Genomic DNA, 58,229 nt, shown 5'->3' on the forward strand with positions numbered 1-58,229 from the left:
TTTCTCTCTCTTTTCCTTCTCCTCTTACTTCTTCCTCCCTCCTCCCTCCTCTTTCCTTTGGCTGATTGCCAGACAGAGGCGATTCGACAGGCTCACCTCGCCAGTCAGCAAGCTTGCGCCCAGTGACGGCGAGGCGAGCCCCCGCCAGATATAGCGAGGGCTCACCTCACACGCACCTCACGCAGCAATTGTGAGGCGAGCCCTCGCTATATTTGGCGGGGGCTCGCCCTGCTGTCACTGGGCGCGAGCTCGCCGACTGGCGAGGCAAGCCTGCTTGATCGCCTCGCCAAATCCGGCAGGGTTTCGCCCCCACCGTCATTAGACACGTGCTCATCGACTGGCGAGCTCACCTCACCCAACGACAGAGAGGCAAGCTAGTCTGGCCGCCTCAGTCCGGCGACTAGCCAGCCCTCCCCTATGGCTGATCGCCGAAGCCAAAGGAAGGAGGAAGGAGAGAAGAGGAGGAAGGAGGTTGAGGGAGAAGGAAAAAAAAAGAGAGAAAAAAGGAAAAAAGATTTGAAAAATAAATAAAATATTTCAAAAAATAAAATATTATTAATAAAGGTCGTCGACGCCGGCCACCAATTTTGGTCAGGTGGACTGATCGGGAATAATTGTAAAAGATTTAGGACTCGATTGGTCAAAAAAATAAATTTATGATTGAATTAGTACAATCGCAATAGGTTTAGGACTTTTTTTCATAATTTCCCCCCTCACGTGACAGAATTGCAAAGAACCCTCTAAATGTTTCCGTTTCCATGCAGTCTTCAATTTCATGACCGGAGATCACGATGTGGCCGAGGTAACTAAGGCAGCATACGACGGCTGCAACTGCACGAGCCCCATCTCGCTCCAGGCCAATGGGCCGGCAAGCATCCCCCTCAACCAATCCGGCGAGCACTTCTACATCTGCACGGTCGGCAGTCACTGCAGCCTCGGCCAGAAGCTCACCATCAACGTTGCCACCACCACGCCTTCTCCAACAGGCTCTGCCACCCCTCCGTCGCCAGGGAACTCAGCCGCCTCTTTGAGCGTCACTGGCTTGTTCTCGTGGATGTTGTCTGTTGCCGTAGTGTTGTTGTACTAGATTAGTTTACTGTTCCAATATGTTGTCTGTTGCCGTAGTGTTGTTGTACTAGATTAGTTTACTGTTCCAATAAACTCTCATCAAACTCTTAAAAGTAATTATGGTATTCTATTATTGGTCAGTGTTTCCTGCCGTCCAATTTTCCACAAAATTAGCAAAACTAATATCCTTTGCTCTATCCCACCCTCAGGAACGAAACTCTCGAGGGGTTAATTGGAATCCCAAAGGTGATGGTGAATTTTGGTACCCAAGAAGAGTGAGACTTTCTATTAAATCACAAGTTCTAAGTCTTGCTTGGTCTGCCTATTGCAGGTTAGATCACAATGATAGCTGTTTCTCATGAATTTCCCTAGTCAAGACACGACTTGGTTGTCTCTGATATGAAATATGCAGTTAATATATTCTTTGTTTGAGGAAGGACGGGGAGGGGCGACCCCTCTCGAGCTTTACCATAAAAGTCTTTTGTGGCATTGATGCGGTTAAAATTTTGCTAAGTTGGAGTTTTTCTTTCCTTTTTCAAATGTTGCCTCTCTTTTTCTTTTTCATCTTCTTCTTTTGCTGCGAATCATTTCTTATTCCTTCATCCTGAATGCACCTATGACATCTTCAAGCAGTCATCACCGACGCAGCATTGGCGCTGTTCAAAATTTGCTAACCTAGATCTTTTTCCAGTTCTCTAATGTTGACAATGTTGACTCTCTCTCTCTCTCTCTCTTCGAGCAGTCATCACCGACGCGGCATTGACGCTATTAAAAATTTGCTAACCTAGATTTTTTTTTTCCAGTTCTTTAATGTCGACAATGTTGACTCTCTCTCTCTCTCTCTCTCTCTCTCTCTCTCTCTCTCTCTCTCTCTCATTGACTTCTTCTGCAAATCACTTCTTATTCCTTCGTTGTCTTCATCCTCACCCTCGCATATCTAGTAGAAAAAAAAAAAAAAAAACTGTTGTGAGCATTTGTCGCAAAATGAGCATTTCGAGCGGCCATGGCCCCTAGAGTGGAGCTCACGGCCACCATAGACACTCAAGTTCAAGCTTTGGGATCATGTCGTGCTCAAGCCCATGGCCGCTCTCTCCTCTTACTCGCAGCTTTGGCCGCTATTTCTATGAGCTTGCACAATGTGTGATCAAGATTCGAACTCACGGCCACTCTCGAGCTTGGTGCTGACGGCGATGGCCTAATCACTCGCAGCCATGGCTGCTTGAACTTGGAATTTGTCGCCATGGCTGTCACATCTCTAACCTCTCGGTAAAGGCCGCTCGAGCTTCAAGATCGTGGCCGTGGTTACCAGAGCTTTGAGCTCCCCACATAGGCTGCTCAAGCTTTGACATCTTGAGGCCATGCACGCTCGATCTAAAGAAGGTGGTGCAAGCGTCGAGGCTAGGGTTTTGTGCATTTTCAATTTTCGATTTTCTCTGTCTTTTTAAGATTTTCCAACTCATTAATCTATATAAGCTTCCCGCACCAACTCAGCTTTCCCGGTCACCAGCTCAGCTTTTTGTAGACATCAAAATGGTTCATACATCCATTTCTTAATTTAAATGGGTTTACAACTTATTTAAATCTAACCCACTTCTATAACTCTCTCTTATTTTCTTTCACCATTACTCGATCTTTCGCTCAATCACTCCATACTCTCACCTTAGTTTGAATATGAATTTTCATAAATTGAATAAATTATCAAATTTTTTTAGCAATATGGATCGCGTCGGCGACGAGTTGAACGTAAGTCATTAGATTTACATATAATGGAAATAAATCAAAACAGATTAAGTGGGTCTATTTGGATCGAATCATTTATAACCCGACGCAAATCACTCTTTTGACAACTATATGAGCAAAAATCAATCGGAAAGAATGAGAGATCGACTGAAGGATGAATGATAGAACTTTTTGGAAAGTATATTGACGAGTTAGACTTAATAATAATAATAATAATAATAATAATAATAATAATAATAATAATAATAATAATAATGTACTTGGTTCTGACCAACTTTTGCTACAATTAACTTTTCCCAAAAGACAAATGTAGCTATCAGCCAAGCCAGTGTTTTGCCCCCCAAAAGTTTGATTAAGCATACTATAAAGAAAATCTAAAATCAGGATATTCTAGTTACTACAGGCAATAAAACTAGTAAAATGCAGGAAAAATATACTAAAATTACCAAAAGTTTTTTACGAATCACTTGAATGCTAAATTGGAGAAAAATTACCATTTAAGTTCAATAGTGAAAAATTCAAGCCAAATTGATTATGTGACTTTTTTAATTAAAAAAGCATGACGTGACATATTTTTTTTAAAAACCAAGTCCACATGAGCATTAAAAACCATGTCGGATTTCTAGCCTACATAGTTCTGAGTCTCTCTCCCTCTCTCCGCCACTTTCTTCGTCTTCATCTCCTCCTCCCTTACCATCGTCTCCAACACCCGCCCATGGAGCCAACACCCTTCACCCCAAACACCGCCATCTTCTCCACTGAAAAAGAAAAAAAAAATCGCCTCTTTTCACTTTAGCCACTGTGAGTTTCATTGGTGATCTGAGCTGTGTCCATAATTGAATGTAAACATTGTTAGAAAATTGCTTGTCACATGCTCTATAGAATTCCTAAACTGAATCCATGCAGATTTGTCTCCTCCGCCCATCAATCTTGAAGCCAAAACGAAACTCTAAAATGCCCAAACCCTCGCCAAAGAAACCAACGACCAGTGCATCTTCAAGGGCTCCGAGTTCAAGGCCAAATCTGATTGCCGATTCTCCTCCTCCGACGCTGCCCCCAAACCCAATCCCTCTTCCTTCATCTAATGTTGCAGAGCTCAAATGAAAAAATGGAGGAGAGAGAGGGGAAAGAGAGAAAAAAAGATGAATGACGTCATTCAGCAAGAAATTGATCAATAGGCTTTTCTTGCAAACGGTGTCGTTTTGGCTTTGAACAACATCATTTGGAAATTTTTATGCTAATTCAAACCTCCGACAAGTCACATCAGATGAAAAAAGTACTAAAAATATCGTCACTTCAGATTTCTAGTTATACTAATCGAAGTGGGCACTTAAGTGATTTTATTTTATATTGGCACTTAAAGCTGCGCATGACAACGTTTCTTGGTTGTTATAGTGATCGGAGTGGGCACTTAAGTGATTTTATTTTATATTGGCACTTAAGGCTGCGCATGACAACGTTTCTTGGCTGAGACATAGTTTTTTTTTTTTGAAATAGTTCTTTTATATTTCTATTTCAGAAAATAATTTCTGAGTAAAATAAGATGTTTGGTAACTACACAAAATTTCTACTCCAGAAATAAAAAAGAATAGAAATGTGTTTAGTACGAAACAGTTTTTTTTTGTATTTATTCGTTTTTTATTTTTGCTTACGGATCGTCGATCGCCGGCCGGTGGTCGCGGGCCGGCGGACGGCGGTGGCGGCCGGCGAACAGCAAACCACAGCGGTCGGCGGCAATCGGGTGGCTTCCGGGCAGTTGGAGGTGGCTACGGCAAGAGAGAGGAGCAAAAGAAAATTAAAAAAAAAAAAATTGGCTTATTTCTAGAAATTGTTTCTGAAAACAAGAAGCTACTTTTTTTGTTTTTTGTTTATATTCCAAAACTATTTCTGGGAACAAAAAAGTAAAGAAATTATTCCCGGAAACAAAAGTTTTACCAAATGGATTTCTGTTCTTTTTTTATTCCATGGAACAAAAGAACATAAATTGGGAAAAACGGAAATGTTACCATGCAGACCCTAAGTGATCTGAAGAAAAAACTTTTGGCATCAAAGTAAGCCCGTACACAACTTTTAGCACTTTTAGTATCATTTTGCCAATAATGCTAATTTTTAACTGGCTTTTAAGCATGAGAGCACTACTTTGATTACTGAAAAGAACATAGCTAAAGCAGGGCATTAGCTCAACCGTTTAGGTTCCTTTCGTGGGAACCGGGAGGTGAAGGTTTCTTGTGCTTTGCCCCACGTAATCATGATCCGTGAGCGATGGTGCTATTTCAATCGCACCTTTGGATGCCGACTTCGAAACATTGTTGCGTACTCATATCAAACCCATTTATTTATACGGTCAGCTAAATAAGGGCATTGATTCCCCCATGAAACCGATTCGAAAGTCGTCAGGCTCCACACATGAAATTAACGCTCAAAATGGTTCGTCCCCCCCCAAGAGCAATGGACCATTGAATTTCTATACGTGACACTTCGCTAATTCTAAAGATCAACTAGAATTTGAATTGAAATTTGGATAAGTTATATAAAATGAAAAGTATAGTGGAGATGAACTCAAACCAATTTGGCTTTACCAAAAAAAAAACTCAAACCAATTTGGCGTCTGGAATTCTATCATAATTGCTAAATTATAGACTATATACACTTGGATATCTCACGTGCACTGAAGTTTCCTATATATACTTCGCTGCGTTGGTTTCAAATCATCCTATGCGGTTCCTACTTTTCAGAAGTTTGCAACTGCGAATGAAGATTTGAGTGTATCGAAGCATTTTGGATTCAAGAGGACCTCTCGTGAACACACTTGGAAGAAAAGATGGGAGAGGCGTCGTTTTGGCCGGCTGCCTGGTGCCTAGGAGGAGCGGCAGCAACGGAGCACACGTCGCGGGTGGTAGTCGAGGTTGGACTGCACTGCCGAACATCATTGCCAGGTAATACGATGAGTGGGCCGCCGGCATGCCTTTTACTGGCGGAGACACTTTGTCTAAGCATTCACATGCTTATTTTCCCTCTTACTAACATGTTTGGTCTCCTCCATTAGGTATGCGTATGAACATTTTGATGTCAACTCATATTGACATTTAAATTAAATAAGACATGATGATTCATTGAGCAGAAAGTATCAAAAGAGTCATAAACTTATTGCATCGTACCAAATTAGTTATAAATCTTTTAATGTTGTCAATTTAGTCTTAAACCTTTTTATCCGATACTAATTCAGTCTTTACAGTTAATTTTGGCTAGATATTGCCGGTGCTGATATAGGCAACTTCAACTTTTAATAATATTTTAATATATTTTTGAATTTTTTTCTTTTTTTCTTTCCTTTCTCGTTCTTTTTTGTTTTTCCTCCCCTTCCTTCTTCCTCTAGCCCGTCGCCGACAATGACCAGCAAAAGTCGAGGGTTGGCAAAGCTTGTGCCCGCGCTAGCCCAAAGGCCATGTGGGTGGCCTCACGCTGGGCTAACAAGGCTTGTCCTCTCTATTGTTAGCGAGGGCACCAAAGGCTAGTGAGGTCCTTGCTTTTGGTCAGTTGCCAAGGTCCAACAATCAGTTAGAGCAAGAAGGAAGGTAAGGAAAGTTTTTTTTTTTAAATTAAAAAAAAAAAAAAAAGATAAGAGAAATAAAATATAAAATAAAAATAAAAATCAAAAAAATATTAAAATATCATTAAAAGTTATTCACGTTAACGTCGACTATGCCACATAGGCCGACCAGTGTCTACATCAATAATATCCAGCCAAAATTAGTTGAAATGACTAATTTGCACTAAATTAAAAGATTTAAGATTAAATTGACACTATTAAAATATTTAGGATTAAATTGGCACAAATACAATAAATTTAGGACTTTTTTAACGCTTTTCCCATTCACCACCATCATTAATCGACTGTCTTTCTAAAATTCAAGGTGTGAAAACATAAGAATGTTTATTGATTTAACCATCGGTTCTTGCTCTCTCCTTCCTTTTCGGCTTTGTCGGTTTCATTACACTAGCGAGACAGGTCTTCGAAGACTATTCGAAATGCAAAATCACGAAAACAGTTCAACTCAAGATGCCGGTGTCCATGCCGATGTCCAAACCCATGGCAAGATCTTTCCTCCTTTGACGCGTTCCCTGTCTCCCACTTTCCCATTTTGGCTCCTCCCAACGAACTTGAAGCTGTGCGGAAACTTCGTTTGCGCAGAGCGCTCTAGATAAAGTGCTAATGGCGTCTGAGAATTCGAACTTTTAAAGGGAAGAATGAAAACTGCTTTCAAAACTCAATAGACATGATAGATCGACTTAAACTCACAAGTGGAGAAAGAACACATGCATATAAAAAATATGTAAATCTCGTAGATATGCGTCACGAGATATTTTAACAACTCTGGAAGAAAATTACTTGCATCTAGAGAGCATGTAGTCCCCGTAAAGAGGCGACTGGAAAAAAATAATATAGCGTTGCGGTGCCAGTCAATGCTCTAACAAATATTTCAAATCTTTCCCTATCTCGAATTGGCAACTCTTTTGTTTTTTGTAGGTGAATTTCAGTGCCTTTGCATGGACTTTTCATCGATGGCATTCAAGTGGAAAAGCATTGACTTGGTGAAAAAGGGACGAGTTTTCGGGTTTGGTGAAGTCCTCACGCGGCAGCCTGATTTTCTGGAATGCTCCCGGTCCAAATTGCCCCCCCGTTCATCCGAGAGCGTTGCTCTATCTTTGGGAGGTTTTCCTATCGTGACCAACCTATTCGTACTCGTTAAAATAGCAAACGTGGATCTTCGCTCGGTTCGGCTCGGCTCAATTCGATCTGATCAGAGAAAAATCAAGACTTGATTGGATCTCTGACAAATTGATATCTAACCATCTATTGGTTAGTTAAATTGGATACCTGCCCTGAGCTAAATTCATGGCATCGATGAAGATAAAATAAGTTCTAGCCGGTTTCGTTGAACTCGACTTTGGTGTCACAAAAAAGACTAGACGAAATTAGTCTATAAAACATGTTTCCAACCCAAGCTTGCTTCCCTATAATTCCTAAAGATGTGTGAAAGTGGACGACGCTCGACCGAACGGATTCAGATTATGTTAGTTAGCAGGGACCACACGATTTAAGCATTGCGCCGAGTCCTGCTGACCTCGACAAACTCCTCTTTCCCACCACTCTTTATCATGGACACGGCACGTATCAGGCGGCCGCATTTTCCACACCCATGCCAGAGCCAATGCAAGACCCAGATCCTATAAATTGAAATCCTAGCCCGGCATCCCTCTCACTTCAATCTCCTTCCTCTTATTTTCTGAGGAGTTCAAAGAAAGCTTTAAAGCACTTCGTAGAGGGGAGAGGGAACAGGGGCGACCTGACCAATTTAGAACACACAAGGAAGAGACAGAGAAAGGGAGGGAAAGAATGGTGAGCAAAATGAACATGCTTGTGTTGATGGTGTTCCTAGGAGCCACGATCCAGGGTTGCAGCGCTCAGACGTCGCATGTGGTCGGCGATTCACTCGGGTGGGTCATCCCACCTGGTGGCCCGATAGCCTACTCGACTTGGGCCGGAAACCAGACCTTCGTCGTTGGCGACACTCTGGGTAAAGTTCTTCCCTAACTTCATTCTATTTTTGTTCTTTTTTCCGCCCTACAAAGAACTTTGAAGTATAACTTCAGCATATGCTAGTAAAAACTCCACTAACATTTACTTCACCGTCTTCGAGCTCTAAATGAAAAGTGACGAGAATCATGAAATCATCGAGACTAAAAGTATAAATAATCTTTTATCCTTCCACTTCACATGAGGAAAATTACCAAAAAAGTCCTAAACCTATTGCAATTGTGTCAATTTAGTCCTAAACGTATTTTTTTTTAACTAATTGAATCCTAAACCTTTTACAATTATTCTCGATCGGTTGGCTGACGCTAGCGACCTTTTTTTTTTAATAATATTTTATCTCTCTCTCTCTCTCTCTCTCTCTCTCTCTCTCTCTCTCTCTCTCTCTCTCTCTCTCTCTCTCTCTCTCTCTCTCTCTCTCTCTCTCTCTCTCTCTCTCTCTCTCTCTCTCTGAGGCAATCCGGCAGGCTCGCCTCGCTATTGCACCCAGCGACGACGAGGCGAGCCCCCACTAGATCTAGTGAGGGCTCACCTCGCGGGTCGATCGTGAGGCGAGCCCTTGCTAGATCTAGCGAGGAGGGCCTTGCTAGATGGGACGGCGAGCCCCCCTCACCGGATCAAGCAAGCCCTTGCCAGATGTGGCGGGGGCTCGCCCCGCCGTCGCTAGGCGAAAGCTTGCCAACTAGCGAGGCAAGCTCGTTGGATCACCTCACTAGATCCGGCGAGGTTTTGCTCCACCGTCATTGGGCGCAAGCTCGTTGACTGCCGAGCTCACCCTCGCCCAACGACGGCAAGGTAAGCTAGCCCGACCAATTCAGTCCGGCGACTAGCCAGCTCTCCCCTTTGGTCGATTGCTGAAGCCAAAGGAAGGAGGAAGAAGAGAAGAGGAGGAAGGAGGTTGAGGGAGAAGGGAAAAAAAAAGAAAAATGAAAAATAATTAAAAAATTAACAAAATATTTCAAAAAAATAAAAATATTATTAAAAAAGGTCATCGACGCCAGCCACCAATTTTGGTCGAATTTACTGATCAAGAATAATTGTAAAAGATTTAGGACTTGATTGATCAAAATAATAAGTTTATGACTCAATCAGCACAATTATAATAGGTTTATTACTTTTTTTTTGTAATTTTCACCCTCACATGACAGAATTGCAATGAACGCTCTAAATGTTTCTGTTTCCATGCAGTCTTCACTTTCACGACCGGAGCACACGATGTGGCCGAGGTAACTAAGGCAGCATACGACGGCTGCAGCTCCACGAGCCCCATCTCGCTCCAGACCACAGGGCCGGCGAGCATCCGCCTCAACCAATCCGGCGAGCACTTCTACATCTGCACGATTGGCAGTCACTGCAGCCTCGGCCAGAAGCTCGCCATCAACGTTACCGCCACTACGCCTTCTCCAACAGGCTCTGCCACCCCTCCGACGCCAGGGAATTCAGCCGCCTCTTTGAGCGTCACTGGCTTGTTCTCGTGGATGTTGTCTGTTGCCGTAGTGTTGTTGTACTAGATTAGTTTACTGTTCCAATATGTTGTCTGTTGCCGTAGTGTTGTTGTACTAGATTAGTTTACTGTTCCAATAAACTCTCATCAAACTCTTAAAAGTAATTATGGTATTCTATTATTGGTCAGTGTTTCCTGCCGTCCGATTTTCCACAAAATTAGCAAAACTAATATCCTTTGCTCTATCCCACCCTCAGGAACGAAACTCTCGAGAGGTTAATTGGAATCCCAAAGGTGATGGTGAATTTTGGTACCCAAGAAGAGTGAGACTTACTATTAAATCACAAGTTCTAAGTCTTGCTTGGTCTGCCTATTGCAGGTTAGATCAAAATGATAGCTGTTTCTGTCTCTAATATGAAAGGTGCAGTTAACATATTCTTTGTTTGTGGAAGGACGGGGAGGGGCGACCCCCCTCGAGCTTTACCATAAAAGTCTTACGTGGCATTGATGCGGTTAAAAGTTTGCTAAGTAGAGTTTTTCTTTCCTTTTTGAAATGTTGCCTCTCTTCTTCTTTTTCTTCTTCTTCTTTTGCTTCGAATCATTTCTTGTTCCTTCATATTGAATGCACCTATGACATCTTCTAGCAGTCATCACCGACGCAGCATTTATGCCGTTCAGAATTTGCTAACCTAAATTTTTTTTCCGGTTCTCTAATGTTGACAATGTTGACTCTCTCTCTCTCTCTCTCTCTCTCTCTCTCTCTCTCTCTTCAAGCGGTCATCACCGACGCGGCATTGACGCTATTAAAAATTTGCTAACCTAGATTTTTTTTCCAGTTCTCTAATGTCAACAATGTTGACTCTCTCTCTCTCTCTCTCTCTCATTGACTTCTTCTGCAAATCATTTCTTATTCCTTCGTTGTCTTCATCCTCGCCCTCGCATATCTAGTAGAAAAAAAAAACTGTTGTGAGCACTTGTCGCAAAACGAGCATATCGAGCGACCATGGCCCCTAGAGTAGAGCTCACGGCCACCATAGACACTCAAGTTCAAGCTTTGGGATCATGTCGTGCTCAAGCCCATGGCCGCTCTCTCTCCTCTTACTCGCAGCTATGGCCACTATTTCTATGAGCTTGCACAATGTGCGCTCAAGATTCGAACTCACGGCCACTCTCGAGCTTGGTGCTGACGGCGATGGCCTAATCACTCGCAGCCATGGCTGCTTGAACTTGGAATTTGTTGCCATGGCTGTCACATCTCTAACCTCTCGGTAAAGGCCGCTCGAGCTTCAAGATCGTGGCCGTGGTTACCAGAGCTTTGAGCTCCCCACATAGGCTGCTCAAGCTTTGACGTCTTGAGGCCATGCACGCTCGATCTCAAGAAGGTGGTGCAAGCGTCGAGGCTAGGGTTTTGTGCATTTTCAATTTTTTCTGTCTTTTTAAGATTTTCCTACTCATTAATCTATCCCGCACCAACTCAGCTTTCCCGGTCACCAGCTCAGCTTTTTGTAGACATCAAAATGGTTCATACATCCATCTCTTAATTTAAATGGGTTTACAACTTATTTAAACATTTACAACTTATATAAACCTAACCCACTTCTATAACTCTCTCTTATTTTCTTTCACCTTTACTCAATCTTATGCTCAATCACTCCATACTCTCACCTTAGTTTGAATATGAATTTTCATAAATTGGATGAATTATCAAAGTTTTTTTAGTAATACGGATCGCATAGGGGACGAGTTGAACGTAAGTCATTAGATTTTTACATATAATGTAAATGAATCAAAACAGATTAAATGGGTCTATTTGGATCGGATCATTTATAACCCGACGCAAATCACTCTTTTGACAAGTCTAATTTTTCAGTTGATCTGTTTGAGCAAAAATCAATAAGAAAGAATGAGAGATCAATTGAAGGATGAATGATAGAACTTTTTGAAAAGTATATTGACAAGTTAGAGTTAAATAATAATAATAATAATAATAATAATAAAATAATAATAAAGTACTTGGTTTTGACCAACTGTTGCTACAATTAACTTTTCCCAAAAGACAAATGTAGCTATCAGCCAAGCCAGTGTTTTGCCCCCAAAAGTTGATAAAGCATACTATAAAGAAAATCTAAAATCAGGATATTCTAGTTACTACAGGCAATAAAACTAGTAAAATGCAGAAAAAATATACTAAAATTGCCAAAAAAATTTACGGATCACTTAAATGTTAAATTGGAGAAAAAATGATCACTTAAGTTCAATGGCGAAATATTCGATTATGTGACCTTTTTAATTAAAAAAAGCATGACGTGACATATTTTTTTTAAAAACCAAGTCCACATGAACATTAAAAACCATGTCAGATTTCTACCCCATGTGGTTCTGAGTCTCTCTCCCTCTCTCCGCCACTTTCTTCGTCTTCATCTCCTCCTCCCTCACCATCGTCTCCACCACCCGCCCATGGAGCCACCACCCATCACACCAAACACCGCCATCTTCTCCACTGAAAAAAAAATCACCTCTTTTCACTTTAGCCACTGTGAGTTTCATTGCTGATCTGAGCTGTGTCCATAATTGAATGTAAAAATTGTTAGAAAATTGCTTGTCACATGTTCTATAGAATTCCTAAACTGAATCCATGCAGATTTGTCCCCTCCTCCCATCAATCTCGAAGCCAAAACGAAACCCTAAAATGCCCAAACCCTCGCCAAAGAAACCAACGACCAGTGCATCTTCAAGGGCTCCAAGTTCAACGCCAAATCTGATTGCCGATTCTCCTCCGACGCTGCCTCCAAACCCAATTCCTCCTCAGATGTTGCAGAGCTCAAATGAAAAAATGGAGGAGAGAGAAAAAGATGAATGGCGTCATTCAGCAAGAAATTGATCAATAGGCTTTTCTTGCAAACGGTGTCATTTTAGCTTATGCAAGCAATTGAACAACATCATTTGAAAATTTTTATGCTAATTCAGACCTCCGACAAGTCACATCAGATGGAAAAAGTATTAAAAATACTGTCACATCAGATTTCTAACTATAATGATCGGAGTATGCACTTAAGTAATTTTTTTTATATTGACGTTTAAGAAATCTGAAGAAAAAACTTTTGACATCAAAGTAAGCACCGTGCATAATTTTTAGCACTTTTAGTATCCTTTTGCTGATAATACTAATTTTTAACTGGCTTTTAAGCATGAGAGCACTACTTTGATTACTGAAAAGAACATAGCTAAAGCAGGGCATTAGCTCAACCGTTTAGGTTCCTTTAGTGGGAACCAGGAGGTGAAGGTTTCTTGTGCTTTGCCCCCACATAGACTGATCCATGAGCGATGGTGCTATTTCCATCGCACCTTTGGATGCCGACTTCGAACCATTGTCACGTACTCATATCAAACCCATTTATTTATACGGTCGGCTAAATAAGGGCATTGATTCCCCATGAACCCGATTCAAAAGTCGTCAGGCTCCACAGATGAAATTAACGCCCAAAATGGTTCATTCCCCTACCCCTCCAAGAGCGATGGACCATTGAATTTTCTATACGCGACACTTTGCTAATTCTAAAGATCAACTAAAATTTGAATTGAAATTTGGATGTTATATAAAATGAAAAGTATAGTGGAGATGAACTCAAACCAACTTGGCGTCTGGAATTCTATCAGAATTGCTAAATTATAGACTGTTAAATATGACTCGAGTTTGAGCGTTTGCTAAAACGCGAAATTCGGTAGACTCGCGAAGGAAATATAAAAATAAAATAAAGGAGGAAAGTTGTTTGCTGCGGAATCCTTTACGAAATAGAAAAGGAAAGTCGCGTGAAGCTTCTCCATGCGAAGAATCCAGAGAAAGGAGTGTATGCTGCACGTGAAGCTCTAAGGAGGAGGTGGGGCCCAAGGTCAAAAGTTTGACCTTGGGCACACACGTATAAAAGCAAACACCAAGTGCGGGTCTTCTTCTTCTTTAGGGTTTTTGATGCCGCCGAAGTCCTTTACGTAGGAACACGCCGCTGAAGTCTACGTATGTGTTGAGCAAAGCCACGTATTGAAGCGCCGTTTACTTTGAGTGCTGTGGGTGTTCTCTGTTTGCGAGAGACGTCCGTAGGCGCTGGGTGCTTGATAGCGGGTGTTCGTGTTTCTCGTGCGGCAAAAATTATTCGTGATTTACATCTAAGAAAGATTTGTGTATTAGGTGTAATTGAGGCTTGGGAAACACCGAGAAAGTGTTTGAGTGACTTGAGTGTGTAATCTCCTTGTATCGCTTGATTTATAGTGAAATTTGTTGCTGCTCTCCTCATGGACGTAGGTCTTTACAACTGAACCACGTAAATCTGGTGTCTGATTTATTTTTCTTCTTCCGTATATATTTTGTTCGATCGCTCGCCCTATCGCAACATAGACTATATACACTTGGATATCTCACGTGCATTGAAGTTTCCTACATATACTTCGCTGCGTTGGTTTCAAATCATCCTATGCGGTTCCTACTTTTCAGAAGTTTGCAACTGCGAATGAAGATTTGAGTGTATCGAAGCATTTTGGATTCAAGAGGACCTCGTGAACACACTTGGAAGAAAAGATGGGAGAGGCGTCGTTTTGGCCGGCTGCCTGGTGCCTAGGAGGAGCGGCAGCAACGGAGCACACGTCGCGAGTGGTAGCCGAGGTTGGACTGCACTGCCGAACATCATTGCCAGGTAATACGATGAGTGGGCCGCCGGCATGCCTTTTACTGGCGGAGACACTTTGTCTAAGCATTCACATGCTTATTTTCCCTCTTACTAACGTGTTTAGTCTCCTCCATTAGATATGCGTATGAACATTTTCATGTCAACTCATATTGCCATTTAAATTAAATAGGACATGATGATTCATTGAGGGGAAAGTATCAAAAGAGTCATAAACCTATTGCATTGTACCAATTTAGTTATAAATCTTTTAATTGTGTCAATTTAGTCCTAAACATTTTTATCCGATACTAATTCATTCTTTACAGCTAATTTTGGCTAGATATTGTCGTGCCGATATAGGCAACTTCAACTTTTAATAATATTTTAATATATTTTTGAATTCTTTTTTTTTTTTTTTCTTTTCTTTCTCGTTCTTTTTGTTTTTCCTTCCCTTCCTTCTTCCTCTAGCCTGTCGCCGACGATGACCAACCAAAGTCGAGGGTTGGCAAAGCTTGTGCCCGCGCCAGCCTAGAGACCGCGAGGGTGGCCTCACGATGGGCTAGCAAGCTTGTCCTCACTATTGCTGGCAAGGGCACCAAAGGCCAGTAAGGTCCTTGCCTTTGGTCGGCTGCTGAGGTCCAACAATCAGCTAGAGCAAGAAGGAAGGTAAGGAAAGGTTTTTTTTTTTTTTCTAAAGGTAAGAGAAATAAAACAAAAAATAAAAATAAAATTCGAAAAAATATTAAAGTATCATTAAAAGTTATTCAAGTTAACGCCGACTATGTCACATAGGCCGACCAGTGTCTACATCAATAATATCCAACCAACATTAATGGACTGTCTTTTTAAAATTCAAGGTGTGAAAACATAAGAATGTTTATTAATTTTAACCATCTGTTCTTGCTCTCTCCTTCCTTTTCGGCTTCGTCGGTTTCATTACACTAGCGATACAGGTCTTCGAAGACTATTCGAAATGCAAAATCACGAAAAGAGTTCAACTCAAGATGCCGGTGTCCATGCCGGTGTCCAAACCCATGGCAAGATCTTTCCTCCTTTGACGCGTTCCCTGCCTCCCACTTTCCCATTTGGCTCCTCCCAACGACGTTGAAGCTGTGCGGAAACTTCGTTTGCGTAGAGCGCTCTAGATAAAGTGCTAATGGCGTCTGAGAATTTGAACTTTTAAAGGGAAGAATGAAATCTGCTTTAAAAACTCAATTGACATGAAATATCGACTTAAACTCACAAGTGGAGAAAGAACACATGCATATAAAGAATATGTAAATCCCGTAGATATGCGACATGAGATATTTTAACAACTCTGGAAGAAAATTACTTGCATCTAGAGAGCTTGTAGTCCCCGTAAAGAGACGACTAGAAAAAATAAGATAGCGGTCCGGTGCCAGTCAATGCTCTCACAAATATTTCGATTCTTTCCCTATCTCGAATTGGCAACTCTTTTGTCTTTTTTAGGTGAATTTCTGCCTTTGCATGGACTTTTCATTGATGGCATCCAAGTGGAAAAGCATTGACTTGGTGAATAGCACGAGTCTTCGAGTTTGGTGAAGTCTTCACGCGGCAGCCTGATTTTCTGGAATGCTTCCGGTCCAAATTGGCCCCACGTTCGTCCGAGAGCGTTTCTCTCTCTTCGATAGGTTTTTAGGTTTTCCTATCGTGACCAACCTATTCGTACTCGTCAAAATAGCAAGCGTGGATCTTTGCTCGGTTCAGCTCGGCTCAATTCGATTTGATCAGAGAAAAACCAAGACTTAATTGGATCTCCGACAATTTGATATCTAACCATCTATCGATTAGTTAAATTGGATGCCTGCCTGGAGCTAAATTCATGGGATTGATGAAGACAAAATAAGTTCTAGCCGGTTTCGTCGAATTCGACTCTGGTGTCGCGAAAAAGACTGGACGAAATTAGTCTATGATACATGTTTCCAACCCAAGCTTGCTTCCCTATAATTCCTAAAGAAGTGTGAAAGTGGAGGACGCTCGACCGAATGGATTCAGCTTATGTTAGTTAGCAGGGACCACACGATTTACGCATTGCGCCGAGTCGTGCTGACCTCGACAAACTCCTCTTTCCCACCACACTTTATCATGGACGCCGCACGTATCAGGCGGCTGCACTTTCCACACCCCTGCCAGAGACATCCAAGGCCCGGTCCTATAAATTGAGACCCTAGCCCGGATGACCCTCTCACTTCTCTCTCCCTCCTCTCATTTTCTGTGGAGTTCAAAGAAAGCTCTAAAGCACTTCGTAGAGGGGAGAGAGAACAGGGGCGACCTGACCAATTTAGAACACACAAGGAAGAGACAGAGAAAGGGAGGAAAAAAATGGTGAGCAAAATGAACATGCTTGTGTTGATGGTGTTCCTAGGAGCTGCAATCCGGGGTTGCAGCGCTCAGACATCGCATGCGGTCGGCGATTCGCTCGGGTGGACCATTCCGCCCGGCGGATCGATAGCCTACTCGACTTGGGCCAGCAACAAGACCTTCGTCGTGGGCGACACTCTGGGTACAAGTTCTTCCCTAACCTCATTCTATTTTTGTTCTTTTTTTCCGCCCTACAAAGATATCCGAAGTATAACTTCAGTATATGCTAGAAAAAACTCCATTAACATTTACTTCATCGTCTTCAAGCTCTTAGTGAAAAGTGACGAGAATCATGAAATCATCGAGACTGAAAGTATAAATAATCTTTTATTCTTCCACCTCACATGACAGAATTGCAACGAACACTCTAAATGTTTCCGTTTCCATGCAGTCTTCACTTTCACGACCGGAGCACATGATGTGGCCGAGGTAACTAAGGCAGCATACGACGGCTGCAACTCCACGAGCCCCATCTCGTTCCAGACCACAGGGCCGGCGAGCATCCGCCTCAACCATTCCGGCGAGCACTTCTACATCTGCACGTTCAACGGTCACTGCGGCCTCGGCCAGAAGCTCGCCATCAACGTCACCGCCAGCTCTGCCGCAACCCCATCACCGTCTCCTGCCCCCACACCATCGTCACCGTCCCCAGCCCCCACCCCATCGTCAACGTCCCCAGCCCCCACCCCATCGTCAACGTCCCCAGCCCCCACCCCCACCTCTCCCGCCGCCACCCCATCGTCACCGCCCCCAGCCCCCACCCCCACCTCTCCCGCCGCCAACCCATCATCACCGCCCTCAGCCTCCACCCCTCCCTCTACAAGTCCTCCTTCACCTCCCACCACCACCCCGCCTTCTCCGACAGGCTCCCCACCCTCCTCCGCCGCCAGGGAGCTCGGCCACCTCTTTGAGCGTCGCTGGCTTGTTTTCGGGGATTTTGTCGATCGCCGTAGTGTTGTTGTACTAGATTAACTCAGCGATCTTTTTCCTACCCTTTTTACAGGGCTCTTATGATTCGTTATTGTGAGTTGCTTTTCTGGAATCGAGACACGTTCTTGTTGATCGTCATTGATTTTATACGATAAAATCCATTTTTCCGTGAACTACGTACTAGACTAGCTAGACAACTGAATGTGAACTCAGCTCAATTTTATCAAACCTTCTCGAAGTCAAAGTTGTCGACCGGCTGATCTAAGTCGATCCCTCAGGAAAAATAATTCAACGTTTGGCTTTGACCCGGCACTATGATTTTGAGCAATCGAATTGCCCAATCACAGGTCGACAGATGTGTTTAGCAAAGGACGATCCATTCGCACGTTCGACCAAACCCTCACCAAACTCTTGCAAGTGGTTGTGCCTATCCTATCGCTATCTTTCGACCAAAAAAATAAAAAAAAAATAATCCTGTCGCTATCTGCCAACAATGTCTTGACAAGTGGCTAAAAGAAGTCCATGTGATTTTACTTGGTTGTTCGTTGTGTTTCCTGTTGTTTTCTTTTCTTCTTTTTTTTTTTGGTAAATATGTTTCCTGTCGTTTGATTTCCTTGAAACGAAAAAAAGTCTTCGATTGTTTAACGAAAAATTAATATTAACACCACCGGCCGCGGTGGCTTCACTAGCTAAGACTCTACTTATCCTCAACGAAGATGTGAAGGGTTCAAAAGCTAGAGGAGGCGCTAGGTGTAGATAAGTGCGATTTCGGGGGGTGGTGGAGTCTTCAACTTTAAGTGTCACATTGGGTTTACGGCGCGATTGTCGACTGCAAGCCGATTCCTCCAGCACCAAAAAAATAATAATAAAATAAAATAAAATAAAATATTAACGATCTCTCTAATCGTTACCATAAAAACTAGGATTTTATTTTATTTTTTGGTCGGAGATCTAGCGATATTAAGCCATTAAAAATTTGCTGACATGCATTTATTTTCCTTTTTAATGCTCTCTCTCTCCATATGACCTCTTCTTCTTCTTCAAATCATTTCTTATTCGTTCATCGTCTTCATCCTCCTTGACATCTATAGGAAAAAAAAATGGTCATAAACATTTTTCGCCAAGTAAGCGAACCTATGACAATTAAAACGTGAACTGAAACTTGAGTTTTACAAGATGACTATCCAAAATAATATAATATCGATTGATTGCAGTCGATCAAGACCAATCAAGAAACTATACGAAATCTCCAAAATGTATTTCAAACAATGTAAATGAAACTGTTTCTATTAAACAGTAGAGAAGAGTCCAACTAATGCGGTGTCCGTGATTCAGAGTCTTATGTCCGTGCTATAATTGCTAAACCTATGACCACTCATACTTAGATATCTCGCGTGAGTTTGAAATTTCTATGGTTTTTCAACAAAAGCCTTGAAGGGCGCCACGTGCGCCAATACCCACGCGACATTTTAGGACCGAGTTTGCTTTGGACACGAAAGTAAACAGAGGAGGTTCGTTCTTTGACGTCCACACAAGATGCCTGGACAAATATCTAGATGAGAGACGGAGAGAGACAGGGCGGCAGCGACCCCTTGGACAATTGCGACGGTGGCCGATGAACGATGACGATAGCTCTCGAAGCTAGAAAGTTCGGGTACGTTTAGCTTCATCCCAACCAGTTAGAAAATGGCACCCGGCCTCGTGATATCTCAGCACGTCCTAGATTGTTGTTTTGTAAGATCAGATGGTCATAACGTCGAAATGGTTCGTGAAGGGGACCCCGTAAAGAAAAGTCTTGCAAAAGGGTATGCATTCAATCAGTCTTCGCGACCTTTTCACTCCATGCCTTTCATACTTATTCTTGTCTCGATCCCCATTGCTATAAATGCCCGAAGGAGTTGCATCGGTTTCAAATCATCCTTCGCAGTTCCCAGTTGTCAGAAGTTGCAGTTGTGAAAGAAGATATGAGTTGAGAGTATTGAACCTTTTTGGATTTAACAGGAGAGACTCGTGATTTTGGTCAGGGACGACCTGGTGAACACATTTTGAAGAAAAGATGGGGAGAGGCGTCGTTCCCGTGTGGGTTGCTTGGTCGTTGCAATACTGGCTTGCCTTGGAGGAGCGTCGGCGGCGACTGAGTACGTCATTGGCGGTAGCCGAGGTTAAACCGCACCACCAAACATCACGGCTGGGTATTATACTGAGTGGGCCGCCGGCAAAACTTTTGTGGGTGGCGACACTTTGAGTAAGCATTCATCTAGTTAAGGTGTGTTTGTTTAAAATTGTTTCTATTCTCCGGAACATAAATTTTTGTTCTTTTGTTCTAGAGAATAAAAAAAGAACAGAAACACCTTTATTTATACTTTTGTTCTGGAAACAAAAATCTATTTTTTTATTCCTAGAAACAAACAATCTATTTTTTTCCTAAAAACAAAAGATATATATATATATATATATATATATATGTTCCCAAGAATATATTTGGAACAGCAACAAAAAGTAGAAAAAATTTATTTTTTGTTCCCGAACACTTTTGATAAACACTTTTTTTTTCCTTATTTTTTCTCTTTCATTTCTTCTTATTCTTCTTCTATTTGCCAATTACTGGCTTTGGCCATGAAGGCCGGCAACCAATGACCAACCAGACGAGGGCCGACGGTCTCGTCGAAGCGTCACCGACTCTCGAAAAGGCAAAGCCACGGCGAGGCTCAGGCTCACCAAGCCATCTCCAGGATGGCCTCATCGGTGGCTAGGCGAGGTCAACCTACCCAATCGGTGTGAGGCCAAGCCTTGCCAAGCCAGGGTGAGGTCAAGCCTCCTCGATGGCTTGGCGAGGCCGAGCCTCCTCGGTGGTTGGCAAGGCTTGCCTGGCCAGCGGCAAGACTAGCCTTCGAGGCTCGGCAAGCTTGCCAAACGTCACCAAGCCAGTCGCTAGCCACCGAAAAGTTAGATAAAAATATTTAAAAATTAAAATAAACAAAAAATTATACAAGTTAACCAAATGTATTTTTTTTCTTTTTCTATTTCAAGAACAGAAATTTTGTGTAATTATCAAACTCATTATTCTGTTCAAAAATTGTTTCCATGAATAGAAATATTACCAAATGTGCCATTATTTTCCAATTATTTAGTCTCCTCAGTTAGATGTATATGAACAATTTCATGACCGCCTTTGAGTTCACTTGTTTGATGCAGACAATATTCTTGTGTCAGCTCATAATGTTGTTAGATTAACTTGGACAGTAATCAACATAAATTGCTTTCTATAATTCAAGGAGTCAAAACACGAGAATGCATATCGATTCTAAATCTCTCTCTTATTTTTCATGTCACGTCATGTTTTTTGGTTTTGAAACCTTCTCTATGTTACAGAATTTGTGTGGAATGGTACGCACAACGTTGCGAATGTAACAAGAGAAGAATACGACAACTGCACAAAAGTGAGCTCAGTACTTGAAGGTGGCGAAATGCTCGATTTCCCACTCCCAGCGGACGCAAATGGCCTGTATTACTTCATTTGCACCGTCGATTCCCACTGCCAAAATGGGCAGAAGCTTGCCATTACCGTCATCAGCCCAACACCAACCGAGTCACCGAATAGCTCGCCTTCCTCGACCGCCATCGGCGCCTTATCCATGCTAGTTCTCTTATCATCAAGCATTGTCTCGATGCTTATGAACTAGATTTAGGTCATAGAGGAGGAGGATATTGTAATTGCTCTCTCTTGATTACTCATATCCGTGTATTGTATGGAATAAAAAGAGTGTCCTGTATGTTTTAGTGAGCCGTCATAATTGATAAGCTCATCATATGATATGGATGTCCATAAAGAGGAATTGTCTAGACACTCAATAGCTAAGGTTCGATATATATATATATATATATATATATATATATATATATATATATATATATAGCTATCCAGTCATCGTTAGCAAGATTGTTTAAAAATAATTTTAAAAAATTAAAAAGATTTATTTCAATTCCTCCTCTCATTTTCACCATCATCAATTTGTCCTTCCGTATCACTCTTATAATTTCTAAAAAAAGTTATGATAACTATATAAGATATTTTCAGTCTTCAAATTCGCAATGCACCCAAATCAACGGCAAGACCCAACCCACTTCCAGACGACTCGCCAATTCCAAAGAACTCGCTTCGGACCTTAGACACCTTCATTGTTCCGGGGACGTGACCAACTCCGTACATGCCCATGGGCTCATATGAGCCCATTTCACCTAAGCTACGTGAACAGCCCATTGACGATGACATACACAACCATGACGATTACAGGCAAATAGAATAATGAGTGAGGAGGCCCATAAATCGGGAAAAGTAAAAAAGAAAAAAATAAAAATAAAAGGTCATAAATATATTGTATATCTACTAATTTGATCTTAAATTTTTTAATTATGTTAATTTAGTCATAAACCTCTTGCATTTGTACTCAATGAGTCATTCCAGTCAATTTTAGTTGATAATCAGTAATGTAGATGTCGACCATCTTCCGTGATATAGCGGGCATTGACGTTGATAATTCTTAATAATATTTTCATATTTTATTGAATTTTTAATCTTTAATTTTTCTTTTCTTTTTTTCTCTTTTCTTCCTTCATTTTTTTTTTCAAAACCCTAGCCGGTGAGGTTGCTAGCTGGTCTTTGCCAGCCACAAGTGAGGAAGTCACAAACTCTCGTTTGCCACAGGCAAGGGTGTCAAGCCCTTACCTAGATCCTTACCTCATTTGATAGAATGAGCAACTTCTACCAATATCTATAGCTGATGACTCTGTCAACTTCGATCTTTTATCTTATATCTTTTCAAGCATATTGGCAATCATGACTCAACTAGTTATTCATATTTCTATGGTTCTTTCAAGTCTTTACAAATTTCCTATTCTCTTGGACTTGTTCACCTTCTACACAAGTCCATCCAAGCTTTACTGAACTCATCATTCTAAGCTTGTTCACCTTTTATTAGGTCATTAGCTTTTAGACACATCGATGTCTAATACCCTGTTCACCCTTGATAGAGGCAAGTCATTCCTCATATCAATTCACCCGCTTAGGACACCATATGCATATTAGCTTATGCATCTATCACCTAACTCTTCTCAATCAAGACAAACATTAGCAGCCTTTAATTATTTTGTTATCTTCAAAATAATGTAGAGAATTTTCCTAGCACTTTTGATGCGAAAATTAGGTGGAATTTCACCAATTTGACTATGGAAAAAGGCCTGCTATCTATAGATGCATGGATGTAATTTTCCTTCCGTTATGTCATGGTTGCCGGTATTCAGCCATTGCTGCTGAACTATTTGGAGTTGTTCAACTATGCTGCGGAGGCTCTATATCCGTGGTTTGAAATCCAACTCATGTGGTGTCCGTATTTCCAGTCGTATATCCGTTCTATGATTGCCAGGCCAATGACCATATACACTTAAATATCTCCCATGCGTTAAAACTCCCTCTGTCACACCAATAGAAGGGCACCGTGCGCTACGGCCACGCGACATTTTACGAATGGATTTTCCACGGACACGCGAGGCAAACGTGGTTAATTTGTTCTTTGACAATTCCTAGCCCACGTCCCAAAAAAACGCTTGGAATTTTATCAGGAAAAGAGACAGACAGCCACCACCGGAACAATTACAACATTGGCCGATTGACGCTGACAATTATTCTCAAAGATGGAGGGTTTGTGTGCGCTTAGCTTCATCACACCCGATTAAAAAATGCCACCTGGCATCGTGAAATTGTCAGCATGTCCTGTATTTCTTTTGTATAATTGAATGGTCAAAATCTCTGAATGATTCAAAAAATAGACCGACTAACATTATGTTTGCCAAAATGGTTACGCACTGAACCGTTCTTTGCCACCTTTCACTCGTACATTTGACATTTAATCTTATCTTGATTCCCATCTCTATAAATACCCGAAGGAGCTGTGTTGATTTCATATCATCCTACACACTTAACAGCCATCAGAAGCTGCAATTGTGAAAGAAGATACAAGGGCGTTGAAGCGTTTTGGATTTAAGAGGGAAGACTCGTAATTTGGAAGAAAAGATGGGGAGAGGCGTCGTATTGGCGGGTTTCTTGGCTGTCGCAATGCTGGCTTGCCTCGGAGGTGCGGCGGCAACGGAGTATGTTGTTGGCGATAGCCGAGGTTGGACCGCTTCGCCAAACATCACTGTCGGGTATTACGACGAGTGGGCCGCCAACAAAACTTTCATGGGCGGCGACACTTTGAGTAAGCATTCATTTATTTATTTTTCTTCTCAGGAGCATATTCCTCAATTAGACATGCAGAGGAACAATATCATGTCCACATGTTAGTTCACTTCTTTGATGCAGACAATATACTTCTGTCAGCTTATATTGTTGTTTAAATTTACCGTACATTAATCAACATAAATCAAGTCAAAACATGATAATTTGTATCAATTTTAAATCTTCTTTTCTTGGGTCATATCATGCTCATATTTGTTAAACCCTCTTAATATAATGCAGAGTTTGTATGGAATGGGACGCACAACGTCGCATTCGTAACAAAAGAAGAATATGACAATTGCACAAAAGTGATCTCAGTGTTCCAAGGCGGCGTCGCGTTCAGTTATACACTTCCGGCGGACGCAAATGGCCCGTACTACTTCATCTCCACCGTAGATTCAGACTGCGAGAACGGGCAGAAGCTAGCCATCAACGTCATCAGCCTGACCCCGGCTGAGTCACCGTATAGCTCGGCTTCCTCGATCACCGCTGGCGCCTTGTCCGTGCTAGTTCTCGTATCATCAGGCATCATGGCGGTGTTTATGAACTAGATTTAGGTCATAGAAGAGGACGATACCGTAATTTTCCTTTTATAGCTCATGTTAATTTGCTTGTTCACTGGTCATATTCATATTCAGGTATTGTAAGGAATAAAAGGAGGGCTCTGTATGTTGTATTGGGCCCTGGTAATAATCGATAGGCTCGCAGGCAAACAGTGATGCTAGCCATCTCAATTTTCAAATAAGTTTGTTCCTCCCTTATTTGACGAACATCGGCCACTTTCCCTTTCTTTTCTGAAACTTGGGTCACGCATATGACTTTTAAACACTTAGCAACACATGAGTCCCTCCTCGTATGATGTGGATGTCCACAAAGAGGGATGTCTAGACACTCATTGACGGTGCAGCACCTTTGCGCACTCGTCGGTTGGAGCTATTTTCGGATACTCCCCACCTTATATAGGCCTATTCTACATGAACCATTAGATTAAGTGATGGGTACTCCCGACTTACATTTATGCACTTCACATGAGCCATTGCATTGAGAAGTGAGCTAATGTTGTCCAGAAGTACATAATTATTTTCCCACCAATTGAGCCATAGTGATGAGCGCACTGGCATCGTCTCTTTCGGATTTCGCTGGTTAAAAACGATCCTAGTTCAATTAGTAGCTTATTTCAGTTTCGCCTAAACTGGCCTGCTTGCGGTGTTATTTTTGAAAAATGACTTTTATACATGTTACCTTACACACATGAATATATATATATATATATATATATATATATATATATATATATATATATATATATTAATTTCAAGTTCTAAACGCTTCTCTGTTTGCCTGCCACGAGAGCTCCATCAAGTGAGATGACAATCTTCGTCCATCTCATACTTAAGGTAGAAGATAGTCATCAACCTTTGAGTGCGTCTGTTTTATGAAAATGATTTATTCAAAAAAATATTTCTCAAAAATAATCTATTGTATTACTCACAAAAATAAATAATAAAAAAATATCATCATCATTCGTGAAAATATTAAGATATAAATCGTTATCAAAGTTGAAAAAATTTTAATTAACTAATTATTTTAAGCAAGATAAACTATTATTTTTTAGAAATGTTTACCAAATAATTCATTTTTCGCAAAACAAACAAATCTTTACTTCTAGGTCTACAGTTGACCCCTAAGTCATGGATTAAGTTGTTATATGGGATAGTTATATTCGGCAAACGGATCATTAATGGGTTTGGAATGGTAAAGTTCAAAATAATATGAGTACTAAATATGTTCATAATTTACTCAAAATTCAACTCATCTATATGACTTTTTCTTCACTATCTCTCGCACTCTCTCGATTTCACACTCGGTCGCTCTGTGCTTCTTATCTCAATTTGGGTAGGTAAATATAAGTGTTTTAACAATGTGGATTGGATCGAGTATGAATCACTAGATTTATATTATATAGAATGGATCAAAATGGGTTAAATGTATCAATTTAGATCGAACCATTTTCGTCCAAATCCAACACATCCATTTAGTGGGTTTAATTGTAGGTTAGATCACATGATAGCGATTTCTCATGAATCTCCCTAGTCGAGACATGACTTGGTTGACTCTGATTGGATATGAAAGATGCAGTTAATACATTCTTCGTTAAGTGAATGGACGGGCAGGGGCAGCCCTCTGGGTGATACCGTAAAGGTTCTGCGTTGTATGGACGCCGTTAAAAAATTGCCGAGATGGATTTTTTTCCCTTTTTTCAAATGCTGCCTGCCTCTCTTCTTCTTCCACTTCTTCTTTTGCTGCAAATCATTTTTTATTCCTTCACCGTTTTCATCCTCACTCTCGCATCCTTTTAGGAAAAAAAGATGGCCATGATTATTTGTTGCAGAGCTAATTCACCAACGATATCTTTCAGCGGTCATCACGACATTAAAAATTTGCTAAGCTAGATTTTTTTTTCCTTGATCCTTTTCTCAAGTATTGACTCTCTCTCTCTCTCTCTCTCTCTCTCTCTCTCTCTCTCTCTCTCTCTCTCTCTCTCTCTCTCTCTCTCTCTACCAGAAATGGTTGTGAGCATTTGTCGCAAAACGGGCACAACTAGGGCATATTCGAGTATCCATTGCTATAAGAATTGGGTTAAAGAAAGGCAACGAGAAAAGATTAAAAAAAAAATCATGCATAGCCATTTCAAACATCCGACTAGTCGAATCAACTCCAAATTGCAACTCTTGAAAAATAATTCAAGCACATTATTCATATAATTGGAGTAATTTTTGAAGTTAGGTCTCTCACATCCTTTAGGAAAAAAAGATGGCCTTAATTATTTGACGTAGAGCTAATGCACCCGCAACATCTTTGAGCGGTCATTATGACTTTAAAAATTTGCTAACCTAGATTTTTTTTTCTTGACCCTTTGCTCAAGTATTGACTCTCTCTCTCTCTCTCTCTCTCTCTCTCTCTCTCTCTCTCTCTCTCTCTCTCTCTCTCTCTCTCTCTCTCTGTGAAATGGTTGCGAGCATTTGTCACAGCTATGGCACATTCAAGGCGGCCATTGCTGTAAGAATTGGGTTATAAAAGAAGGGCAAGGAGAAAAGACAAAAAAAATTGGTGCATAGCCATTTCAAATGTCCTGACTAGTTGAATCAACTCCAAATTGCAACTCTTGATAAGTGTTCAACATTCAAGCACATTATTTATATAATTGGAGTAATTTTTTAAGCTAGGTCTCTCGCATCCTTTAGGAAACAAGATGGCCGTGATTATTCGTTATAAAGCTAATGCACCTACGACATCTTTGAGCAGTCATTATGACATTAAAAATTTGCTAATCTAGATTTTTTTTCTTGATCCTTTTCTCAAGTATTGACTCTCTCTCTCTCTCTCTCTCTCTCTCTCTCTCTCTCTCTCTCTCTCTCTCTCTCTCTCTCTCTCTCTCTCTGAAATGGTGGCAAGCATTTGTCGCAAAACGAGCACAGCCATGGCATATCTGAGCGTGCATTGCAGTTTCATATATAACTTCGCTGCGTTGGTTTCAAATCATCCTTTAAAGTTCCTAGTTTTCAGAAGTTTGCAACTGCGAAAGAAGATTCGACTGTATTGAAGCATTCTGGATTCAAGAGGAAAGACTCGTGATTTGGTCAGGGATGACCTGGAGAACTATCTGAGGTGTTCGATGATGCCGCGGAGGCTCTACATCCGTGTTTTGAAATCCAACTAATCTCGTGTCCGTAATTCACGGTCGTATATCCGTCCTATAATCGCTAGACCAATGACCATATACACTTCGATATCTCAAGTGCGTTGGAGGTCAAACAGCCTTGAAGGGCACCACGTGCGCTACGGCCACGGGACATTTTACGATTGAATTTTCTATGGACATGCAAAGCAAACGTGGTTGTTTTTTTCTTTGACAATTCCTAGTCCACGTCCCAAAAAGATGTTGGGCATTTTATCTGGATAAGAAACAAGACAGCCACCACCGAAACAATTACAACGATGGCTTTTCGTATGTTGTTTTTATATTTTCGAATGGTCAAAATCTCTGAATGGTTCGAAAATATGACCAAGTAGAAATATGTTCACCAAGAAAGTTCTGTATTAAACCGTCCCTTGCCACATATTCACTCGCGCCACGTTTGATTCATACTTATCTTGATTTCTACCTCTATTATATCCCTTAATGTCAAAAGGGACCCCGTGCTATCCCATTAATTGGGAGTATGAATCACACCCCCAACAGATAACATTAGTAATACATCACGAGGAGTTCCCTATGCACCAGAATTAAAAGTCATCCATCTCCAGGGATTGAACCAATGAATTCCATTACCATCCACGGGCCCCAATGCGCGCACGACATTTTACGAATGAATTTGCTACGGACACGCAAAGCTAACGTGGTTTAACTCGTTCTTTGACAATTACTTAGCCGACGTCCCAAAAAGATGTTTGGCATTTCATCCGGAAAAGAAAGAGACAAAGACCAGCAGCTACCACTTTGGACGATCACACCAATGGCGGATTGACGACGACAATTTACTCTCAAAGCTACGAAGTTCGCGTACGTTTTAGCTTAGTTAAAAAGTGGCACCTGGCATCGTCAAATTGTCAGCTTGTTTTTCATTGCTTCTGTATGTTCAAATGGTCAAACCCTCTCAATGGTTCCAAAAGAAGACCAAGTAAAGATACGTCCGCCAGAAATGGTCCGTACTGAACCGTTCTTTGCCACCTTTTCACTCGTGCCGCCTTTGATGTCCATTCTCATCTTGATTCCCATCGCTATAAATACCCCCCAAAGAGCGGCATCGATTTCAAATCATCCTGCACACTCCACGGTCATCAGAAGTTGCAACTGGGAAAGAAGATTCGAGGGTATTGAAGCGTTTTGGATTTAAGAGGGGAGACTCGCGATTTGGAATAAAAGATGGGGAGAGGCGTCGTATTGGCGGGTTTCTTGGTCGTCGCAATGCTGGCTTGCCTCAGAGGTGCGGCAGCAACGGAGTATGTAGTCGGCGATAGCCGAGGTTGGACCGCGTCGCCAAACATCACTGTTGGGTATTACGATGAGTGGGCCGCCAACAAAACTTTCAGGGGCGGTGACACTTTGAGTAAGTATTCGTCTACTTATTTTCCTTCTTAGGAACATATTGAGTCTCGTCAATTAGGTATGTAGAGGAACAATTCCATGTCCACATGTTAGCTCGCTTGATGCAGACAATATATTGCTGCTAGCTTATATTGGTGTTTAAATTTACTTGGACATTAATCAACGTAAATCAACTCTGTTTCTAAAATTCAAGGAGTTGAAACGTGATAATTTGTATTAATTTTGAAACTTCTTTTCTCGTGTCATATCATACTCATTTTTGTTAAACCCTCTCTATAATGCAGAGTTTGTATGGAATGGAACGCACAACGTCGCAATCGTATCAAAAGAAGATTATGACAACTGCACAAAAGTAATCTCAGTGTTCTACGGTGGCGAGGCGTTCAGTGTCACGTTTCCAACAGATGCGAATGGCCCGTCCTATTTCATTTCCACTGTTGATTCTGACTGCGAAAACGGGCAGAAGCTAGCCATCAACGTCGTTAGCTCGGCTTCCTCCATCACCGCCGGTGCTTTGTCTGGGCTAGTTCTCGTATTATCAAGCATCATGGCGATGTTTATGAACTAGATTTGTGTCATGGAGGAGGAGGATACTGTGATTTTCCTTGTTTAGCGCATTTTAATTTGGTTTGTCATTGGTCAAATTCATAATTCAGGTGTTGTATGGAATAAAAAGAGGATCCTGTATGTTGTAGTGGGCCTTGGTAATAAGTGATAGGCTCACAGGCAAACGATGATGCTAGCCATGTCAATTTTCAAATAAATTCGTTCCTTATTTGACGAACATTGGCCATCTTCCCGTTTCTTTTCTGAAACTTAGTTGGAAGCCGACACGGATTCATAGGAATCGTTAAAATTCAGTTGATCCGTGTTGTATGGTGATTAGAGGATCATTGACATTTTTTGTTTTACCTAATCAAATTTGGTCGACGGCAATAATAAAAACGAAAGATGAAAAGAAGACTTATAAAAGACGGCACGTATGGAGAAGTAAAGAGAAGGAAGGAAGGAAGAAATGGAGGTGAAAGAAAAAGAAAGGGGAAAGAAAATGAGAAAGGAAATCTTGTGTGTGCCGGTTTATCTGTGTTGTTTTGTGAAAGAAACTGATTTATCATATGAATTCTAAATTAGTTTTGCGGATTATAAGAAGGGGAGGATTTGATATTCATTATTGTTGTGAACCCCATTAGGGGACTCTAGATATGCATACCAATTTTAAGAGATACTTTTGGGCCAAGCCACCGGTTGTTGATAGATAAGGACAATGCTAGGGGAATCTTGATCACCTTATCACTAAACATTATGTTGTGACTATAATTGAATATTGAGTAATTAATCGATTGATGGAATAGTGTTAACGCCTAAATTTCGTTTTTTAATTAATTAGGTTTTTTTATTATTATTTATTTTGCCTTTTTTGGATAACAAAAAAAAGCAAACAAAAAACAAAAATAAAACAAAAAAACAGCCCATTTTTCTCCCTCTTCCCTCTCCGCGTGGGCCCCTACAGCCCATTTTCCTCCTCCTCCAGCCCGGCCCTCTTCGGTCTTCTTCCTCCTTCGTCCGCTCTGCAACACACGCGCAGAGGGTGCGACGCCGGATGAACGGACGGACGGCGACACACGTGGGGAGGGCAGCTGGCAGACAAGTGGCAGATGGGACGTCGGTTCAGCCACGGGGTCTGGTCGGCAAGCCAAAGACCGATGGCCGAGCCTCTCCATCGACTGAACCTCCTCGCCTATAAATAGCGGAGCACTTCCATCGTCGAAGGACACACGAGCCAGCAAACTCAGAGGAGTTCCCGAGAGACTTCGGGGAGCTCAAAGAGTGAGCAAGGCGGAAATCGGGCCGCGAGCTCAAGCGACCTTCCTCCGAGAGACTTCAGGGGAGGCCGACGGTGAGCGAGCCCAAGAGGGAGAGAGACGGAAGCAGCAAAGGATCGAGGACTGCAGATCTTCGAAACCTCCCACTGAGAGACTTCAGAAAGGGGGGCCGAGGACGAGCAGGCCAAGATCTGAGAGCTCACAGCCGGAGAGGGAGAGAGCGATCGAAAGCGAGCGAGCATCGCAAGCTTCCCCCGAGAGACTTCGGGGGAGGCCCGAGCGCTCGCAAGCCCAGATCTGAGCATGAGGAGGTTGAACGAGGTTAGATCCGGAGGAGAGGGTTGGGCTGAGAAGCGAAGAAGGTCAGATCTTAGTGTGAGGGGGCCGCTGGAGAGAAGAGAAACCAGAGAAAGCCGCCGTGAGCCGTGCCCGACGCCAAGGCCACGCCAGATCTGAGAGCTAAGGGGCCGCCGTCGCTGTTGCTCACCTTGTCACCATCACAGCTACCGTGCTGTGCCCTCGTTGCGAGCAGGTAACGGCCGTGTTGGCTCTACTCGGGTCGCTGTCGCTCTGCCCTCCCCTGAAAACCCAGCAGTCATCCATCGTCGTTGCCGCCGCTTTTTCCGATGAACCAGCAGCCGCCATCGCCGTCGCCTCTTTTCCCCCTAAAAGCCTAGTCGCTGATCGTCATGTCGTAGCCGTTGAGTCCTCCGGCAATGTCTTGACAACCCCTCTCCGGCGCCGCAAATCGTCGAGCCCTAGGGCTCCGAGCAACCTACCTCGCGAAAGGGATGCCAAGTCGAAGACAGGTCGGATCCAGGCCACTATCCGAGTAGGGTTTCGAGGGGCGGCTGCGAGTTGGGTTGGGAGTCGGGTCGGACCTAGGTAGGGTTCCACTAGGAACCCCCGGTCGTCGGGCCAGCCGAGTGTCCCCAAACGCCCGGCTACGGCGTTGTTTTAAAAAAAAAAAAAAAAAGTCGAGCCCGCGTAGCGAGCCCATTTGTGTTTTGGGTTGACCCAGGTCGGACCCAACCCGCGGATTCGACCGGGTCGGCTTTTATATTATTTTATATAATATTTTAATTTTTAAAAAATCCAAAATATAACTTATTTTCAAAAAATATTAAAAAATATTTTATTTTCCGAAAAATAAAAAAAAATCAAAAATATTCCAAATTTTCCAAAAAAAATGCCAAAAATCCATGAAAAAGCCAAAAAGACTTGTATTTTTCCAAAAATACCAAAAAAAATCCCTTTTGTGTCCAAAAAATTAGAAAAAGACTAAAAAAATGTTTTTCCTCCCAAAAATGCATGGAAAATCCCTCGAACATCCAAAAAACCTCAGAGTTTAAACAATATTAGGTATCGAAAGGGCATTAGTGATTAACTAGTGTAATCAAGTCCCCGATCCTAATTTCTCTAGTTGCGCAGGAGCGAGTATTTCTCTCAATACTTCGCTTGGGTTTCTAATCGACCCACCCCAATCGATTAGTGGCGACTCTGTTTTAAAATTAATTTACAGGTTAAAAATTTAGACTATTAAAGTCGTGAATTGGTGGACTTGGGAGAGTCTGGGCATAACTAATTTTAGCCGAGCCATTAGCCTCCTTAAGTGTCGTACCCGATTGCGGGCGCCAAAAAAAAAGAGGTCGCAACAAATAGAAAATTAATATGTGGTAGAGATTGACCACTAATATTTGATTTGTGATGGTGGATTAAATGAGTGTTTCTTATTTGTACAAAACTAAGTTGAAATCAAACAACTCATATTTCATTTGGGATGTATATTATATATTGGGTTTGGATCATAGGTTTCAAGTATTGTTTTATATATGTACATAGTTGATGTTCAATCTTCTTAGAGGGAAAAAGTATCACTCACTGGGTTATAATTGCTCATATCGTTAATGTTATATATTTTTCATGTTTTTCAATTAGTGATAAGTAGAACAAGAGCGCTACCAATAAGGAACTTTTGGTCACGGAGATTTTTTTGTAGGAGTTGTATATATGAGTTTGTTGGGTTTAGTGATTGGTTTAGAGATATACATACTCTTTTTTATGGATTATAAAAAGCTATGATATTGTAACCAACTTGCTGGTTTATCTCTCACACACACCCACACACATATTATATATATATAATGGGTTGTTAATTTGTTTTTGAGATTGCATCTTTTGGGTGAAAGGATGGCCATGCTATTCTCTCTTTTGTTGGAGTCAAGGTGGGACAATTAGAGATCTGATAGCTTACAGAAAATGAAATCTAGGATCTCTCTTGTTATGCCTTGATCACACTCGTAAGTTTTAAACATTTAGTAATATGAGTGCCTCGTCCTATCATATGGATGACCACATAGAGCAATGTCTAGATCAATAGCAATTGTTTGGTGCATTTGTACGCTCACCGATCCAAGCTATTTTCGAATACTCCCTGCCTAGCTCACTTTACAGGATGTGTTAAATCACGTGACCATTAGTTTGGGTTTACATTAACGCACCTCACATGAGTCATTAGATAATGTGATGGGTACTTCATAATCTAATGGCTTGTGAGCTATAGTGACGAGCACACTAGCAACCTTCACTTTCGGATTCTACCAGTTGAACCATCCTAATTCAACAGGTAGCCCATTCCGATTTCGCGTAAAGTAGCCGACTTGTGGCATTAATTTTACAAATTTACTTATATATGTTACTTTGCATACAAAAACATTTTAATTTCAACACCCTCTCGCTTTCCCCGCCACAGGAGCTCCATCGACTGAGATGCACCCTGCGGCTTTTTATACCCGCTCCGTTTAAAGCCATAAGAACAACCCGACGACAATGACCGGACGACTATACTGAAGTGCAAGAGTGGAGGAGCATCCCTCCACGAGTCATCATACCTTCCCTCGGCGATAAGGAGACCCGAGCAGCAAACTCCGGTCGATGTCATGCAGCCTTCGCGGCGAAGGTCCAATGAAGAAGACCGTCTGCACGGTATGCGTTGCAAAGTCATCTCCAAAATCTGGTGGCGGGACAGACCACTTGAAGAGGCGCCAAGATAAAACATTCTCCTGAGATGGTCGAGCCCGACGGAAGCTCCGCCACCTCCTGCTGTAATGGGGCATACCAAAAGTATATTCAAATATGATGAGGCCTGAGCTCGAAACCTAATTGCGCATTATACACTCCAGGCAAAGGTACCATTTGGGGTCGCCCTAGATCCGAGATTCGTCGAGCTCTTGCGAGCGGCTTTTCAGCCTAACTACAGAAGAGTTCTAGGACCACGAACACCAGGAACTGGCACATATAGCTCCTTGCTAAGCCGGCACTTCGCATTTTCTATTCAGTTTGCCCCCCACGAGTTGATAAAGCTTTCTGTCACAAAATATAAAAACATGAGAAATCTAGCTACTACAGAAACAAAACCGAAAAAAATGCTAATCTTTAGAGAGAAGCTCATTTATGTATAAAATTCCCTAAATAAGGGCATCAACTCCCTATTAACCAGATTCGAATGTCATCCGCCAAGATGGCCCATAATTCTCCCGTAGCTTAGACTAACATACCATTATTTAAGCATCTTTCTCTATAGAATACTCCCCTAGTCCTAAGGATCAGCTAAAATACAAGTTGAAACTCGAATGAGTCGTATCGATAAAATTGTTTCCATTCAATAGCAGAGAGGAATCCAACTGATGTTGTGTCCGTAATTCCACGTCGTGTATCCGTTCGCTAATTGCTAAACCATTGACTGCATATACTTAGACATATCGCCTGAGTTGAAATCTCCTCTCTGTTTTATTTCTTTTCTTCTTCTTTTTTTCCAATAAAGGCCTTAGATGACACCTCCTGTGCTACTACCACAAGACATTTTACGAACGAATTTTCGGCGGACACGAAAAGCTAAGTTGGGTGACTTGTTCTTCGACGATAAGTACACTACGTCCCAAGAAGATGTTTGGAATTTTATCCAGAACAGAGACAAAAAGACAAAAGGACAACTACTCTCAAAGCTAGGAAGTTTGTGCACATTTAGCTTAACCGCAACCGACTAAAAAGTGGCACCTGACATCATCAAATTGTCAGCATGTGATTGTTTCATGCCTTCGATTTGTGTTCTTATCTTGATTCCTATCTCTATAAATACGCCCAACGAGCTGCACTGGTTTCAAATCATCCTACGCTCTTCACAGTCATCAGGAGTAGCAATTGTGAAAGAAGATTCGAGGGTATTGAAGCGTTTTGGATTTTTGGAAGAAAAGATGGGGAGAGGCGTTGGCTTCGCGGGTTGCTTCGTCGTCGCGATGCTGGCTTGCCTCAGAGGTGCAGGGGCGACGGAGTATGTAGTCGGCGATAGCCGAGGTTGGACCGCGCCACCAAACATCACGGCGAGGTACTACCTCGAGTGGGCCGCCAACAAAACTTTCGCGCAAGGCGACATTTTGAGTGAGCACTCATCTACTTTATTTCCTCTTCTAATCTCCTCAGATAGATGTGCAAATGAACAAATTCATGTCCAAATGTTAGTTCGCTTGACTGATGCAGATTATGTTCTCGCGTGAGCTCATAGTGGTTCTCAGATTAACTCGGACATTAATCTAACATAAATCGACTAATCTTTCTAAAATTCGAGTCTAAACATGAGAAGTCATATTGATTCTATTTCTTTTTTCTTCTTTCTTCATGTCGCATCATACTTCCGATTTTGAAACCTTCTCTATAATGCAGAGTTTGTAGTGAATGGGACGCACGATGTCGCAGAAGTGTCCAAAGAGGTATATGACACCTGCGGAAATGCGACCCCGATTAGCGGAAGCGATTATGTATTACTTTATTCACTTGGAGGGTTCGGGAACGAGAATGGCCAGTGTCATTTCATTTCCACGGTCGATTTTGATTGCGAAAACGGACTGAAGATGGTCATTACCATCACCGACCTGAATATATCCAAGTCGCCAGCTAGCTCGGCTTCCACGACCACCGCCGGCGCCTTATGCATGCTAGTTCTCTTATCAACAAGTATCATCACAATGCTTATGAACTAGATTTGGGTCATAGAGTATGATCACAGTGTAATTTTACACTTGCTAGCTTTCTCGATCAATGAAGCTCCTTAAATCAAGCACGTCCATATGCGAACAAAGCTAAGTTTTTTCCTTATCTTGCGAACATCGGCCATTTTCCTTTTCTTCTCTGAAACTTGGTCGGGGGAAGACTCGAAGTCATCGGAGTCGTTAAAATTCGGTTGGTCCGTGTCGTATGGTCCCTATTGACTTTTATATACTTACAAAAACGAGTCCCTCCCCGTATAATATGGATGTTCACAAAGTGGTGCGTGTAGACACTCTTGACGCCCTTTGTGCGCTCATCAGTCAAAGCTATTTTCGGATATTCCACGTCTATATCGGCCTGCTCTACATGAATCCTTACATTAAGTGACAAGTAATCCTGACCTACGTTAGCCCACTTCACATGAACTGTTAGATTATGAAGAGGACTGATCTTGGCTAGAAGTTCATTATTATTTTTATATCAATTGAGCTATAATGACGAGCGCACTAGCATTGTCGCTTTTGGATTTGACCGATTAAACCATCCTAATTCGATTAGTAGCTCAATAAACTAACCGGCCGGGTGGTGTTATTTTTACGACTTGACTTTTATATGTTGATTTACATAAATAAATAAATAAAACACATGTCAATTTCAAATTTTTAAAAATTCTCTCTTTGCCTGCCACGAGAGCTCGATCAAGTCAGATGAGAATCTTCGTCCACCGCATAATTTGTTTGTAAAACATTAGCGAGAATACATACACACACTTTTTGAGGAGAAATTTAAAATTATAGTGCATTCTGTACATAAAATTTACGACTTCTACTTTGTTATGCCCCTTTGTTAAACTATGCGAATTATAATTGCCTACACGCACGGTTTTTTTGTGTGAAACCACCAATACGAGAGCTCGATTAACTCCAGTGCATTTCGTGCCTAAATTTCACATGTTGTAATAAACCAGCTCATTTCATGTGAATCAAGTCCCAAAAAGAGTACTCAACGTGATAACACAAGAGGTAACAAATTGGGAGCTGATGTCAACTTATCTATCACTAAGGAGAACGTTGTTGTTTCATGAATAATGAATTACTTGAAAAATATTTTTTTTTAAATGATTGCTTTGTTTACAAAAATAAATGAATGAAATTAATTTTGGTCATTCCTTAAAATATGTAAGTGTCACGGGCCGATCGATTGGGATCGTGACCGCGCGGCGACTCGGGCAACTTTGGTTCACCCAAGCCAAGCCTTGCTCGATCAACACTCACTCGCTCGCTTACCTGGATCGTTGAGAGAGAAAGTTTAGAGAGAGAAGCTCTGAGAAGGAATGGAACTTTGATATTTCTGAAATGGATTGGATTATCACAAAATGAAGGAGAACACCCCTTTTATAGCTGAGGGTCTCGGATTACATCCGTTGATCTAGAATTCTATCGACGAACGAGATCGCACCGCCTCAACTACCGACATAATGTCGTCTACCATCTACCGACATAAATGAAAGGAACAGACTCTCGTAATATGACTCAATGACGGTATCGCCCGCCCTAGCAATGTTCGGGGAGAAGGCTCGGTGGGAATCCGAGTGACAGCAGGAGGTCCACGGGCGAGTTGGGGTCGACTCTGGGGAACCTCTCGGGTCATCCATCTTTCGGCCCGTGACATTCTCCCCCACTCAATCGAGCGACGTCCTCGTCGCTCTCAAATTGGCGAGCAGCCTTGCGGGCTTTGGCACGGTCTCTCTTGTGCTTGTTTCTCTTCGCTCGGACGCTCACGAACAAAGGACCGCATCCTTCAATGATGAAGTCGGATTTGGTACGCGGCTCGGTCTTTGGCTTGGACGGAGCACGCGGTGCACACTCAACCTCGGGGAAGAGTGCTTGGATTGGCATGTCATGAGTCGGAGTAGGATCCAACTCGACCTTCGGCTTGACCTCGGACAACTTGTTGATGCGCATGACGGCCTTCAAGCTCTTGTCAAGGCGTCAGATCGACGCGATGGTCTTGGTGTCGACCACCCCTTTGATCATGGGGATCATCGACGGGCACTTTTGGTCGAGGATCATCATGCACTTTGTCCTCATGTCGATCATGGCTCCCACACTCTCGAAGAATTGCATGCCAAGTATGAGATCATAATCGTCGAGAGGGATTACCTCGAACGCCATTCGACCTCTCCATCCGCCAATCTTGACGTCCACGTCGGGTGTTGCTCCAACGCCATGGAAGTCGCCCGAATTGATTGGCTTGTACGACTTCCCGGATGGCTCCACGTGAAGTCCCAAGGCTTTTGCAACCTCGGTCGACATGAACATGTTGGATGCGCCAGTGTCGACCAAAGCGTAAAGCGTTCGGCCACCCACTTCGACCTCCACAAAGAACATGTCGGTATTTGGAGTGATTCCTTCTTCTTTAGTCGGCGATCGGGCTTGGACCGAGTTGATCTTCCTCACAGCTCCAATCCGAATTTGCCGCTTGTCTTCTTTGGGCTCCTCCTTCTCTTCCTCAAGGGCAAGGAGGGCGTTGATTCGACCCTTCTTCGGGCATTTTTGGGTCCAGTGTGGACCTTGGCAAATGAAGCAAGGAGAAGGTGGGGGTTGATCGTACCTACTCGCGTAGTCCGTCGGTGGTCAACCCCTTTGGAAGGATGGCTTGGACGTTCCTTCTCCCCATGCCTTGGCTTGGCCGCCTTGATCATGCGCAGCCCGGGGAGTGCTTCGTGCTTCATCCTCACAAGGTCGATCCGACCTCCAATCCCTTGGTCGACTCCTTGGTTCAGTCTTGGTGAGGTCGACGAGTGACTCAGCCACGCTCAGTGCACGCGCCAAGCTACTCACGTCCCGCCACTTCAACTCGAGCTGAGCCCATGGCTTGAGTCCATCCATGAACGCTCCGAGAGCCTCCTCTTCGCTCAGGTTGCAAATCTGGAGTTTGAGCTCGGTGAACTCTTTCACGTACTCTCGGACCGTGCCTCTTTGTTCGAGGCGATGGAGCTTGCTACGGGCTTCTTGCTGAGCGAACTCAGGGAAAAAGTAGTCCCGAAACTCTCGTACGAAGTCGTCCCATGTGCACACGGGATCAGCACCGCGTCTAACTTCGTCACACCTATTGCGCCACCAAAGCATAGCCGTATCAGACAAGAACATGGAAGCGGTTCGTACCTTGATCGACTCGTCGTGTATGTTGACAGCGCCAAAGTATTGCTCCATGCTCCAGACAAAGTTGTCCACCTCCTTGGCGGATCGTTCGCCTTTGAATTCTTTCGGCTTTGGCACCTCAATTTTGGGCACCGCTTGGTTCGGCACAGCACCATTGGTAATGCTCAACTTGCACAGGGTGAGCTCGGTCTTGAGCTCTTGGATCTCGGCCTTCATGGCTTCGACCTCGTCCCTACGCGGAGCTTCTTCCTCGACCACTTGAACACGCTCCTTCAACACATCGATCGATGCTTCAAGGGCTTCGTCCTTGTCGTGTAAGGGCGCAGTAGCTTCGTTGAGGCATGATGTAAAGTCTTCACGGAGCGAGCTCTCAACCTCCATGATCCGATCTCGCACATCGTCAAGACCTTCCATGAGCTCAAGCACAGCGCTCCGAACCTTCCCGATCTTCTCATCGAACGCAACTACAACATCCATCGACGCATCTCTTTTCTTTGCACGGCCACAGTTCTCGTTGACTTGTGCGGCCTCTCCAACCATGACAGCTTCTTGGCTCGACATTCCTTTGAACAGTTGGTGCTCCTTGGTCTCTCGAACGGATCTCTCTTTCGCTCTGATACCACTTGTCACGGGCCGATCGATTGGGATCATGACCGCGCGGCGACTCGGGCAACTTTGGTTCACCCAAGCCAAGCCTTGCTCGATCAGCACTCACTCGCTCGCTTACCCAAATCGTTGAGAGAGAAAGTTTAGAGAGAGAAGCTCTGAGAAGGAATGGAACTTTGATATTTCTGAAATGGATTGGATTATCACAAAATGAAGGAGGACACCCCTTTTATAGCTGAGGGCCTCGGATTACATCCGTTGATCTAGAATTCTATCGGCGGACGAGATTGCACCGCCTCAACTACCGACATAATGTCGTCTACCATCTACCGACATAAATGAAAGGAACAGACTCCCGTAATATGACTCAATGACGGTATCGCCCGCCCTTGCAATGTTCGGGGAGAAGACTCGGTGGGAATCCGAGTGACAGCAGGAGGTCCACGGGCGAGTTGGGGTCGACTCTGGGAACCTCTCGGGTCGTCCATCTTTCGGCCCGTGACATAAGCATAAATTATTACCTCTACTAAAAACATTTTTCATTGACCATCTATTTCAAGCGATACAAATGATCAATTTAAACAAATGGTTTCCAAATCATTTTTGAACCGACACATTATAAGTTTTGTGTTCAATTCTCTTTTCTAGACCACTCCATCTCTTGGGACCTTGTCGTAAATTGATGAAGCTCATGTCATCACTTTAGTAATGTCTTGTTTTGCATTCAGGCATGAACTTCGGTGGAAGACGACGTACACGACACAAGTTCAAGCAAAATGCAAGTACATTCAAATATCAACGGATGAACAGAGCTGACAATACAGCGGAGACAAGCACGGACAAGGAATCGGAGCTGAGAGAAGACATAAACGGGACACTGGAGGCAACGTCGATGGCGAGCCTCTGACCGCCCTCGCAATGAGATTTGATGGTGCTGATGAAGTAATACATGCCGTTCGCATTCGCGGGGAGCCGGTATCCGTAGCCCCCACCGTCCCCGCCTTCGGCCAACACCTTTGACACCTTTTCGCAGCGGTCGTATTCTTCTTTCGATACGAGGGCCACGTTCTGAGTTCCCTTGTAATAGAATTCTGCAGTATATAGTTTGATCACAAGCATTGGTATCGACATGCGGAAATAAAGGACGCCTCCAGAGAGATTTGATAAGAAACGCTCGCTTATCGATTTAGCGATACAAAATCACTCAGACGTACATATTGGAGCGAAAACAATTAAGGTGGGATACGAGCAAATGAAGAGACAATCGCCTTCGCGCAAATAATATTAGATAGACTCGTTTTAAGAATAATATAACAAACAGGGTCAATCACATGTGATGCAATTGTTCTTTATTTAAGCCAATGACTAAGTGAAAGAACCAATATGATGATAAGATATCGAGTAAAACAGTGAAGAACTAAGGAGCTGTATCAATGGCTTACCCAAAACGTCACCACCCATGAACTTTTTGCCGGCAGCCCAATCATCATAGAACCCAGGAGTTATGTTCGGCGGAGATGTCCAACCCACGTCGCCTCCGACGGTGTAGTACGCCACCGTCGCGCCCCTCGCAAGACATGCCATCACAATGACCAGCGGCACGATTAGACTACTCCTGACCATCTTCTTCTTGCGGCGTGGGATTTGCAGGTTTCTTCGGTGATCTGTCTCTGCAGAATCGCTACGAAAGATGGGAGTGTTTCTGGACTAAGGGATGCCGGATTTGCAAAACCTCGAGAAGGTCTAGAAGAGCATGTCAAAAGAGGATAGTTTGAATTGTATGCAACTGCAGCAATTGTCAACACTTTCCACGGAGAAAATAAGATTTGAGTCAAGTTTGGAGACGGGTAAGAGTTGAAGAGGTCAGATTGAATGGATTCCAAGACGAGGAATTCCATTCGGACATCTGGGAAGTTTTCAATCTATCGATTGAAAGGAGGTAACGTTCATGTTTGACTCACTGTTCTCCTGTTATCTGTCCATGTCCTGTTATCAGATACCAGTGTTCTTGAATCCCAACAGGCTGATGATTCTGATCCACGCGCGATGGTTTCGTGGTTACGGTCAAACCTACGTCCCTGATTTGATGTTGCCCATGTTCTCGATGGAACGGCACTCACATGTTGGCCGCCGCGTCGGCTGCCATGGTATCATCAATTGCTACACGGGACCACCCTGGCGACTACGGATACAACAAACTTCCAGCAGAGGCCAAGGAAAAGTACGCCTATATTGGCACGAAACTGATCAAATTTGACGCCTGATCCTAGGCCGCAAAATCCAGGAATAAAAAAAAAACAGAGGGCAAATCCCCCTCTCTCTCTCTCTCTCTCTCTATCTGTGTCAAGAAAACTCCCTTCGAGCTTAGGGTGGTCCAAAATAAGATCTACTTATCATATAACGAATGCCTTCGAGCCACTTGTTAAGCATACTAAATAAGAAATCATTTGCTTTTTAAAGTAATAATTATACATGACAAGAAATAACCGATACATTAGAAACCGCAAAATTTACCTAATTAATTGCTTAAATGCACTCACTAACAAAATCCGTTTACCGATAACTTTACAGGGAGCATTTTGATATTTGAAATCCACTTCAAGGGCATTAGAGAAAACTATGTCCGAGGGGTATTTTGAAATTCGGCGTCAGCTTCAGGGGTATTTTGGGACAAAATCCACATTTTGGTTGAATTTGTGAGATTCTGCAATCACTTCAGAGAGCATTTTGGAATTAGTCACTTGTTATAAATAGCACGAGTACAGAATCATTTGCGAATGTTGGTCAGCAGCTAAGGACCATTCAGTTCAAACGCATCTCTCTCTCTCTCTCTCTCTCTCTCTCTCCCTCCCTCTCTCTCCCTCTCTCTCTCCCATCAGACAGAACTTGAAGAAGATGGGCAGAAGCAGCACGGCGATGGCTCTGGCTTTGGTCGTTTTGGCCTTCATTGAGTGCGAAGCAGTGACGCGATACGTCGTCGGAGACGGCAGAGGCTGGACTGCTCCGCCCAACATCACCGCAGGCTTTTACGACGAATGGGCTGCCAATAAATCCTTCGAGGGCGGCGACACTCTAGGTAAGAAGCAATTTTAATCCCCTGCTATTTCATGTTCCTGACATCGATTTGGAATCAAAGAAGAGAACTTTCATCTTTTGGCTTTCGAAATAGGGAATTCAACTGAAGGTTATAAGAGCTCATCTTAGATTGACTAGTAGGAAAGACCTTCTTGTACTTCCGATTCAAGAATTAATAATTGGACATTTGATTGCCGAAACCCGTATTTAAGTGGGGTAATATCAATCAATTGTTGTGCTAGTTACCATTTAGGTAGAGGCTAGCGAAAGAGCCCTGTAGCCTAAAGTCTCGGCTGGTCTAAATTTTCAAAGATTTCTTTTTTTGTAGTTAGACTAAATTAGTTTTTGAAAATTAAAAAAATTAAAAATAGAAAAATAATATATGATGGAATATAGATATCCTCGAGACACTTTGATAAAAGCCATAAATAAATTTAAAAAATAAACATATAATAAAGTGTTTTTTGGTGTCAAGATTATAATAATTATTCTATTTTTACTTTGTAAAATTTAAATAAATAAAAAAACAAAACAAATATTCTGGCTAGGCTTGAATGGCCCTTCCTTGAATCCCGGCCTTTTTATTTAATTTGGGCCGGGCCCAAAAAATTGGCCTAGGTCGTGCCCACTCACGCCTTTAGGTAGCTGACTAATTACAATCGTGCCTCTGAATAATAAAGGAATAAAAAAAGGATTGAGAGAAGAAAAAATTGGCGGAGCTATTGAAGTCATCGATCTTACACGGGGTTGAGACCACTTGAACGGGCCAAAGATCTTGACTTAACCAATTTGTGAGCCTTGTAGGTTATTATTCTATGTACCATCTAAATAGCTCTCATATTCTTTAACCCCTAACTTATCGAAAATTGTCATATGTCCTTCTTAGTAGTACAATTCATCTCGAATTCATATAGTTTCAAAGCCTGTATATCTTTAGACTGGGGTTAGAAAAGCATCAAGCCTTGTCTTAGATACATAGATAGAGAGAGATATCAAGAAATTCTATAAAATCTTGATAGGTATATGAATCTAATCTATCCACAACAATTATCATGCTCCTGATCAAATCATTTCCCCCATTCACCATCATGCAGAATTCGGATACAACGGAACGCATAGCTTAGCCGCCGTATCAAAAGAAGAATACGACAGCTGCGCCAAGGTCTCTTCCTTTGCTGACGGGACCAATGGCCAAGGCTACGGATATCAACTCCCGAAAAAGGTTGGAGTGTACTACTTCATCTGCACAGTTGACTCACATTGTGAGGCCGGCCAGAAGCTAGCCATCAATGTCACCTCCACCACCTCCGCCGGCTTCACAATGTGGTCATCGCCATCGCCGTTGACTTCTGGTGCCATCTCCATGGTCCTCTACACTTTTGCCTTGTTTCTACTTGGTCATTAAAGATCACTCCATGTTCATGCTCTCTTCAATCTTGCACAGCTCTCTTCAATTTCTTATTTTAATATAATGAGTGCTTTCAAGTCACTTGTTAAGCATATTAAAATAAGAAATCATTCGCTTTTTAAAATAATGATTATACATGACAAGAAATAACCGATGCATTAGAAATCGCAAAAGTTACCTAATTAATTGCTTAAATGCACTCATTAACAAAATCCGTTTACCGATAACTTTACAAGGGGCATTTTGATATTTGAAATCCACCTCAAGGGGAATAGAGAAAACTATGTCCGACGGGTATTTTGAAATTCGGCGTCAGCTTCAGGGGTATGGTATTTTGGGACAAAATCCACTTTTGAGTTGAATTTATGAGATTCTGTAATCACTTCAGAGCATTTTGGAATTAGTCACTTGTTATAAATAGCACGAGTAGAGAATCATTTGCGAATTTGGTCAGCAGCTAAGGGCCATTCAATTCAAACGCATCTCTCTCTCTCTCTCTCTCTCTCACCCTCCCCCCCCCTTTTCAGGGGTATGGTATTTTAGGACAAAATCCACTTTTGGGTTGAATTTATGAGACTCTGCAATCACTTCAGAGAGCATTTTGGAATTAGTCACCTGTTATAAATAGCACAAGTACAGAATCATTTGCGAATTTGGTCAGCAGCTAAGGGCCATTCAGTTCAAACGCATCTCTCTCTCTCTCTCTCTCTCTCTCTCTCTCTCTCTCTCTCTCCTATCAGACAGAACTTGAAGAAGATGGGCAGAAGCAGCACGGCGATGGCTCTGGCTTCGGTCGTTTTGACCTTTATTGAGTGCGAAGCGGCGACGCAATACGTCGTCGGAAACGGCAGAGGCTGGACTGCTCCGCCCAACATCACCGCAGGCTTTTACGACGAATGGGCTGCCAGTAAATCCTTCGAGGGCAACGACGCTCTAGGTAAAAGGCAATTTTAATCCCCTGCTATTTCATGGTTCCGTGACATCGATTTGGAATCAAAGAAGAGAGAACTTTCATCTTTTGGCTTTCGAAATAGGGAATTCAACGGAAGGTTATAAGGGCTCATCTTAGATTGACTAGTAGGAAAGGCATTCTCGTCCTTCCGATTCAGGAATTAATAATTAAACATTTGATTGCCGGAACCCGTATTTAAATGGGGTAATATCGATCGATTGTTGTGCTAGTTACCATTTAGGTAGAGGCTAGTGAAAGAGCCCTATAGCCTAAAGCTTGGGTTAAATTTTCATAACTTTCTTTTTTTGTAGTCAGACTAAATTAGTTTTTAGAAATTAAAAATAGAAAAATAATATATGATGGAAGATACATATCCTCGAGACACTTTGATAAAAGCCATAAATAAATTTAAAAATTAAACATATAATAAGGTGTTTTTTGGTGTCAATATTATAATTATTATTCTATTTTTACTTTGTAAAATAAAAAACAAATATTCTGGCCCTTCCTTGAATCCCGGCCTTTTTTATTTAATCGGGGCCGGGCCCAAAAAATTGGCCTAGGTCGTGCCCACTCACGCCTTTAGGTAGCTGACTAATTACAATCGTGCCTTTGAATAATAAAGGAAAAAAAAAATTGAGAGAAGAAAAAATTGGCGGAGCTATTGAAGTTGTCGATCTTACACGAGGTTGAGACCACCTGAACGGGCCAAAGATCTTGACTTAACCAATTTGTGAGCCTCGTGAGGTAACATTCCATGTACCATCTACATGGCTCTCGTGTTCTTTAATCCCTAACTTATCAAAATTTATTATCTGTCCTTCTTGGTAGTACAATTCATCCCGAATTCATATAGTTTCAAAGCCGGTATATCTTTAGACTGGGGTTAGAAAAGCATCAAGCCTCGTCTTAGATACATAGATAGAGAGAGATGTCAAGAAGTTCTATAGAATCTTGATAGGTTCATGAATCCAATCTATCCACAACAATTATCATGCTCCTGATCCAATCATTTCCCTCGTTCACCATCATGCAGTATTCGAATTTAACGGAACGCATAGCTTAGCCGCCGTATCAAAAGAAGAATACGACAGCTGCACCAAGGTCATTCCCATTGGTGACGGGACCAATGGCTTTAGCTACGGATATCAAATTCCAAGAAAGGCTGGAGTGTACCACTTCATTTGCACAGTTGGCTCACACTGTGAGGCCGGCCAGAAGCTAGCCATCAACGTCACCTCCGCCGGCTTCGCAACGTGGTCACCACCGTCGCCGTTGACTTCCGGTGCCCTCTCCATGGTCCTCTACACTTTCGCCTTCTTTCTACCGGGTCATTAAAGATCACTTCATGTTCATGCTCTCTTCAATCTTGTACAGCTCTTTGTATGTGTCGAGACAGAGTCTTGCACCTTTGCTCAATTTCCTTTTCATAAAATAAAAATTGACATAAATTGTCCCTAAACTTTGGTTCAATATGCAATTTGATCCATAAATTTTTAATTTGTCCAATGTGGTCCATGAACTTTAACTCAATGTGCAATGTGATCCCTGAACTTTTAATTTGTTCAATCTAGTCCATAAACTTTTGGTACATATTCAATCTAGTCCCTAAACTGTATAAAAATATTCAATATTAAAAATTTAGATACCAAATTACACATTTAATCAAAGCTCATAACGTGTTCGTTACCCCTTTTTAAGAAATGCATGAAAGTTTGTCCATTTTGATTACCAAGGGAAGGAGCTGATGCTGAGTCCCTGTTCTTCGTCTGCGCTTCTCGTCGTCCTCAAGAAGTGCAGCAGCATCAAACACCTTCACCAAGTCCACGCTCAAGCCATCGCCAATGGCCTCCTCTCCGCCGACCCGACCCCCGTCCTCGCCCGCGTCCTCTTCGCGTTCACCGCCCTCATCCCCACTACCTCCCCACCGAGCCTGAGCGCCGAGGTATCACGGGGCTACGCCTCGTCGGTGTTCAGAGCCATCCGAGACCCGTCGACGTTTTGCTACAACACCATCATCAGAGCCCACACCCTCCTCTCTTCCCCTGTCTCCGCCCTCCTCCTGTTCGTCGAAATGCGCCGCCTCGGCTTGCCCCTCGACTTCCATTCCTTCCCTTTTGCTCTCAAGGCCTGTGCCCAGCTTCATGCTCTGTCTCTGGCTCAGGCCCTCCATTGCCAAGCCTTCGAGCTCGGGTTGGCAGCTGATCTTTTCGTCGTCAACTCTCTCGTCCGCGTGAATTCTGTGTGCGGTCATGTGGCCGACGCGCGCAGGGTCTTCGATGAGAGTTCTTGCCGCGACGTCGTGAGTTTCAATAGCATGATCGACGGCCTTGTGAAGTCGGGCGATGTCGAGAGCGCGCGGAGATTGTTTGAGGAAATGCCCAAACGAGACGCTGTCTCGTGGGGTACTCTGGTGACTGGTTATGCACAGACAAACCAGTGCGAGGAGGCTATTGGGCTGTTTGATCTCATGATTGCTTCAGGCATTCGGCCTGATAATGTCGCCATTGTTTCTGCTCTCTCTGCTTGTGCGCAGCTGGGCGAAATTGATCGAGGGAAGAAGATACATGAATATATCAGGCAAAATGAGATTCGAATAGATCCTTTCTTGTGCACCGGGTTGGTCGATATGTACATGAAGTGTGGTTGCATCGAAATGGCGATGGAGCTGTTTGAGACAAGCCCGGAAAAGAATGTGCTCACTTGGAATGCCCTGCTTGTAGGGCTAGGAATGCATGGATGTGGTCATTTGTCACTAGACTACTTCTCAAGAATGGTTTCCTCAGGTTTGCGAGCTGATGGAGTGAGTATTCTTGGAGTTCTTGTTGGTTGTAGCCATGCCGGTCTAGTCCGTGAAGCCTCTGAGATTTTTAACGAGATGGAATCCGTATATGGTGTTGCCCGAGAGCTCAAGCATTATGGGTGCATGGCCGATTTGCTTGCCCGGGCTGGCCTGGTCAAAGAAGCTGAAGACATGATACATAAGATGCCAATGAGAGGTGATATCTTTGTCTGGGGCGGGTTGCTTGGAGGTTGCAAAATACATGGAAACGTTGAGACTGCAGAAAAGGCAGCCAGGAATGTGATGGAGTTGTGCCCTGAAGACGGTGGAGCGTACTCGATCATGGCTAACATATACACAAGCGTGAACCGGTGGGATGACGTGGTCAGGACTAGGAGATCACTGAGTGCTAGTGCCGCGAAGAAGAGCTCCGGCTGTAGCGTGATTAAACTAAATGGGATCAGCCATGAATTTCTTTCTGCAGATGGCTGGCATCCTCAAATTGAGGAGGTGTACTTTGTTTTACATTTAATAGGACAACATCAACAGGAAGGGTGATATTAACTTATGCTCCACATCATGCACATGTCAAACGCGCCAATATTTTTTTCTGGAAGCAAATTTACCGATTCCCATTTGATGTAGTAATGTATGTAAAGTCAAGATGTCCATTTATCGAAGTTACTATGATCCAAGTAAGTTGTTCATACCATGTCAAAGAACATCCATAGGATTGAACTTTTGGAAACCAATTGCAATTGTGCATGGCGCTTTTTTTTCCGAAACTAGAAAGGAAAAGAAACTTCGGCTGCGATTAAAACCAACAACACGGTGAGGTGTGCTAAGAAATGCAACGCCGTCAAGAAAAATTTGAGTTCATGCATTTCCCAAAAGCAGAGCACTAGCAGAAGACTTGAAAGAGCTCATCATTTTCTTAGAACAGATCTTTCATGCAGGCCTTTGGTGTGCCTTAAGCCGCACACTGAAGGCTAATCTCTTTTCTTGATGGCGCTTACAAAAATAACGTTCCCGACCACCACACAGGGTGACTAACTCCTGATACAAGCCAATACAACAAGATCCAACAAGGATCAGATCAGACTACAGCTACCATACTGATCATCAAAACTAACCATCCTAATTAAACTCTCTCACCATATCAGATCAGATCGACCCCGCTCTCATATTTTCCTCTCTCGTTAAACTTTGTCTCTTACCTTATTGCTTCATTTCATTCAACCTTTGACACACCTTCTCTAAGGACTCTTGACCAGGCCATGAAGGCATGAGCACAATCTGCTCGAGTTAGTTGACAACCCCCCCAAAAAAAGTTCCAAAATAAGAAGTCAGAGAGAACGTCACCATTCAGTTGGAAAATCGAGCCAGAGAGGGTATGGCATCCCCATAGATGATGCCACCCTGCATGTGTCTTTTCCTTCGTCCAACAGACCATTTAGTTCATCCTAAATTCTGAACTCTCACAGAAAAACCAACATAAAAATATGGCAGCTGGGCACTGCACAACTAGCTGGATATTTTTTGAGAAGCCAATGAGCTCTTCAGCAAGACAATGGTACCATTAAGACATCGCCTTCTGACGTGAGGACATTCTTGCATTTATATGCTCACTAAAAAATCTCATATAGGAGCTGGTTAATATCTCATTCTCGAACAGAGGCAATGCTGCATCTACCCTCTGTCAGACATCAGTTCCCAGATGGCCCATTGCACAATGTAACTTAACATGCGCCAAGAAAGTGTCTGAATCCACATATGTCCATATAAAGAAAATTCCCCACCAATTGTCTGAGATGAGAAAGCTTGGTTTGTTTTGTCGTTTAAACTTTTGCATGATGAACACTAGCAGCCATCAGAAGCAGGTAACACTACGATCGTTGACTATGTAAATCAAGGGCAGATGCCTACTTTAGGGCATTTCTGATCTAATAGGCATATTGATATAGCTGCAAGACAAGTGTCTATAAACCAGTACCCAAATTGCGTTGACAATCTGGTTGCCAGAAAAATTGCCCAGCTCCCTCATTGTTTCCAAAAGGTTCCTTGCGCTTCCTAATCGCTGCCTCCAAAATCCTACCCTCATCATCTGAAATCCATTTACGTGGCGAGAACTCGAGCTGTTCCATGGTTGAGGTTCTGCTCGGCAGAAAACAGAATTCCTCGTTAACCTGCATTTGTGATGCAGTAAGCTCCATTCTCTCCTGGGAACAATTTAAGTCAAAATCCTCAGCTTCAGGAACTGGACTAATTCTCATGTTTGCACATGGATCCGAATTCAAACTCAACCGTAATGACAAGTCACATTTTTCCTCTGATGATTTCGCACCGGTGTTTCTGGAATTGACTCTGCCGATGACGTTCAAAGTACCTTCAGAACTATTATGGGATAAAACATTGTGCAGCATACCAGCTTCAGTAGACTCTGGAATTGATGTTCCTATGGGAGTTCCAACAAGTATGGTGCCTGGATCATCTGGAACTTGTGAAACCGTCCGCATCTCTTCAGCTTCGTAGTGGTTTCCATAAAACAAGGGATATACCGAACCAAAGTTCATCAAGGAGTTTGTTTCCATGGTCATTAATCTGTTAAATCTTCGAGGACTACTCTCAAATGGAAGAGGGTGACTGCAAGGAGAAGCAAGTTCATGTCTTTCAATGACATGATTGGAAGGCTCCGCTGCCAAGTGATGGGAACCTGCAGTTTCACACCTCGCCACCTTCAGAAACTGTGCAGAATGAACTGTCGGTGACTGCGGAAATCGTCTGTCAGTTAGTTTATCTGAAGTTCCAGACATCTCAACAGCAGGTTCCCGTGTTTTTGGAGTCAGATAAGTCCTAAAATTATTGTGCCTTTGACTTCTTGAAGCTCTCACAGGTACACAACCCAAATTCAGTGCAGCTGCTCATGGGCGAACGCATTAAATCAACACAGATTCACGAAGAAACAGTGTAAAAAAGATTCTAAACTAAGTCCCAAAGTACATGGAAACGGAGCAAAATGTCAACACCGAACTCTCAACTGCCATGTAACAAGTGCATTAGGAATTGAGCCTGAAGCTGATGAACCTTCAAAAAGCTCAGAGCTAGATCTAGCGTAAAGCAATCTTTTAAAAGCAATTTAGTACCTTCAACACATGGTGGCAAGAGGCATCCAGTTTCAGTGCTCTCATCCCTCCGGATGATAGTGTTAATGGCATCATTAACCCTCTCCCATAGAGTATCGGCATCCATGTACTCCGCCTAACCAAACAAACAACTCAAATTACAACGAACCACCACACAAAAACCTTGAAAGTACACACAAACCCAAGAACCCAGAAACACCAAAAGAAGGCAAAAGAACAAGTAAGAACCTCGGAATTAGCTTTGGAGTACATGATTTCCTCAGCTCTGAAAACAACAATGGGAAGCTTCTCCTGCCATTCCCGGTTCTTCTTGGTAGCAGAGCTGTGCGCCTCGCTGACGACCCTGATCAACACCAGACGGGCATCTCAAATTTCACAACTCCGACACAAAAAAGACACCAACCTTAGAGCCTCGAATTCAAGCACGAATCAACCGAGACCGACCCACCTGAAGATCTGCTGGATGATGGTGCCCCGCATGGGCTGATGCCTCTCGCTGTGCCAAGCTCGCCTGACGCACTCATAAGGTCTCGGACCGGGCCTTGGCATCCTTCCTCCCGCCACAAGATTCACATCAAGAAAACCCAAGAACCAACGAAGGGAGCACAAGTAATTCAAGCAGCCGAGAGGACAAGGAGAGACTCTCTACATGGGCGAGGAGGCAGAAGGTGGGGCTTGATGGGTTCACTGTGGGGAGTGCAAACGTCGTGCTTTTGCTATCTCCTGCCACTTTCGATGCCCAGTTCGCAGTGGGTCGAGGGCGGATTGAAGAAGAGGAGAGGGGGAGGAGAGAGAAAGAGTTGCTTTCGCTTTCCCCATTCGTTTATGGCCTTTGTCCTCCCCAATAATTCAACAAGCCAAAACGCTTTCTTTTCTCTCTTTCTATAATGGCTGGGGAAATGAATGATACATGGGAAAAAAATTGTATTGTACCGCCTGTAGTTTTCCTCACCCAGCATTTTTCTCTCCTCTAGTGCAAGAGAATATCACCAAGACCATGGTCCAATGGATGTCCATAATCCATGATAGACAAACCTCACCATCATTCACCCAAGAAACAAGATCAGATTCCAAAAAAATTCAGTCCCCCTTTTCAAATTTGGCTTTCTTGTGCCTTACTAATTAGGCGTGCATGATCGACCACGCGCCCGACGGGATGGGGCAAGGCAGGCCTCAGTGCTTTTCGGTCGGCCAGAACCTAGACAAAATGCCCCCAAGTCGAACTAGAACGAGAAGGGTCGGTCCATTCGGCTCTAGCCTGACTTTCGTGCTTTCTCTAAATTCTAAGAATAGATTAGTCATCATGTCTCCAAACTCGACAATCACTTTTTTATATGTGTTTATTTTTCTAATTATATTCGTGAGTTTACTAAATTGTTTTGCTTTGGGCATAACTAATGTATTCCCTATCGTTTGCTTTTCATATTTTCACACACAAAAGATATATGAAATAGTTGGGGCCAAGCCGGGCGATTTCGGGCTTAGGGAGCCCTGAAATTCCGGCCCGGGCCTATTCGGGTCGGTCCGGTCTGGGCTCCAGGCAAGTGGCGTGCCTCCGATCAGGAGGACAGGGACCATCACTCAAAAAGTTATTTTACTCCACCCGTGAGTTCACTTTGACCAATTCTTTCCAGTCAGATCCCCGACCACTGACCAGGCCCAGCACCCTTTTGAAGCAGTGGTGGTGAACAGCCTTTAAATCTCAAACCAAGGTCCTGACAAGGGCAAAGTGGATCTGAGGGGGAAAAGAACATATCATTCCCTTATTGACCAATCCAAAGCTTTGCCAATACATGTAACGACTCTAGATTTTCAATAGCCCAAGATAACGTAGGGATTCAATAGCCCACGTGGTGGACCATGTGAAATGAGGCATGACATGTCACGACCTATGCGACTGTCCATCTAGACAGGCAATATATCGTGTTTCCATTGAAACTTTGGATAGACAGCTCAGAGTTCGTTTATTTCGTAGAAAATGTATTATTTAAAAAATATCTTCATAAGAACGATCGATGGTATTACTTACACAAATGAATAAACGAAGAATATTCTCATCTTTCACAAAAATATTAAGATATAAATTATTATTGATGAAAACGTTTTTATTGACTAGTTATTCAAGCGATACAAATGATCGTTTTATGGGGAAATAGTTTCCAATTCATTTATCTTCCGCGAAATAAACAGAGCCTGGAAAGCATAAACGAATTGAATCCATAAGGGCTAGACCGTCCACAATTCTTGCATTCCCTCATTTTTTTTCTTCACTCTAGTTTACATGGCAATGTCGTTTACAGCTTGTGCTTGATGACTAATATGTGGTTTTGAAGAAATCCGAGTATGATTAGGGCCGACGTCTTGTTAACCATCATATCGACAGTCAATCGTCACTCAGATCCGATGATTGCCTAAATATTCCATATCAACGTTGATGTGGAACCGAAAGTTTTCGGTGATTTAGATATAACATAGTAAAAGGGGGTGTTGTTTTCAAACTAGTTGGCCCACGGAACTAACATAATCCCCCAACAAAGATTGTGACTAGACCAATGCATTCTCTATTCAACCTTGTTCAGTTTTTTTTTTGAGCAAGCAACCTTGTTCAGTTTGAGTAATGCCAATTTTGATTAACTCTCATCTTATCGGGGAAAAAAAAAAGTTGATGGATGAACTTATAAATGATACAACCCCAGCAAACCTGAAAAGTATAATAAATGAGTATTTGGTCAACCGTCTGTTTTTGACCACTAAAATCTTCTTGACCAGTTTCCAAATTATTTTATTTCCATTTGTCAGAAAATAATGCTTTTTTCTTCTTCTTCCTTTCCTTCCCCAAATTCACCGTATAATTATTGAGATTTGAATGGGGAGCTGCCGTGCTTCAATGTCACGTCCACATCGGTTGCTCTATTTGGAGAAGGGTCGGCTGTCCATTTACTGTGCATGGTACTTCCTGAGATCGAAAGCGCTCCGCATCCCAACGACCGATGTCCTTTCCTTGATGCAGCATCCAATTGAAAATTCACGGACTCGTGAATGAACCGATGCAAGGCACGCCATGTCCTTGATCGACTCATCTTGATCATCTTCTATATTTGTCTTAATCTTTTCCTATTTAATTTCCTTTAATAGGATCGAGGGGGACAGATTTCTACGGCATCGATGTTTGGGGCCGCAAACGAGCTGGGAGAGCGCTTGGGTCGGAATTCGGGGTTTCAGTCCCGCCGCCTCTTTTTTGGCAACCCTAATTAATGTGATAGACTTGGGTTCATTTGGTATATTCTCAATGACATTAAAGATGCATTTGCTTACTATTCCGTTCCCGATAATAATTTTTATTCAGAAATATTTTTTATTTATTTATTCCATAGACGAATTTTTTAGCATTCAAAAATATTTGATAACTACCCAACTATTCCCAAAATATAATTGCATTTGCTACAATACTTAAGTTTTTTTGCAACTTGTAACTTCTTTTAATGTTTCAATAATTTAATTGCATTTTCTTCTTTTTTTCTTTCTCTTGTTCTTCTTCTAGCCAGTCGCTAGCCAAGACGATGGCTGGTGATTGGCCAGCCAAGGTCTAGTGAGGCTCCCCCTCGATGGTCGGCAACCAACTAGGGGAAAAAAAGAGAAAGAGAAAAAAAAAAAAAGAGACGAGAGAGAGAGAATGAAACTATTTTGGGTTGATTTTGGGTCGTTCCCATGGATAAAGAAGCAACTTTTTTTCACTTTTTGATTTTATTGCAAATCTATTTCAAGAAACAAAATAGTTACCAAACAAATTTCTACTCTCTTTTTTTTTCTTATTCTAAGGAAGAAAACAATAGATCAAGCATTGCTTGACACATTACCAAATAGGCCGTAATTAGTCCAAGCTAATCATACAAGAGTAGGCTCAGACCAAAGTAAACCAATCTTTGCTAGGCTAGTTTGGGCCTAGCCCAATTTTGTGTTGCTTTTGTAATTAAAATGGATAAGTCATTGTATTTTATCCCTGAAAGATCACTTCTTTTCATATACATTTTCGACCACTTTTTCTAATGCAGGGAAGAAAAGAATAGATTTCAATTATGTTCTGTTAAATTAAGTAAGAATTTATCAAAGTGTCTTAAGAATGAGTAATGCATTTTCCTATTATTTTATTCTTTCGCTTTAGATTTTTAAATTTTTAGAAATTAGTTTGAGTAGGTTCAGACCATTTTGGGCTCAATCTTCTCGGGCCTCAGCCGGCCCGAATAAAAAATAATACAAGCCCAAAATCATGGCGCAAGCCTGTTCTGGCCCCAAAAATCGGGCCGGTTGAGTCCGGTAAGTTTTGCGATACGAAATCCAAAGGGGAGGTCTCCATTTGTTTGATCATGATTCCCATATAGCCATTATGAGTTTCGCAGGGGTATATGTCACGCTTAGACAATTCCTTAACCTATACATAATAACTTGAAGTCTTTAGTGTCACACTTGCCTTCTCATAAGGAGAATGTCGGGGCATAAATCGAAAGTTATTATCGAAGATAGGATATACATTTCACTTGTCAGCGGTTGGTCCATAATTTCCTTTATGTATATAAATTAGACTTATCTTATGAAAAATAGAATAGAATTCAACTCGCTGAACATTATAATTACAAAAATGGGGATTCACCTAAACTTACAAAACTCAGCCTGCCTTGGACTGAACACAAGCAACACTAATCTTAAAATATTATATGAAGAAGAAAAATGGAATTAAAAATCCAGATGTTGAAGGGGCACGATGATGAAGTAGTGGTGGAGCATTTCTTGGATCTGGAGATGAGTAAGACCGAAGCTTTCCTTTTCATGCTCTTTCGTGGCTTTCCAATGAATGAGGTCTGTCCTCTTCAATAAGAAATTGGGATCATTATGCACTAACATCGTGTAAGATAATGGTGGTGTCGTTCTTAGGAATGGAGGCGTGCGACAGAGTCATCGATGTCTGGCCTTTCATCTTGAAGAAAGATGAGTTTGTCCTAATGACCATGGGAATAGAGTAATCAGTAGCTCTTGTATCTTGAACGTCGGAAATGCTGAATACCCAAAAAAATAGGATGTGAAGATCCTTGTCGGGCTGTTTTGTTTGTCGCATAAAGTTAATTAAAATTACAATTCTAAATATCAATTGTCAAAAGGATAATCGATTTCAGAGTAGGTAGATTCTAGGTGTAGATCATCAAATCTACCATAGTAAGAGTAGTTCCTAATTTTTGGAACCTGAAATTTACCATGTTTCCCTATTTTTTTTATTTGATTCTAGGATTTACTCAAAAACCTGTTTATTTTGATTTCATGTTTTATAGCATACATACATACATACATACATACATACATACATACATACATACATATATATATATATATATATATGAGTAATAAAGCAATTCAAAGTAAAAGATAAACGATGAAAATTCCTATTTGCCAAAAGTAACAATTCAATAAAATAAATATGTAGTCACGTATAATTATTAACAATAAAAATTTTAAACACGTAACATAAAACATAAATTAGAAAACATCATCCCTCATTCATTGATGAATATATTGCTTCAAAGTTTAACCACTTGAAAACCAAACAAACAATATAGTTAAATTTACAAGAAAATTTATAAAATCTCAACCTCGAGGTTAAAAAGAGAGAAAACCATGGCGTTTACTTTCTTTATCAAACCGATTTTGAAAATTGGTCCGAATTCCGTTGGGTCTTCACTTGAAGGTATCTACGAGTTCCAAAAACTTGGAATCATGAATCTTTTTGGTTTTCAGGACGGTTGGGTCCGATTACACATTTCTAATTGTTGAGATTCACCAACACATCAAAAAGAGAATACCGCATGGTAATAGAGGTAACAGGGGATTCGCATCATATATCACCTCATTGTTTTCTCGTCTCCTTTTCTATTTTTCATTTGTCTGTTGTTCAATATCATATGACTATGATTCATCTTAATAATATATATACACTTTTGCACAAAATTAACGGTTTAAATTGAGGTTCAAACCACTTGTGATATTACTTTATATTACGGAGAGATAAGTCACACTGAAGTAATTTTTTTTAACTATCATCTAGTTTTGGCATTGAAAATCAATATCATCTTAGTACTAGGGCAATACTAGCTAGCCACATCACATTACATGTATCGTGCAAGAGGTTGTAGATTGAGTATTGCATTCACATCTAGTATCTTAAAATGACTTATCACTACCTTTTATGGCTGGCCTTTTTATGGCTGGCCGTTGGTAAACAAAAATCTTCCTCTCTTTGGCATTACTACTCCCTCAATTCGAGCTCATGGCCATAGACAAAACTTGATGTTGACGAGGCAGGAGTAGGTCTCTCCTCAAGATCCCCGACCACTCTCGAGATATCGTAGATTAGTTAGGTCTTGACGCCTATGCCACACAGAGAGAGAGAAAGACTATGCATTTAAATCTTATTAACTAGATTATTTATAATTCACGTGCCAAAGAATTTTTCTTTGTCATGTAATGTTTGTTATGGAGATCGAATTTAAAGAGAGAATAAACTCTTCCAACAATGAGTAAATGGATTTAGAATATATCGAATTTGATAATTTCAATCAGTAAAATTAATACTTGTGCGAAGGACAAATATAGTGATGAAACTACTAAACATTTTTCTTTTGCTTTTCTTAAGACCATTTTAACTTTTAACCATGTCTTGTTTGGGATTAAAGTTGAGTGAATTGGGATATTATGTTAAGAGTTTCGATTTACATAATTGCCCCATAAAAAAGGAGTAATGAGTTGGTCAAAAAATGACGTTATATTAGTAACTTTATGGGCACGAATCTTCCCATATTTAAAGTCATCCCATCACTTGATAAAAACAGTTTTATACAATAAAATTCTCTGAGTTCGTTTAGGTATTGGACATTTCAAGAAGAGGAATTCCACAATTTCATAACGAAAAATATTAGAGAGTTCTTGTCAAATTGAGCCGCTGGATTTAAAAATGATAAGTTTTTCGACCATCCAAATGATTTTAA

The 58,229-nt window shown here is 42.1% G+C and overlaps 11 protein-coding genes across 11 annotated transcripts in view; 9 read left to right on the forward strand and 2 right to left on the reverse strand.

The window, feature by feature from the left end:
* The window catches only part of LOC120292068 (umecyanin-like), a 1,648-nt gene extending 561 nt beyond the window's left edge, over window positions 1-1,087 (forward strand). The window contains exon 2 of the mRNA XM_039309942.1: window positions 765-1,087. Coding sequence (XP_039165876.1) covers window positions 765-1,087 — 323 coding nt within the window. The remainder of the gene's footprint in view (window positions 1-764) is intronic.
* A 6,971-nt stretch (window positions 1,088-8,058) lies between these two features.
* Window positions 8,059-10,222, forward strand: LOC104429410 (umecyanin). The gene is made up of 2 exons (XM_039308925.1): window positions 8,059-8,387; window positions 9,593-10,222. The coding sequence occupies exons 1-2, from the start codon at window positions 8,207-8,209 to the stop codon at window positions 9,913-9,915; spliced, it is 504 nt and encodes a 167-aa protein (XP_039164859.1). The 5' UTR covers window positions 8,059-8,206; the 3' UTR covers window positions 9,916-10,222.
* Window positions 10,223-16,681: 6,459 nt separating this feature from the next.
* On the forward strand, window positions 16,682-17,991 carry LOC104440497 (cucumber peeling cupredoxin). Its single transcript, XM_039308406.1, has 2 exons — window positions 16,682-17,030; window positions 17,280-17,991. Exons 1-2 carry the CDS (start codon window positions 16,850-16,852, stop codon window positions 17,858-17,860), a joined length of 762 nt encoding a protein of 253 aa, XP_039164340.1. The 5' UTR covers window positions 16,682-16,849; the 3' UTR covers window positions 17,861-17,991.
* Window positions 17,992-23,808: 5,817 nt separating this feature from the next.
* LOC104438566 (umecyanin) lies at window positions 23,809-24,787 on the forward strand. The gene is made up of 2 exons (XM_010051743.3): window positions 23,809-24,072; window positions 24,333-24,787. The coding sequence occupies exons 1-2, from the start codon at window positions 23,889-23,891 to the stop codon at window positions 24,641-24,643; spliced, it is 495 nt and encodes a 164-aa protein (XP_010050045.1). The 5' UTR covers window positions 23,809-23,888; the 3' UTR covers window positions 24,644-24,787.
* A 4,232-nt stretch (window positions 24,788-29,019) lies between these two features.
* Window positions 29,020-29,770, forward strand: LOC104440501 (cucumber peeling cupredoxin). The gene is made up of 2 exons (XM_018870688.2): window positions 29,020-29,203; window positions 29,487-29,770. Exons 1-2 carry the CDS (start codon window positions 29,020-29,022, stop codon window positions 29,768-29,770), a joined length of 468 nt encoding a protein of 155 aa, XP_018726233.1.
* Window positions 29,771-35,278: 5,508 nt separating this feature from the next.
* Window positions 35,279-36,061, forward strand: LOC108958278 (stellacyanin-like). Its single transcript, XM_039309943.1, has 2 exons — window positions 35,279-35,462; window positions 35,745-36,061. Exons 1-2 carry the CDS (start codon window positions 35,279-35,281, stop codon window positions 36,059-36,061), a joined length of 501 nt encoding a protein of 166 aa, XP_039165877.1.
* A 4,572-nt stretch (window positions 36,062-40,633) lies between these two features.
* On the reverse strand, window positions 40,634-41,461 carry LOC104431462 (umecyanin-like). Its single transcript, XM_010044088.3, has 2 exons — window positions 41,281-41,461; window positions 40,634-40,929 (listed from the first exon to the last, which is right to left on the reverse strand). The coding sequence occupies exons 1-2, from the start codon at window positions 41,459-41,461 to the stop codon at window positions 40,634-40,636; spliced, it is 477 nt and encodes a 158-aa protein (XP_010042390.1).
* Window positions 41,462-42,634: 1,173 nt separating this feature from the next.
* Window positions 42,635-44,321, forward strand: LOC104431463 (mavicyanin-like). The gene is made up of 2 exons (XM_010044089.3): window positions 42,635-42,914; window positions 44,008-44,321. The coding sequence occupies exons 1-2, from the start codon at window positions 42,734-42,736 to the stop codon at window positions 44,316-44,318; spliced, it is 492 nt and encodes a 163-aa protein (XP_010042391.3). The 5' UTR covers window positions 42,635-42,733; the 3' UTR covers window positions 44,319-44,321.
* A 777-nt stretch (window positions 44,322-45,098) lies between these two features.
* LOC104440504 (umecyanin) lies at window positions 45,099-46,611 on the forward strand. Its single transcript, XM_018870689.2, has 2 exons — window positions 45,099-45,258; window positions 46,310-46,611. Exons 1-2 carry the CDS (start codon window positions 45,099-45,101, stop codon window positions 46,609-46,611), a joined length of 462 nt encoding a protein of 153 aa, XP_018726234.2.
* A 407-nt stretch (window positions 46,612-47,018) lies between these two features.
* Window positions 47,019-48,755, forward strand: LOC104438568 (pentatricopeptide repeat-containing protein At5g61800). Its single transcript, XM_010051744.3, has one exon. The coding sequence runs from the start codon at window positions 47,021-47,023 to the stop codon at window positions 48,611-48,613; it is 1,593 nt and encodes a 530-aa protein (XP_010050046.2). The 5' UTR covers window positions 47,019-47,020; the 3' UTR covers window positions 48,614-48,755.
* A 209-nt stretch (window positions 48,756-48,964) lies between these two features.
* LOC104438569 lies at window positions 48,965-52,054 on the reverse strand. The gene is made up of 4 exons (XM_010051745.3): window positions 51,647-52,054; window positions 51,427-51,541; window positions 51,199-51,313; window positions 48,965-50,972 (listed from the first exon to the last, which is right to left on the reverse strand). Exons 1-4 carry the CDS (start codon window positions 51,745-51,747, stop codon window positions 50,035-50,037), a joined length of 1,269 nt encoding a protein of 422 aa, XP_010050047.2. The 5' UTR covers window positions 51,748-52,054; the 3' UTR covers window positions 48,965-50,034.
* Window positions 52,055-58,229: the final 6,175 nt, after the last annotated feature.

The sequence above is a fragment of the Eucalyptus grandis genome, chromosome 3 (genome assembly GCF_016545825.1).
Source record: "Eucalyptus grandis isolate ANBG69807.140 chromosome 3, ASM1654582v1, whole genome shotgun sequence".
In the NCBI taxonomy this organism is placed as follows: domain Eukaryota; kingdom Viridiplantae; phylum Streptophyta; class Magnoliopsida; order Myrtales; family Myrtaceae; genus Eucalyptus; species Eucalyptus grandis.

Bases quoted from the DNA above. Each gene is read 5' to 3' on its own strand.
- LOC104431463 (XM_010044089.3), top strand. From the start codon at position 42,734: ATGGGCAGAAGCAGCACGGCGATGGCTCTGGCTTTGGTCGTTTTGGCC. The intron at 42,915-44,007 runs GTAAGAAGCAAT...ACCATCATGCAG, and splicing joins CGAGGGCGGCGACACTCTAG to AATTCGGATACAACGGAACG.
- LOC104438568 (XM_010051744.3), top strand. From the start codon at position 47,021: ATGCTGAGTCCCTGTTCTTCGTCTGCGCTTCTCGTCGTCCTCAAGAAG.
- LOC104440504 (XM_018870689.2), top strand. From the start codon at position 45,099: ATGGCTCTGGCTTCGGTCGTTTTGACCTTTATTGAGTGCGAAGCGGCG. The intron at 45,259-46,309 runs GTAAAAGGCAAT...ACCATCATGCAG, and splicing joins CGAGGGCAACGACGCTCTAG to TATTCGAATTTAACGGAACG.
- LOC104438569 (XM_010051745.3), bottom strand. From the start codon at position 51,747: ATGCCAAGGCCCGGTCCGAGACCTTATGAGTGCGTCAGGCGAGCTTGG. The intron at 51,542-51,646 runs GTGGGTCGGTCT...GGTGTTGATCAG, and splicing joins ATCATCCAGCAGATCTTCAG to GGTCGTCAGCGAGGCGCACA. The intron at 50,973-51,198 runs GTACTAAATTGC...GCCCATGAGCAG, and splicing joins CTTGCCACCATGTGTTGAAG to CTGCACTGAATTTGGGTTGT.
- LOC108958278 (XM_039309943.1), top strand. From the start codon at position 35,279: ATGGGGAGAGGCGTTGGCTTCGCGGGTTGCTTCGTCGTCGCGATGCTG. The intron at 35,463-35,744 runs GTGAGCACTCAT...TCTATAATGCAG, and splicing joins CGCGCAAGGCGACATTTTGA to AGTTTGTAGTGAATGGGACG.
- LOC104429410 (XM_039308925.1), top strand. From the start codon at position 8,207: ATGGTGAGCAAAATGAACATGCTTGTGTTGATGGTGTTCCTAGGAGCC. The intron at 8,388-9,592 runs GTAAAGTTCTTC...GTTTCCATGCAG, and splicing joins CGTCGTTGGCGACACTCTGG to TCTTCACTTTCACGACCGGA.
- LOC104440497 (XM_039308406.1), top strand. From the start codon at position 16,850: ATGGTGAGCAAAATGAACATGCTTGTGTTGATGGTGTTCCTAGGAGCT. The intron at 17,031-17,279 runs GTACAAGTTCTT...GTTTCCATGCAG, and splicing joins CGTCGTGGGCGACACTCTGG to TCTTCACTTTCACGACCGGA.
- LOC104431462 (XM_010044088.3), bottom strand. From the start codon at position 41,461: ATGGTCAGGAGTAGTCTAATCGTGCCGCTGGTCATTGTGATGGCATGT. The intron at 40,930-41,280 runs GTAAGCCATTGA...TATATACTGCAG, and splicing joins CATGGGTGGTGACGTTTTGG to AATTCTATTACAAGGGAACT.
- LOC104438566 (XM_010051743.3), top strand. From the start codon at position 23,889: ATGGGGAGAGGCGTCGTATTGGCGGGTTTCTTGGCTGTCGCAATGCTG. The intron at 24,073-24,332 runs GTAAGCATTCAT...AATATAATGCAG, and splicing joins CATGGGCGGCGACACTTTGA to AGTTTGTATGGAATGGGACG.
- LOC104440501 (XM_018870688.2), top strand. From the start codon at position 29,020: ATGGGGAGAGGCGTCGTATTGGCGGGTTTCTTGGTCGTCGCAATGCTG. The intron at 29,204-29,486 runs GTAAGTATTCGT...TCTATAATGCAG, and splicing joins CAGGGGCGGTGACACTTTGA to AGTTTGTATGGAATGGAACG.